The 72,089-nt window shown below is 36.7% G+C and overlaps 1 protein-coding gene across 1 annotated transcript; it reads right to left on the bottom strand.

The window, feature by feature from the left end:
* Nucleotides 1–6,998: 6,998 nt before the first annotated feature.
* On the bottom strand, nucleotides 6,999–57,102 carry MRPS9 (mitochondrial ribosomal protein S9; the record flags this gene model as incomplete). Its single annotated transcript, XM_084234952.1, has 11 exons — nucleotides 6,999–7,090; nucleotides 9,131–9,300; nucleotides 12,542–12,650; nucleotides 13,579–13,747; nucleotides 16,094–16,169; nucleotides 17,050–17,135; nucleotides 26,663–26,742; nucleotides 35,805–35,835; nucleotides 35,920–35,982; nucleotides 51,205–51,384; nucleotides 56,968–57,102. 11 exons carry the CDS (start codon nucleotides 57,100–57,102, stop codon nucleotides 6,999–7,001), a joined length of 1,191 nt encoding a protein of 396 aa, XP_084091078.1.
* Nucleotides 57,103–72,089: the final 14,987 nt, after the last annotated feature.

Consider the following 72,089-nt stretch of genomic DNA (forward strand, 5'->3'; position numbering starts at 1 on the left):
GGTCCTCCCCTTTTTACTTTAAAGAAAGTCCAAAGTTTGGGGGTTTTGCAGTTTGTGATTAAGAGGGTCCTAACATATGCTAACACATCACAATCACAATTTTAGGCTTCCTTTACCTATTAAACACCATTATGAAAAATAACTCCCCTGCACCAGGTCCTCCTCTCACAGCAAAGAAGCAGTATTTTGAAATTACAAAAAAGAAATTCAACTTAATAGTGGGGTGCAGTTTACTCCACATAAGAAACTCTGGCATCCTCAGAGGAGAAGGTTTGCAGGTGGGATTAGATACAATTGCAGAGAGTTGAGTATCAATCTTTCATTCTGGAAGTGAAAGACCTCACACTGTGAGGCTGGCTCCCCTGGAGAGGTTTCAATCTTTTTAAGGAAAAGTACAACTGAGTACTGAGAAAACGAAAAAGGAATAAATTTGGAGTTCTCATGAACAGTTTTCCTAGACCATCCAAAAGTGACCCTAACTTTTGGTTAAGCTTAAGTAGCAATGATTTGATGAAAATAATACGAATTTACCACTCTAATAATGAGGTCTTCTTCCTTTCTTTAAATTTCCTAAAAGGAACTAATCTAGCGGATGTTTTTCACCTTGATAAATAAACATTTGATGAATGAAAGTCAAATCACAAAAAGCACTAACAGGAAAGTTATAATCTCATTACTCCACTATTGTGGTAACAATGAAATGTAGTGGCATTGTTTAAACATAAGCTTTATTATTGTTCAGAGATGAGGCCAACAGATCAGGAGAGGACTGTTGTGGGAAAGAATTGGGTTGTAGGCTGGAGACACAGGGGTGAAATAATTCACTGGGGACAGAGTGGAGAACACAACAGGTGGATTTATTGAAATTCGCTGCTAAGAGAAGAAGCAGGCAAGACAGGAGACTGAGTGGGAAGAAGTGTTTGGGTCTCCCTTTTATAACCTGTTTCGAGGGCTATTCATTTCTGGGAGTCCGTTTGGGCGGGTTAGCGTTGGGATGTCTGGTCTTGGGCATTGACCTTTGACACAAAATGTGCCCTGGCCCTGTTTCCACAATGATGGTCAAAGTGTTTAGTCTGAAGCCCTGGTTCTCATAGCAACCTTATCAACTCAAGCCTCCCAAACCTTCCTACTGGGCAAGGGTTCAAAAGGTTCAGACTTTTACCTTATTAATGATACCCAGACAGGAACTGTCACTGAAAAGGTATTTTGTTACTCACAGTTCCCAAAATAGGGATGTTACAGGGTAGGACATCCTGTCCCCCTAACACGGGCACATCATACCCTGTGGGCCACAATGGGGAGCCAAAGTGAATGAGGAGGCTGAAGGAACCAGGGAAAACAAGGCAAAAGCCTTTACTGTGGCTTCCAAAGAATGGGAGAGTCAGGGCAAGGTTCAGAATTGGCTGGTTTCAATAATTTCAGTGGGCTCTGTGACACAGGATCTGGCCCTGGTGGATTAGAACCAGGTCTTGAGATGATCAGGATGGGTGGAGTGACCTCCAGTAAGATTTGGGTTGGTTCGCATATGAAAGGCACGATACAGGCAGGCCATTTACTGTCTCCAGGAATTGGCTACCCCTAGGAGGGGCACTCCTCTGTCATCAGGGCTCCAAGACTTCAAAGCATCAGAAACCCATGTTAATACATGCCTTTGTGTCCTTTGGGTAAATACCTAGGTGTGGAATTGCTGGATCATATGGAAGCTCTAGCTTTAGTAGGTTGAGGAATCTCCACACAGCTTTCCATAGTGGTTGGACCAGTTTGCACTCCCACCAGCAGTGCAGGAGTGTTCCTTTTTCTCCACATCCTCGCCAACATTTGTTGTTGCTAGAAACATTAATTCCAAAGAGCACCTGCACCCCTATGCTTATAGCAGCACTGTTTACAATAGCTAAGCTTTGGAAACAACCCAAATGCCCAAAAATAGATGACTGGATCAAGAAGATATGGTACATATACACCATGGAATATTACTCAGCATTCAGAAAAGATAAACACATGGAATTTGCAGCAACATGGATGGAACTGGAAGGGATCATGCTCAGCAAAATAAGCCAGAAAGAAAAAGAAAAATACCGGATGCTCTCAGTCATAGCAGGAATCTAGAAAACCTAAATAAGGGACCAGGAAAAAGAATAACTATAAGAAAGAAAAAAATCAAAATCAACAAACAACTATGAACCAGAGACACACTTTGGGGGGGGGGGAGGGGGAGGAGAGAATGGGGTCAAAATCAGAGGGTTGTAATTGTATGGGGAATATAAAAACAAAATTATAAATAAAAAAATACAAAAAAAATACATTCTTTTGCTCCATAAATCATCATGTAAGTGTTTTCTATTCTGATGAAATACTTAATTCTACCGTAGTTCCTTTTGCAGCGGTGCAGTGAAGGTGTTGGAGGTGAACTAATATTATCGATTTCATTAGTTAAAAAGCTAAAAGTCTGTATTGAAAGAAATCAACTCAAAATGGATAAAAGAACTGTACATAAGACCTGAAACCATAAAATATATAGAAGAAAATATAGGTAAAACACTATAAGACATACATCTCAAAAACATATTTAAAGACTCATCACCCAAAGCAAAGAAAGTCAAGGAAAAGATAAGCAACTGGGATTACATCAAACTGAAAACTTCTGTACAGCCAAAGAGACATTAACCAAAACAAAGAGACACCCCACTGATTGAGAAAATATTGTTGCACTCCATACAACTGATAAGGGACTGATCACAAAGATATACAAAGAACTTACATAATTCAACAAAAACAAAATAAACAATCCAGCCAAGAAATACGCAGAAGAACTTAAAAGACATTTCTCCAAAGAGGAAATGCAAATCAAAACCACACTGAGATACCACCTTACACCAGTAAGAACGGCACATATAAAAAAAACAAGCAACAACAAATGTTCGCAAGGGTGTGGTGAAAAAGGAACTCTCCTACATTGCTGGTGGGAGTGCAAACTGGTCCAACCACTGTGGAAAGCTGTCTGGAGATTCCTCAGTCTACTAAAAATGGAGCTACCATATGACCCAGCAACTCCACTCCTAGGGATCTACCCAAAGGACACAAAAACATTGATTCAAAAGAACACCTGTACCCCTATGATTATTGCAGCACTATTTACAATAGGTAAAATATGGAAACAACCCAAATGCCCAAAAATAGATGACTGGATCAAGATGTGGCATATATACACAATGGAATATTATTCAGCAATCAAAAAAGATAAATTCATGCCATTTACAGCAACGTGGATGGAGCTAGAAGGAATTTTGCTCAGTGAAATAAGCCAGAAGGAAAAAGAATAATATTGGATGGTTTCACTTATAGCAGGAATATAGGGGAACCCAATAAGACATCAGTGTAAAAAAATAATAACAGTACAAAACACAACAAAGCAAAAATAGACAATTATAAATCAGAGACATCCTGCAGGGGAGGAGGAGGGAGAGGGATCAGAGGGAGGGAGGGAGGGGCACAGGGGACTGAGGTGATGATACACAGGTGCATTGGTGAAGGAAACTCTATGGGGACTCTACCTGGAGGGTGGGGGGAAGCAAATATTGTTTAAAAATGAACAATGATGTATGTGAAAAAAATGAAAAAAAAATTTTTAAAAAATAAATACATAAGAAAAGAAAATACAGTGAGTTCTAATTTTTAAAGTATTTTCACCTCAGTGCTCATTTAATTTTTTTTGAAAAATGACAGAAAAAAACTGGTAAGATTTTCCCACAGTATTGAAGTTCAATACTTTTCACTGCTTTGGTATTCAAAGACCACTTTCAATTTGTAGTAGTTTATTGTTTTAACCAAACACCAATTGTTCACCAAAGAGAGCAATGGTTTTTGTTAGATGATTTTTTAAATGGTTCCTTGCCTGTAAATTATGGGAAATGTATTAATGGCACTTTACTTCATTATTTATAAACTACAAACTGATCCTGCCTTAGAAACACCTACAAGCCCCTCACTGGTTTCTCCTGTAACAGGTGGTCCCTAGGAAAGGGGGGGGGGGTGCCAGGTTCCCTACCCCACACAAGGGAGAGTGGAGCTGAAGAGGGAGGAGAAGAAGCTGGAGAGGAGACTGAAGGTGAATGGAAGCAGGATGGATAGAAGGAGACCTGGAGGAGGCACATGGAGCAGAGACATGTGAAAAAGCTGTGCTTGCAGCTCCTTGACCTCCTGTGCCTATTTTCTCCTCTTTCTCCATCACTCCCCCCTTGCTAGATCTCCTCCCTCCTTTGGACTTTAAACTTTAGTTGTTCTCAAAGGTTGGGTCTTCATCTCTTCTCTACTATATATTCCTCTAGCTGATTGCAGCCTGTATTTCAAATGTCCCTTCCATGACAGCTTCCCAAATTGATAACTAGCTCAATTCCATCCTCTAAGCCCCTCATTTTCAATTATGTGGTAGGCATCTCTACTGAGGAGGTCCCACATACCTGAAACTCAAAATCCAAGACAAGCTCGCTGGTGTCACCACCCCCCTTTCACCAACTTCACTTTTGGTGTTTGGCTCAGGGCATCACCAAGGCCTGCTCCATCACATATGCGCCCTTGCCTCCCAGTCAGCACAGTCGCCAAAGTCTGTCCAGGGAGCTCCTCCACATTCCTCACACATGCTGCTTCTCTCCATGCTGCTCTGGCCCAGGCTTCCCTTGCCTGATGCTTCAGAATTACACCAGCCTCCCAACACTTTCTCCATACCTCCCTACTTCCACACACTTTCTGCCCCTGCAGAGCTGTTATCTTCCTGGAGTAGAGATTTCCAAAGTGTTTCTCTGGAGCCTGGGTTATAGAAAGCGTCCTGTTGCAAAAACAAAGCATGACATTATTGTCCTAGCCCCAACCTTTATCAGTATTTTCTTAGAAGAAGAAATAAAAAATAGTGACTTCCCTCTGGCAGAACATTGATATCTGGGTCCTCCAAACCCACCCAGCCCCTTCCCCAGCAATTCCACGTGGCACTGTCTCATCAGCCACCCCCCAGTCTCCTGGGTCTCTGCTCCTAGAACAGTTTCTGAACTTTTCTTCCTGTTCTATTCGCACCATTGCCTGAATCTATGCCCCCACATACCCTCTTCATTCAAGGCCCTGTTCTTAGTTCTATTTCTGGCTTTATCAAAATAGCACACTGATTTCCTATTAGACTTATTATCTCTGGGTCCTCCCTCCATGACACCGCAAAGACTGAATAGGAGGAGTAGTGTTGACTGGCTGAAGAGCAGCAGCCCCCGCTGGCTGCTGAGGGACCCACACACCCACCTGTAAGATCTCAACACCACACAAAGGGACCACTTGTCACTTCTCTCTTCAAAGCGGTGAAAAGCATACTCCAACAGAGGCTGAACAACATCTGCCACAGATGCTCTCACTAGAAAATGCTCCATAGAGAGAACCATAGGATACATTTTCTATAATTTCCTCTGAGATGAAAAATGCACTGGGTACTATAGGATGTTACTTATGCTCTCATTTTTTCATCATATTATTTTGCTGTATAAGGATTTGATGTGTGCATACAAGTTTCAGAACTTATCCAAGATTTTTAAAGCAGATTTATGAAGAAATCAGCACTATGCAACTATACATAAAGGAATATTGAGCATTGAGGGTCTAATTCTTGAAGAATATTTTTGCTTCCAACTGCCTTTTTCTCCTCAAAAATCAACTGGAAAAATGGCAGTGAAGTTAAAATGTGAAAGTTTCTTAGGAAATCTTAGGGATCCTATAGCAAAGTCCTCCATTTCACACTCTGCTATTGAGTTCAGCTCCTCGGCTGCCCCACGGAGCTTTCAGATCCGACACAAGCAGTTACAAAGGGTTTCCCAGAGGCTCTCCCAGGAAGCTGCCTTCCCCAACTTGACTTGGGAGGGCCAGCGCATGGCATCTTTGGAAGGAGCTACAGTCAGGACTTGGTGTCCCACACTCACCACTATGGTCTTCTGAATACCTGTATTCCTCATTTACCTGCCTTCTGTCCCTTCTCCTCCTTAAGGGCCTTCATTCAGAAGCCTGTGTTTCCTTTCCTCAAGCTTCACTGCTGACACTTCCGTGGGAGGCAGAGCACTTTCTCCAGTTTAATCTCCTGCATAGACTACTGCAATAAGTGGTTACAGCATTAACTATTACTTTCACTTGGCTTGCTTTATTTTCTTCCCAGCATTATGAGTTATAATTGACAAATAAAATTGCAATATATTTAAAGTGTACAGTGTGATTTGATATGTACATTGTGAAAGGAGTCCCACTATCAAGTTAATTAACACCTCCATCACCTCACACGGTTACCTTTTCGTGCACGTGTGTGTGTGTGTTTGTGTGTGAATACTGAAATCTACTCTTTTCAATGACACAATACAGTATGATCACTACAGACAGCGTGCTATATATTAGATCCTTAGAATTTATTCATTTTATAACCTGGATGCCATTATGCTAAGTGAGAAAGACAGATGAGAAAGACAAACACCCCATGCTATCACTGACATGTGGGTTGCTTTTAAAAATAATATTTGAACTTATTTCTCTCTCAATTTTGAAAAGTATGTTGTAACAATTGCCATATGGGAAAATAAGAGAATCAGGAGAAATGAATTCTAGTAGTTTAATCATTAAATTACCAATGTGGCTCTGGTAGGCTGCTCGAAATCTGGGGCTGGGTCTTCTCTGTAGCCTCAAAGATTACCTGACTACATTTCGCTGAATGTTCCTTTCAGGTCTGCCATGCCAATTCTACGAATTGTCCTAAAACTGCCTTTGGAAAACGCTTAAACAAAATAAAGCATGAAAATGAAGCTAAACATTTTTTTTAATTGTTTTTTAAAGCTAACCTTTACAAAGTAGCATTTAAAAATAAATCATGTCACAATTCACATATCTACTAGTACTGCCCTCACCCTGGTCAGCAAATATTTATTTATTGTGTGTCTGCCACATGCCAAGCACATAGACAGTTTTCCTGTCTTTTCCTATGAAAATACTCAGCGCTTCTTCCAGGTAAACTTTCTGCGGGCACCCTCCTGGCCTGGCTTCTTCCGTTCTCGGACACGTGGGTCAGTAGTCAGTAGACCGGCTGCAGGATAAAAAGAGGAGCCTTTATGAACCATGGAAAATGCATGTTACCTAGCAGGAAAGGAAGTGAATCACATGAATTTATAGGTACTGTGGTCAGAAAAAAAACAGAGGAAAGCAACCAGACCTACAATAATTTACCGGCCTGGCATAAATCTCACAACAGCAGTTTGCTTTCACTCTTTTAGGGTATTTTTCCAATTTCTGAGGCAAACACCAGCTACAATATTTGAGTCTACTTTCCTTATACTATGAGAACTATGCCTCCTTTTTTGGTTTTTAAACTTGCCCAACTTAAAATAAAGCAGCTCTTGTGCGGCAGTCGCTACAGACTACATATTTATTACAGATGTGAAGGTTAATAGAGACAAGAGGTAGAAAAGAAAACTTTACCGGATGATTAAGTTACTAAGTAAAGAACACAGATTTCAAGTATGAGGAAGTATATCAACATATACTAATAGGATAATGAATAGCCATATACATAAAATATGACAATATATTTAAAGAAAGTTTTAATATTCTAATTTGTGTGATAATAAAATCCCTTGATAATTTGTTTTGCAATATAGAAAGTAAGTTTTAGGGTTGTAATCTCAGAATAACTAGTTTATTCTAGAAGAATAAACTCAGTTTAACTAGAAGCTTCCACTCTCCTAATTATCAGGAGCAATTGTGATTTCTAGGCAATTAACAAGTTATTCATAGCGGATGGCCCCTAGTTATTCATAGCAGATAGCACCCTAGCAGTGGCGGGAACCATTGCATGTTAGAAAAGACTGAATTTCAAGAATACCAGTTATGTGAAAGCTCTTACAGTGCTTTTATAAACATGTAACTAGGCCACAGTTTTTATTGTCTTTTTTATTTTTTTCAATGTTAGCTAGTACTTCTGTCCACTATATACAGGGTTCAGGTATTTTATTAGACAAACTACAAATATTTATTACGTACCCATAAGCTATTGCATTTACTTGTACTTAAAGAACATGGAATAAAGCAACAGTATTTTAGACAAATATAGACCAGACCTATCTAAATTCTAGTTTTAATGATAAGTAATAATGCTTTATTACTTTTTAATCAATATTCATAGCAGCTCAATCAAACAGAATTGTGAAATAAGAGCCCACAAAATTATTTTAATGACATATAGGAATCCCACAAAATGGTGAATTGCTGGTAAACAAATGAACTTTTGAGACTTAAAAAATTAACTTGCAGGGGGGCGGCGGGGTGGGTGGGGTGGTTGGCCAGCAGCTGGTGGGCCGCGCAAAAATTAAAATAAATAAATAAAAATTAACTTGCATAAGCCACCAGTGGTGGTAACCGCAGCTATCATCAGACCCCAGGGGCGTCATGGCCCCTGCTGGACATCTCACCTGTCCAGAGAAGACCTGAGGCCCAAAGGCTCTTTATGTGACTCACTCAGGCCACAAGGCAGGATCCCACAGCACCTGCCTCCCTTCATAAATAGTGCAAAAATAATCATCAGCTAGAAGGCCCTGCGTTATTACAATTGCAAAAGCAGTGCTCTAAGGAAAACCTAATTGCATATTCTCATACTGCAGATTCTTATGAGTGAGCAGGTGACAGGGTCACACAAAATGAGCAAAGGAAAAGAAAATTCAAACTAACATCACAATGGAAAAATAGAAATCTCCAGTAACTTTGGAAAATAAGACCTTAAAGGCTTCATCATTAAATCAAATAATCATTAAACATTTCTATAATGAAAGAAAAACAACCAATTTATCCATTAAACGTATAAATTAAACATATTGTTAAACTGGACAAAAAGGTTATGCCTTAAGGGTAAAATGAATTTTCCACGATGCTGTGAGTGCCACTTTTTCTTTTTCTAATTTACATTTACTTCCTAAGAGATCAAAACTAAAAAACTGTTACGGCTCTAGAACAGGAAAAGAGAAGCCAGCAAACTGTATAATTAACTAAAAGTTTTCCTCACTGCTTCCAGGTAACAAAAAATCAAATACACACTTGTATTATCTGGACATGTCCCTCCAACCCCAACTCATACCTTGTCTCATCCACTCCACCTCTTCCTCGGTGACGAAACTGCACAAGGCTTTTGCCATGGCCAAGCGTATTGCTCCAGCCTGCGCAGACCGCCCGCCCCCCGAGACTGTGCAGGTCACGTCATGTTTTCCAAGCCGGTCAAGGAAGTGAAAAGGGAACATCAGCTGTTCTCTAAGGCACATCAGAAATAAAAATTTTACTGTAAAGATCATAATTTTATGAGCTGCACATTCTGAACATTGATAAAAGCCATTATGCATGTCAGTGCTCACGCGTAGGATCAACCCTTCAAAGAAGAGACACTGATATTTTTGATATTTAGAAAGGTTTATTCCTCTTTTTTCATGGAGTTAATAACACACTCTATCTTAGAATTTGTAGATCCTTTTAATCACATGAGAACTTTGCCAGGCCTGTAAATAATCTGATAAAGAAGTTTTAAAATTGGGAAACTCTATTACTCAAGTAAGTCTAATCCCTCTGGATTCAATGATCAGATATAATATTAGATCTTCCTGAGCAATTACCAAATGCTGTGTTTGTTCATTTAATAAAACAGGGTATAATGTATTTATACAATGCATAACATTCATCTTGACTTAGTTTCTGAAGTTACTAAAGCCACTTTCAATCTTTACCCTCACTGAAACACATTCTCCTTCTGTAGTCCTCTGGCTTGCAAAGTCCTGCTATCTGCCAGGTGATGCTAGGTGCCACACTGCACAGGCCACATCAGAGCAGTTCCCTCAATGGGGAGAGTCCACATGGGCCCAGGCAGGCACCCCAGTAGGAGAGAAAGACAGATCATGACCCTGGACCTTCCTTTGTTGAATATCAGGTATGTGCCAAATCTAGCACTCATGTCACCTGTGGTGAGTCCTCTGACTTTGCTATTTTGCCATATACAGCTCTTCCAAATTTTTATTTAGAGAAGTTACTTGTTTTGTTTGACACTTTCTAAACCCCCAAAAAAGTTTATTAAAACACAGTGAAGCTGAAAGATGAATATGAACAAGATAGTCAAGTGTTACTCCTAGATTACACTAGTAAAATAATCATATCAGATAGATGGAGAGAACAAGATCTTGAAAGAACATAATTAGAATGTGTAGCAATACAGTAGTGATGTTCTTTTAATAGGAATGAAAAAAACTCCTGTAACAAGAGAAAAAAACAGTGATATGAAAGCAACCAAGTAAAATAAAGGAATGTATCAAAAATAGTTCCATTATAAATAATAGCCATGTTATCATAATAATGGAAGAAAATTTATAAACTGATTATCTAACTCCATTGTTTCATTTTTCCAGCAAAGAAATAGAGGCCAAGATAGACTCTTTGTGATTGTCATGAGCACACGTCACAGATCTCTGCATTGCCTAACAGTTAAGTGGGTTAATGACATAAGAGATGTCACTAAGAGTAGCTCTGGTCACTTAACCTGTTTGGGAGCTCAGACGTTTATCAGTACCAATTTCTAAAAATTTAAGACTCCACAACAAATGTTTATATAGAAGATAAACCTGCACTAAAGTTCAGAAAAAATGTATTTTATAATTTAACTGGTAGAGATACTTAAGAGTAGATAAGCAGGAATGATCAAAGTAAGAGAGAACCATTAAGAAGAGTCTGGGTAATTGGGAGGCTGGAGTACACTGAGGTACAATACTAAATTTACAAGCAGATGTACCCAAAGGGAACAATCAAAAATGATTATGCAACTCTAAATGTTAATTAATCTGCACTGAAAACTAGTATCTGAAAAATAATTACATGGCATGAAAATATTTCACAATTCATCTTCTCTCCTCTTATGGATCTTAGATTAAATCCTGAGTTGAAAGAATCAAATTTATTTTGTTCTTTGTTATATAATCAGTTTTTTTGAAAAATGTAAAATAAACAACTTCCTCATTTCTATCTTCTTTGAATGCTACTCTTCCAATAGACACCAATTCTATAGCATGTTACCTAAATATACATAATTGCATACTCTTACTTTTCCATAATTGTTTAAAATATGAATCATATCTCCTTATTGCATGGGTAGTGCTATGTGAGGAATGTATTTCTTTTTTTACAGATGTTTAATAGTTGTTTTATTGGTGATTGACAGAGCAAGAGCCTTTCAAATCAGAAAGGTTATCAATCTACATATTTCATAGTACTAGGCACATAGCAATAAATGTTTGTTTTATACATCAGAGTGAATAAACAACTTCTAATGTTGCTGGGAAAGCAACATAGTTGATAATCCAACTACATGTTTACTATGTCCTGGATAGTTAAGTAATAAGCAGAAACTGTTAGGTTACTCCTAGCAGTCCCAATGCTGAAGTTACCTCTCTCTTAGGCTTTTTGTAAAGTAAGTAAGAGCTTCCTCTGGCCATTTCCTGGCGAGAATGATGGCAGAATTAGTTTAATTCATATTTAATGGAGTTAGAGTGAGGTACTTCTTGATATACACACACAAATAAAATAAACACACACTTCCTTTAGTAAATATTTTGCCCCCAAATTTATATTACATTGGAAGGGTCCCTTTTTTCTTATATAAGCATCAGGATCAGAAGAATGTTGTCCCTTTTGACCTTAAATGCTACCACAAATTCAGGAAACAGGAGAATGATTAGGGAAAAGAGGAACTAATCATGCAGAACTTCTGTTACTTGTGGATAATGATAGGAACTAGTGGGGAAAAAAAGCAACCATCTCAAGAATGAGGCCTTATATAGCAACTCACAAAGAGATCTAAGATGAATAGGTTTAAAGAATTTGATTGTGATACCTATTTATGATTAATGTCTATTTCTCCACGGATACAAAGTTTAAAAAAATAAAACTGCCATGTTTTGTATTAGAAACTAAGCAAAGTCTGATGAGCTATTATTTTTATCTATAAATGTCAGATTTGTTTTCTTGCTCAATATGTATAAAATCAATTTCCTTTGTATAAGAAAAAAATCCAAAGTGATAATGTAGTCTTTTCTGATAGTTATGATGGTAAATGCCAAGGTTGGTCATTGTTGTTTTGTTTTACAAATGTCTACCCCTACCACCCAACTCGGGAAACAGGCAGAAACCTACTTTTCTTATATTTTGGCATAGTCTGCATTTCAGAATGTAAGACATATCTGTAAAGTCCTCAAATTTCAGTAGGATCTGATAAAGGAAGAAGGGGGAGTCAACTGATGAGGGATTGTAAAAAATGTTTTTTTAAAAAAAACTAGAAAACTACAAAAAAATAGTGATAACTTCCCTTCAGCTACTTTAATAATAAATTATATTTCATAAAGAGAAATACTCAGACAAATACAATCAGAAAGCACAGAAAGTCTTCCTAAGGGTGATAATGTACTATAAAGTACATTTTCTTTAGAAACAAAAAGAAAAAGAAAAAGCCAAAACAAACCTGTCCTGTGTTACTGGGAAATAAAGGAGGTAACTGATTCCATTTACATTTATTCTTCCACTTCCATGTTCATAAACAATTGCTTCTGCTTTTGCACTCTTTCTTTTACCTTTAAAAATAAACAAATTTCTGTTAGTAAAAATCTTAGATATTTGAGACAGGTGAAACTACATTCAAATTTTTTTCCTCCAGAATGATATATATTTAACACTATTTATTGAAAAGTTCATAATGATTAAAAGGCAAACAAAAATAAAATAGTGATCAATACCATATTGAGGTAAACAAAGCTTATTTTGGGGTAATTCTTTTAATTCCATTTCTGGAACACCAAAAGATTTTAAATTAGTTTAAACAAGCGACAATGCAACTCATATCTATTTTATTACCTCCAAAAAAATCAAAGTGTCCTGTAATTAATAAGCAATCACTAATCATAGGATTTAAAAAAATATATAAGTAGTATAATAAAATATGGTAGAAATGAAAGGAATCCTCAGGAAAGATCACATATCTTTGAAAATACTAGTTGAAAAAAACTGACACAGGAGTGATTAATTTTTAAGAGTTGCAGATATATCATTTAACAGATCAGTTCTTAAAAGTTACAGTATGCCAATGTCTTTGAACATCTACAAAGAAAATGTGAGTTGAGGACCTAAAGTTTCATGTTTCATAGTTTTAACATAGAGATTCACTGTCAATTTCACTTTATATGAGGAACCTTTATTATAAGGTTTTTTGGTTTACACCAGTTGAAATGGGAAAATAAAAAGAATTTTACATAAATATGTGAAAATAAAAAAGTGTTAGTTGATATGATTATGTAGGTATGTATCCACCATTTTTCTTGGGACATTAGAAGATTCAGTTTTTAAAAATTTCAAGAATCTAAAAATTTAGGAAATACAATGGCGCAGTAGCAAAAATAAACAATAAATAAAACAAATGCATCCCAGAGAACAACAGCAAGTAAAAAATAATTGTCGTTCCTCGATCTTCACTAAATTTATTTTCTCTCCACAGAATGTCATTACCTTCACTTCTGCTGAAGGCCATTCCTTGCTCGTCATACTGCACAGGTTCAATCAGCTGTTTTTTTGATTGAATAGTTACACTCCTACGAAACCTCTGAAGAAATTCTTCTGCAGCACTACCACACTGCAATGTCAATAACCTTTCTAGCAGCCGAATAAACTGCGCATACTGCAGACAATAAAAATTCATTAGAAGATGCAAGTGTAATTGCATTTGCTAAATTTTTTCTATTTTTATATACTTGATCTTTCCAATGTTGCTTTTCTTGATGAATTTTGACAGGATGACACTTCTGCACCTTCATGCTGCTTTTAAAACAGCATGCAGATGCAGCCCCTTCCCTGCGTATCTTTAGTGCTCAATCTTTTCTTTCAAGAAACAAGAGATTTATCATTCAAAGAAAAATCAATTTCTCTGTATTATGATTACATGAATTGAGATTTAAATTCATTTTCAAAAAATATTTAGATGATCTTCAAGTATAATTTCTACTCTTTTAATAGAACTATATCAAGGGGAACATCATAAATAATTTCCAGTAAGTTATGTACAGCAAAATGGGAAGAGTTTGATTTTGAGAAAATGTACCTCTTAAATTATATTTCATAATACATTTGGCAAATATATCTTTAGCTGTTCAAGCTGTGTTACTTTAATGTTTATGATTTCCTTTAAAACCGAACAATCAAGCTATTTAAAAATTCAAGAGATACTTGACTTAAAGGGCAACCTCTTGAAATAAATTATCCTTGCCACTCTGTGCTTTTTTTTTAATAGTTCTTGAACATGTGATTAGAAAGTAAACAACTTGGTATTAACCCCTTAAAATCAGAAGCCAGAATAATCATTCTAAAGTGTTTATACAGAAGGAAACAACTTATCCTTGGTTATTATGGAGTGTGAAGCACAATTTTTTACTAACTTATTTATGTTTAAGCCAACCTCATCCTTGTCACCATTGCCTTCATAGTAAAAATTTGCCCTTAATAATTTGAAATATTTAAAATCTCACCAGTAAATTGAAAAGGAATATTTCAATGACTGCTTCCTTTTATTGATGTTACAATAAAAGGGAAGGAAATTTTCTGAGAAAGGGGGAAATAGCTATTTAAAGTAGCTGGCAGCATAAAGTTCCATTCTTCTCCATTTATAGGCCTGTGTCCTGATCACAGTTATTCTTGCAATTTCATCATGCACAATGGAAACTACAACTGAACTTACCAAAGGGTAACTACAATATGGCATACCCTTCTGTGAAAGAGGTTTGAGGTTTAAGAAATCTCTGACCACCCCTGCTTTCCTCATCTTGATATGAACCATTAGTTTCAGAATTTCTTCTACTGCTATTTATTCCCCCAAAAGTAATGAGGGCAATCATATACATACATACATTTAATATAGATGTATATGTTTTGTGTTCATAGCTGTATACTAATAATAAGTCCTTGGGATGTTTTCAAAATGAAAAACAAAAAAAAGCCTGTATTATAAAAATCAGAGCAGTCAGAAAACAGAGGAAACAATGAAATGATAAGTTCACTGAAGAAGCAAAGAAAGATTTTTCACTTAGATCCAAGTGCAGCAATACTGACTTGGCTTTAGGATATTAGAAATTAACTTCAGATCTACCATTCACCAAATGCCTGACAACTTGGTTAAGCAAATTGCAACTTTTCCAAATCATTAATTTCTCCAATATGTTAAATGAGAAAAAGAGCAATTTAAATACATGACTTAAAATCTACCTGGTGGCAAGGTACTGACAATGTTAGCCAATATGGAAGGGGAAAAAAATCCTTCCTGGAAAAATTTGTGAAATTTATCTATACTCAAATCTTCCAGGAATAGTCTAAATTTGGAACATCAAAATATTTTAAACATGACATTTCTCCTGGTAATATTGTCATATACTAGAATATACGGCAAAATAAGAACCAAAGACCTAAACCAGGGGTCATAAACTTTATAGGGTATATAATTCGCTTGGAGAGCTCATTAAAATATAGATTCTTGAATTTTAGGAAACTGCATTTGTAACCAGCATTCCAAAAGATTCTAACACAGGTGGTTTTGAAGATTCCAAGATGAAAAATACTGGCCTTATAGCTACTGCACATAGGTAAGCCAGGAAGCAGCAAATTGCATGAAATCAACCATGTGCTTCATTCCTTTCTATTAACCTGTAATAGCTCCTTACACTTATCATTAGCTTGTAAAATTAGCTATCTGCTTTACTGAAGGAGATGAAAAATGACATCTGCTATGCTTCCTTAGAATGACTGGCAGAGGACATAGGGGCACTTACATAAGAAGGTCTGGAGACCTTCCTATCACCTTTCTGACCACAGGGAAGGCTCTTCCATTGCAGAAATCAACTATAAATATTTTTTAAAAGGACAACATGTACTGGGAACACCTGCCTCTGAGGAACATAACTATCAGGATCCTAAATACAGCAATTGTCTGCATTCTTACAGCACAGGTCCCCTTAAATTAAAAAGATTAATTACTCACATCTTGATCTGACAGTTTTTCCACTAACATTTCTTCTAGTTCCTCCTTAATCAGCCATCTGCTGCCAATCAGGTCTCTGTTAAAATATCACATATATTCTCTTTTAAATTAACCATGCAATTAGAATTATAGCACAAAAGATCCCACATGTAGTAGCAATTCTTGATTGGGAAGCAAATTTTTGTATTACATAGCTGTAAAACTTCGTACAAATAAACTGTTTTTGAGACATATTTCATTTTTTCAATTTACTTTAGAAAACATATCCAGTTTAGCAAATGTTTGCTTTGAAGAGTTAACCATTCCATTGTGGAATTCATTTGATATTTAAAAAACCACCAGATTGCTTAAACATTTAATTGTATTTTTTGTAATTTACTTCAAAGGAGAAATTATGGACACAAAATTAACTTGTCAGTGGACTAAAGTAGTGAAAAGTGCAAATAAAGGGTTAGGTGTAGTACTTGCACTTAAACAAGGTATGGTCAAGGAAGGATTTGTGTCTTTTGTATGAGAAAAGATAAGTAACCGGGCCAAAATTCAAAACTGGCTGCTAGATTTATGGCTCTAATCTATCACTTTTCCAAATGGAGGTACAAACCTTGAAATAGCAAAGGAAAAAAAAAATTAAAAGCATGTATATGTTAATGTGCAACTACATATGTGATGTGAAAATACTGATGTCATTTAGATACAGCAATTAAGAACCATTGAATATGTAAATCTGGTAACAAAAATAACAAAAAGTAACAAAAATAACCTCAATATTTATTTACTTCCTTCTAAAAACCAACAAAAAAAATCACCTATTATTTCGATACCTAACTTTTAAGGTTAATACTAAAATGTTGAACAATTTTTTTTTTTTGCTGTAAGTATGCCTAAAACCACCAACGGTACGTGGCACACTTTTAATTCAATTTCTCAATATATTGTAATGCAAGAAAAGAACTTACATGGTTTTAGTTTTTTCTGCAAGTAGACCTTTGGCTTGCAATTGATTTTGATGTTTTTCTGTATCCAGTAGCTTTCCATATGCTTCCTATGGCAAATAAAATACACATGCTTAAAATAAGAGAAGTAGTACATATTACTTCTATTTCATTTTACCTTGAGTACCCCTCATTTCAAAAGAGACTTCTTTAAATAATAGATGCACAGTAAATAATAAAGAAAATGTTTCCAAATAATATTTCTCATTAACTAAAGAATGGTAATTTAACCGATTTTTAAGTAACTATAAAAAAATTACCAACTCCAGTGAGGTTGGTAAAAACAAACCCACAAACTGTTTTCCTTAAGAGTTCCACAAACTGGACCAAATATTGCCTTAAAAACAAACAAACAAAAACCCCCACATAACTGACACAGCAACATATACTTTAAACTGAGAGAATTAACAACCAGTAAAATTATCTAACATTTAATATTTATATAATATTTAAGTCCTCATCGTATAGCTTGTACCTTTAAAAGTTTTCTATTATATTTATTTTTCATATTTGATTTTTGCCTATTCATTTACTTTCTAACAAAGTCTGTGAATGCATGTCCCTTGTTTGTAATGCAGGTGGGGGAAAACTTGCCATTTTGTTAGACCTTGTAAAAAACAATAATCTAGCAATAAAGGCTATCAGTGAAATATATTTCCTAGGAAATGAATTTACAACAAGCAGAAAAATGCAATTGGCTATTTTTTTTGATTCAGCAAACTTGATTATTTGAGAATCCACATTTGTTAATATGTGTCTTCATTTATAATTGACACATAACCTAGCACACTAATACCTAATGAACAAACTGATATTTTCAGAAGATGAGTTAGAGATGATATAAATGACATTTGTTTCTTGTTAATCACGACATTTTCCATTATCCTTATGGATACTGGACAACACAACTTTTCCAACATGATAGAGATGTCCATCCATACCTCAAACAGTCTTAATAGTGTCAAGTTTTCAGGGGCAACTTCCTGTGGGTTCTGATTAGACTAACATATTATATTACAATGTAGTTGACAAAGAGTTTGTTTTCTTTGTCTTTGTATTTGTCAGTACTTCCATTTTGCTATTATATTATCTCCATTTTGCAACCTTTTTTTTTTTTTTAGGAATACATTTCTATCATGGGGAAAAAGAATATTAAAAGAAAAGAGAAAGGATGTAAATTGTGAGCCTCTGAGTTTCATGTCGGTGAGAAAAGCTGAGATTATACTCAACAGGTTAGGGCTTCTCAGTGAGGAGGATATAGATTCGTTTCTTATGGTTGGGGAGACTTGTCTTTTGTTTGGTTTTTCAATAAGATTAGTTGAATTGATAGCTTAGACATGATAAAGAAGCAGAGAGAAAAAGAAAAGCAGCCCTTTAAAGCTATAAATCTGTGGCTGAGCTCCAGACTCTGACAGTGGTCATGAATACCTCAAACAAAATGAAACAATCACTAGTTTGGTAATTCTAAAGACAGAACTCCAGGACAGCAGCAGCATCCAAGACTTGAACTGGTTAGATATATAAATTTTTAGGTGCCATTCCAAACTTTCTGAAGAGGAACCTCTGGGGTGGGGCTCAGTGACTAATTTTAATGATGCCTTCAAGCATTGGACACTGAAGTTTGGATCTGAACTCTAAAGCTCCAGAGTCTAGTGCAACACAACAGCAAGGGGACAAATGAAGTCATATCAATTCTAGAATCCAATTAAGCATAACTATTCCTATAACTATATCTAAAGTACAATCGGTCACATGTAACAGGTGAATAGATCTGAAGATTTAAAGTAACTGTCAATCCTAAAGAATGCAAGAACTAATGTGAATATCCACATATAGAACATATACCTGCTATTGAACTTAAAATTTTACAATTTGTCGCCCAAGAATTGTTGAGCTTCATTTGACAGTTTGTGATTAGGGCATTTTTCAAGGTTAAGATAATAGTTTGTGACTCCAACTGGATAGCTGGTGCATCTTTACTTAGACAGCATTTCTCAAGTTCTCTGGACAGGTAAAATAAGGGAAACCCCCTCCCAAAATGAAGCTTCCCCCATTTATGCAAAGTGGACAGGCAGCGCAAACAGCATCTCACTGGATACCTTGCACTGCCCATCAGCAGGCAGGACCCCTCCTAGACTGCTGTCCTTGGGGACTCTGGTACAGGAAAGGCCTCAGTGTCTCAGCTGGTCTGTTCCAGTCTTGAGATTCTAAGAGTACATAATTGAGAGTTGTATCTTTCAAATATAGCTGAGAAAATAGGAATCTAAGAGAATACCAATAAGAGTGAGGCGATACTCTCCCCTGGTTCTAAGGGAGCATTTAGTTCTCTGGAATAACCAAGGCAATTAAAATGAAAATAATTCACTTGCTTCAGAGGTAAAAGCTTTTAGTCAAATTCGGACTGCTACACTTATCATTATTTTCCAGTTGCTGTAGATCAATTTTTAAGTTCCCATTTTTTTTAAAATTTTCTTCGGCATGCTATTATTCTCTTCCAGTATATTTAGTTCCATAATAATTTATAAATTTATAATTTTCAAATAAAATAAGGAGAAACAATGCAGAACGTGAGAAGGTAACCCATGAAAAAGTACATGTCAAGTTTCAAACACAGTAAATTCTATTCCTTTACAGCAAAGGCTAATTTACACTTTGATGGCTATAATCTATCAAGTTATATAATCATTTAGCCACTTCATACATTTCTTTAAGTATGAAAATATATAAGAAGCACTGAGCACAGTGCTTGACCTCTAGCAATGCAATGGTCCAATGACAGTATGGGTGGAGTAAGGCATTCAGGACTTAAACAATCAAAACCATCTTATTAGTGTACATTTCTATTTATTCTCATTTCTAAATAATAAAACCACTTTTGAGATTCTATCGCAGAGATAACAGTTCTCTGGAAAGTAGATTCTATAGTTTCACCTCCCTGAAGAGATGTGTACTAATTTACATCAAAAACTCCTTGAGGGTATAAAATATGCCAGGAACTGTCAACATCACAGATTATCACTGGTAGCTTCTGGTACATTGTTAAGTTTCCACTTAATTTTTAAGGGACGCTAGAGAATTAGTCTGACCCCTTCTACAGCAAGTTTATATACTGTATTTAATAGTATAATTTTCAAATATGACAGGAATAACCCAGATGTGAAATGCTGAATCATTAATCACAGCTATGATTAATATTTCATAAAATCAAAGCAAGCCTATCCACCTCTGTGTCATCAGATTTCCATAATGTATGAGTCAAATTTAGAAGGTGTCTAATTTGAAAATACCAGATGCTCAGGTTGCAGAAAAGAAATACTTAAACTAAACCCTTCCAAGAGTATGAGCAATATGAATTTTAGTATCCTTCTAATATCTGTTTTGGTTATATTAATCATGTAGAATTTCAATTTTAGGAAAAGTAAACAAATAATATTTCTTGGTGAGTGGTCTTGGAAAAGCCAACTGTATTATGATATACAAAATATACATTAACAAACTAACATTAATTATCATCTTTTATACTAATTCAATAATAAGAAACAGCTGACTTAAAATATGCATTTGTTGAAAAAGTCACAGAAAATCAATTTCATAAATATCATCTCAATAGTTTGTTATTGGCATATGCAAAATCAAATGAAACAAATAAAAATTTAACTTATTCTTCATGGTTCCTACTATTTTCTAAAAGATTTATTTATTTATTTATTTATTTATTTATTTATTTATGCACAGAAGAACTGGGTATGGGCCAGAGATGAAGGGGGTGAGGGGACTCACCAGAAATAGGGGAGAGCAGAGCAAGTGGATCTACTGAAACACACTGCTAAGGGGAGCAGAGGGCGAGACAGGAGAGGTCTGCTGTGCCATGCGGGCTAGCCCCCTGGCCAGGGATTGAATTCAGGCCACAGCAGTGATAGCGTAATATTGCTGAGACTTAACCCCTATGCTACCAGGAAGGCCTGGTTCCTACTATTTATCTAACATTCCCAATGACATGTTTCTATTGAGGAGCCTTGCTCTTACTCTGTGAATGTGCTATTCAAAATAAAAAAGAAAGAGTCCCATACACAGGTCTGGTAGACAAGTATTCTGGGAAAGTACAAATTCAAGAGTAATTACATAAAAATGCTTGTAACTCAAACACCATATATTCTTACTATTCAACTTAAAGTTTCATCATATATTAACAATTGTACCATTATAAAAGAAGTCATCTGATTAAAATCAAAGGAGGCAATGACTTAAGGCAGTTTTAAAAAATTAATTTTCCTAATTGTTACGCTTAGAACAAACAAGATATACAATGGTTGCTGCTCATATACAGGGATAATGTAGATGAAAGATACCTCTAGAACAGCAATTTCTATTGTTGAATTCATTAACTGAATCAATTTCTACCGACAAGTCTTCAAACAGCATGCAGACACATGTCCGTACCAGTCCTTAGCTTTTTAAAAATAAGCACTTTACATAGCTGTAAAATGGTAACTTTATGATACTGAAATATGAGAAGGGTCACTATTTTAAGTCCACTTTTACAAAGAAGAGTACTACATCATAAATATTCACCACCAAGTAACAAAGAAGATATACACTAAATAAGAAATCTGTGGTACTAGCTTCCAGGACTTTCGCTTATTGAGTAGGGAGTCATCATATCATCAAGCCACATTCTTCTGGAAGGCTCTCACATTTTATGAACATGGAAGTTTACTGCAGTCATCTAAAATAAGTGGGAGAATTCCTTAATAAGCCAGGAGCTTCTTTCAAAAGGCAATGAATTCTCTATGCATGTTATGAGTCTTAGAATTACTTGTTTTCTTTCATATTTTCAACTCTTTTCTTAGTTCAGTGATCTAGTTACTCCTTAATTTCATGTTTTTTGGGGAATGGTAGAGATCACCTGTGGGCATGCGCTTCTTAAGTAAGGAGATTTTAGCACTATCTCTTCACTATAATGTTGATGAGGGAAAAAAAAATTGCTGAGGACACTGAACAATGCTCACTAGATCTACTTTTCATATACTTCATTTTGCTTAAGGGAGGACTTGGTGTAATTCCTTCAATTTATAGACATATCTAGAAAATATTCCATTGTTTACTGCAAAATAAACATAAATGAGCTTTCTATCTGACACTAAATTTCCAGAGTGGTTTTTAGAAACATAACCTTATTTTAAAGCTGGTGTGTGTGCACATGTACAGCAGCATAGGGGGATGCAAACTTCAGTAAATGTTTAATGTAGCTGACAACTTACAGAACTTCTGATATTCTTTATAAGGCTCTACAATGTTTCTTAAGCACTAGAGATATCTAGCATTATGGGACATTCAAAGGTATCTGCGTAGAAAGGGTTTTTTGTTACCCAATGTTGAAGTACCAGTGGGTTACTGCAACAGGCTTTTTTACTGAATGACTTCACAGAGCTTTTTACCATGTTAAGTATCTCCTTCGAGTTTCCCAATATGCAGCATCCCCAAACTAGCAATATCAGAACCCCTTTCCTGAGGAATATTTTGTAACTTGTTCCTCAGATTGAGCTTTGGGAAAGGTTGTGTTATAGATGTACTTTGATTAAAGAATCATAGTATACAAAAGGTTTCCCGCTTCAGAGTCCAAGAACCACATCCCATGAGTTTTAAATAGCTGTCAATTCACTTTTAGTGAGAGAACTTAAAAACTGTCAAAAGACATGCATTAAGAAGAAAGAAACAGGGCCTCCCCGGTGGTGCAGCGGTTGAGTGCTGGGTTGCGAAGCTCCCCGCAGCCTCTGCGGCGCCGGTTCGATCCCCGGCTGCTCCCTGGCCACCAGAGAAGGGTCCCACATGGTGCACAGACCTCTCCTGCCGCCCGCTGCTCCCCTCAGCAGTGTACTTCGGTCCTTCTGCCTGCTCTGCTCCCCGCTCTGGCTCTGGTGAATTCTCTCACCCCCCCCCCCCCCCCCGCGCTTCTGACTGTACCCAGTCAGAAATTTTTCTTAAAATTAGCTTGTGCCTTGTCCCTTAATTTTAAGAAAAATGTTAATTCCAGTTTCTTCAAATGACCCAACTTGTAAACATCTTATGAACACAGCCCATTCCTCCCTTTACCACCAGCTTGGGGGGCCTGGATGGGATCCTGCTGTTGAGGCAAGGTACGTCTCTGGCAGGCTGGTTGATCCAAAGGGCACACCACCCTTCCAACCTACACTTTAATTGTACACAAAGGGTTTTCTCCCTCATCTAGATGTAGGGTATTCATAAGTGAGCCATTCTATGGGCTAGCCTTTTTTTTTTTTTTTACAGACACAGATAACCTTAAAAAAAAAATTCTTTCATTTCCTACACACATTTGCTCACTTATTTCAGGGAACTCTCTTTATTCTTTATTTCTTCATTCTGCTTCTGAAACCCTAAACTGAACCTCTAAATCATGTTTGAAAAGAATACAAGTTTTACTGGTTAAGTGGCTATTAAAGGAAATGGAAAGCCATCCATTTCAGGTGAAAAAAGACAGATGAGTCAGTGCCACCAAGCATGGAGCTCTCTTTCAGAACTCAACGAGCCTTTCAGAAACTTCTTAAGTCTCTTATTTCTCCTTACTTAAATTACTTGTTACTGTTAAAGAAAGTACTTGTTAGTATTGTTTAATACTTTTTTCATTACATATATACATCATACTCACTATTTGATAAAACAAATAGGTTGCTATTGACTTTCCCTGCAACCTGAAGACATGCATATCACTGCATCCATGGGAAAATGGGAATCCAACTAACCACCTAACCTTTAGAAGGTGACATATTTGGAAAGTCTGAGGCCCCTCCATGGATCATCACTTCCTCCTCACTTCTTCACAAAAATTGGATGGACTGTTTATAGGCCAATTGGAAATAATGACCACTAAAGCATTATAGGTTATTCTTAATAGTAAGTTGCATCAGGATCTTTTATTAGCTGCCATAGTTTAATATATTAAGTTTAACATGCAAATAGTGACCAACTACTGAAAAAATATTTCAACTTTATTACAGAAGATAAAAAAGGTTTACTGACTTCAGAAAGGTCTCCTGGCAGAACCACACACATGATCTAATGTCTCCTTGTTATTATTTTTGTCAAAAATCTTGGTAGATGGGTGCTATCCTCACACAACTACAGTTGGTCAACTATGTGGTTGAAAAACCCAGAGTATGGCTTAGTGTCTTTTACCCTGTCACATGGGAAGAAGTGATATCAACAAAAAGAAAGGTAGCAACCATTCATTTCCATGAATTTAATGCTGCACAGCCTTTGGGGGCCAATTGTCTTGCTGCTATGGGATGGCAGCAGGGGAATGAATCACTTTCGAATAGAGAATGGGAGAGCGCTCCATCTCCCCATCAAGAGAAGGCAGAACAAAGGAGAGAACAAACATGAAGCAGTTTCAAGTTGTTTCATATTTTACTTTAAATGGAAGGCCTGACATAACTACACCACCACTTCTGTAAGCGAAAATTTAGCCACATTATTTCAAAATAACAAACAATATCTAGGATGAAGTTGATTTGTATCATCTAAGAAAGAGACTGGTATGACTACAGTTGTTATTTACTGGCATTTGTCATGCATGATGTTAAAGTGATTGGAGTATAGTTAGGAAAATATTTCTCCTTTTTTCCATACTTATAATTACTTTAAAATTCCATAAAAAACCTTTTTTTTAGAAAATACAAGGCTACATTAATTATCTGAATTATAACGCTCAAGTTTAGCCAAAGTATCTGTAATTCACGTAAGTAAACTGTTCTGATGATTAATAAAACAAATGCTAAACCCCACACTGGTTAGAGGGGTCAAAATACCCAACAAAATAAACTGACCTAAATTACTGAATTAACTAAAACAAAATCCCACAGGCATCTCCTACACATAACAGAAACTATAAATACTCAAGAAGAATGTTTATTAATCATATGTAATTTGACATTTTAGTCAAAGGACAACAGCACTCTATCCACTGAGAATCTGACCTGTTTCTTGAACAATATCTTTTAAAACACATAAATTAAAATAAAGTTAGGCCTCTTATACAATGTGTAATTTCTTCATTATGATGGAATGCAACAAAATATCTTGCCCTTGGGTTGCTCAGTTTCAGCCAAAACAAATGCAAATGGCTTGTCAGATGACAGCTGTTTGATAAGGCTCTTATACAAGACCTGCATGCTTTACTTTTTTCCGTGAAACTTGGGATGAAAGGCAGAAGGCAGGAAGAGAATTAATGTAGCATACAGTCTAAAGGCAATGCTACAACCGTGATTAAGTAGAAAAGTTAAAAGGCACAGATTTTCCACAGCTTCGCTGCGTGCAACCCATCCGTGTAACAAGTTGACAGGCCTAGCGCGTCAGCTCCATCATCCCCTCCGACAGCTAAAACGCAGCATTGCATCCCTTTTCAGAGAAAATTTGCGTCTGCACCATGAAGCGTTGTACATTATTTCTTAGCACTGCAGGGGGCTCAAGTCCATATGGAACCTTCACAAATATTACCACAGATCAAACCAGCAGCGTTTGGAGGCAGATTTGACATACCTATTTAAATGAACAGCAGGGGTCCTCGGGCAGCCTCGGGCTGCGCAGAGAGAACCTCAGTGGAAAGCCAGAGCTGCAGCTCCATTACTCAGCAAAGACATACTCTACATTTATCATTCATTTCATTTCTACCAGGGCAAGAAGCTCATTTGCCCAAGGTCAACAAAAAGCGAAAAGAAGGTTTTCTTTTTTTCCCCAAGAAATAAATGTACCTGACAAGTGGGGATTTTGTCCTGTGGGTCTGTGGAGCACAAACATCAGATAGTTCTAAAAAGCAGAGTAAATGTGTGCATGGGATTCAACCCTGAAATCTAAACGGAGATGGGCAAAGCCCAGTGGATATTTCTGAAACTTTTAAAAATCATATAATGAATAAAATAAATTTGACATGTTCTATTAATAAAATAAAAAGGGTTCCAGCCCTTTTTCCCTCTCCCCTCCCCCCAATAACACCAAGGAACCCCCAAATTTGCAAGCTATTAAACACCTTCAGTTCTGAAACAAAATAAAAACTTCCCAGTACACTATATTGCAAGTGGAAGTCATTTGTAGGTCTTTAAAAAAAAAAAAAAAAAAACCCAAACATATTTTAGCCTCATACATTGCCTTATCCTGTAATGCAAAATTATATACAAATAACCAAATGTACAGATAGCTATTTGGCTCTCTCCCAAAGCTCCCTGACAGCTTCATATACTAAAAGTAGTGCCTCTATCCCGGTCTGTCTTATCTAGAAGCACCCGACATACACTCTTACTAAGTTGAACATTTATCTCTTCAAATGATTACAATTTGTAACAAAAAGCATTTTAAGGGCAAACCATTCTGATATAAATTGTTTTACCTTTAGAAAAATAATTAATAAAATATAAAGCGTTTGACAGACTTTCACACCTCTATAACTCTTATTTCAAACATTATAGAGTATTTTAAATAAATTCTAAACCTGAGAAAAATCCCTAGTATAATTAATTCCTTAGTTTACAGTTTATATTATTTGTCATGAAGGTAATATACTTACATGCATTAATGAGTAATACGACTGTTTGCCAGTATAAAAGAGAAAATGAAATGGACGGCCATCTTCTCCCCACTGGATTGCTAATAAAAAAACAGATGAAAATAAACAAAAATAAAAATATGCAAAGAGACAAACAGCTATACTTAATTGCAGTTATGAAAAATGTCAAAGTAACAAAAAAGCATGAACATTTAGAATATTAATATTAAGTTACTTTAACTTGTAGATATTTAGGATGTTGGATATTTCATATATATTAATATAAAATGTTTGTATTTGATAAAATATTACTAAATATTTTATCATGAGAATTTCTGTACTTTGTTTTAAATAAACAAATAAAATAGCCAAAATTATCTTGCTAAAACAAACAAAAAAACTAAATTTGGCTGTAAATACAATACACTCCTAATTCCTAAAAAGGAGACTTAAAAAGTCAATCACAGCACACTTAGTAATTTAGAAAAAATCAGACTATAACAAAGAAAAAGACTAAATGGATTTTTCCATGTCACATTATTTCAACCCTGTGATGACACACCTCTGAGTTTAAAATGTCTAAAACAGCAGGGGCCCCAAAAATTCTTTTTGTAATCATTTTGGACATATGGTCATTCACATCTAATAAACGCAAAATAAACTAAGAAATAGTCACTACAGTAAATAAACGGAACATCAATGCCATGTCCTTTCCTATACTTCTACTGAGTTGTTTCTCTGTTAACAATCTTCAGAAACTCTAATAGTGTCCTCTGTCTGTTACATAAATTGTAAATGCTTTTCTCCCAATCTGTCACTTGTGTTCTAATTTTATGATGTCTTTCAAAATCAAGTTTGAAATACAGCCGAATTTATTCCTTTTCCTCAATGGCATTGTACCTCAAGCCTGTTTTCATTACCATTCTTATTAAAGAATCTTTAAGATATTTTTCACTAATTCCTCCCTACCTACAAAATTTAATACCATAAATACACTGCATCTGTTAATGTATATCTAGGCCCTTTGAAGAGCCACAGACATTTTAATGGGTAAGATTTCTTTTACGTCCTCTGAACCAATTTAATTAAATGGTGGTAGTAGCGCAGAGTAGACAGAATCAGTGGCCAAAATAAAGTACTCAGCATCAGCATATTTGTTGGTGCTGTATTTTTTCAATTCTAAGACAGTTTTTCAGATTTTAATATCTTTGACAATAGAATTTATTTTATAATTAATGTAGAAACTATGATACACACCATCAGCTTGTTTTCTTTGTATGAGATATATATAATGGGACCTCTTAGAATCTGATATTTTAGACTGAATGGAATTAAGTATATATGGAATTAAGTATATATTACACACATTCTTCAATGAGACCAAACTCAAAAATTCTTCCAAGGATTTATAGTGGAGTCTTATGGACAACCGTAGGGGCAACGGCATCTCCATTGAAAAACCATGTTTTGGACTTTCCATGAACCATTTTCCTATAATTTCTTCTAGAAATTTTGGTCTCAAGTTTAGAAATTTAATCTATCTGAAATTTATGTTCATGAGGCAGAAATTCAAATATTGTTTTATTCAACAGAGCCATCATCCTGTTAGTATTTTGAATAGTCCACCCTTTTCTGTTGAAATGCCACCTGTACAATACATAGGCTTTCTTTCTCTTCTGAGGGTAATTGTTATTCCACACAGACCACTTTAGTGAATACAATTAAAAGGACGAACAAAATTTCATGATAAGTGGTGAATAAAAATCTTGATTAGGAGTTTAGCTTGAAAAACAAAACCAGATTTGCCATTGCCTTATGGATAAGTCAAATATCCTCCAACATCATTTTCATATTTACAACTTTATTTTACATCAATTTTCACTCAGAAAGTAACTCAGAAAGACAAATACCATGATTGTCAATAAGACTTCACTATAAATCCTTGGAAGAATTTTTGAGTTGGGTCTCATTGAAGAATGTGTGTATTATATATACTTATGTAGGTGTCCATATATACTTAATTCCATTCAATCTAAAATATCAGATTTTAAGAGGTCCCATTATATATATCTCATACAAAGAAAACAAGCTGATGGTGTGTATCATAGTTTCTACATTAATCATAAAATGAATTCTATTGTCAAAGATATTAAAATCTGAAAAACTGTCTTAGAATTGAAAAAATACAGCACCAACAAATATGCTGATGCTGAGCACTTTATTTTGCCCACTGGTTCTGTCTACTCTGAGCTACTACCACCATTTAAATAAAAATCAGTTCTTTGCTGTTTGCTGCATTTTAATACCTAGTATGGTAAATTCCTTTTATTAGTCTTAATTCTTTTTAAAAACTCTCTCACTGGGGGTCCCGCGTGGCGCCCAGACCTCTCCTGCCGCCCGCTGCTCCCCTCAGCAGTGTATTTCGTCAGTCTGCCTGTTCTGTTCTGTTCCCCGCTCTGGCTCTGGTGAATTCTCTCACCCTCCCGCACTTCTGACTGTACCCAGTGCTTGTATAAATAAATAAATAAATCTTAAAAAATAAATAAATAAATAAATAAAATAAAAAAAAAAATAAAAACTCTCTCACTGGACCTCTCTGGTGGCACAGTGGTTGAGCGCCGGATTGCGAAGCTGCTGCAGCCTCTGCAGCGCCAGTTCGATCCCCGGCTGCTCACCGGCCACCAGAGGAGGGTCCCACATGGCGCGCAGACCGCTCCTGCCTCCCGCTGCTCCCCTCAGCAGTGTACTTCGGTCCTTCTGCCTGCTCTGCTCCCCGCTCTGGCTCTGGTGAATTCTCTCACCCTCCCGCGCTTCTGACTATACCCAGTGCTTGTATAAATAAATAAATCTTAAAAAAAAAAAAAAAACAACTCTCTCATTGCTTCCTGCACATTTACATTCTCAAATAAATTTGTAAGTTTCCCCAAAAATCTACTAAGACTTTGAAATTATAATAGATTAATAATTTTTAAAGTAGCAACTCTGCATTATTGCATTTCCTTACAGAAATATGAAATCTTTTTTCCAACTATTCAGATTTTCACTTATGATCTTCAAGTTTATAATTTTCAGATATAAACCTTACATCATTTTGTAAACTTTATATTTTGGTTTGTTGTTTTGCTACTTCCCCCTCAATTATCTATGCTTTCTATAAATTTTAATTACATAAGTAATTACCTTTAATTAGATAGATTTTATTTTTTAGAGCGGTTTTGAGAGCTAAATTGAGAGGAAGGCACAGAGATTTCCCATATACACCTGTGCCCACATATGTAGCCACTTCCATTATCAGCACCCCTATCAGAGTGGTATATTTGTTACAACTGGGTGACACATCTGTATCACCCAGAGTCTGTGGTTTACATTAGTAGTTGTTCTTGGCATTGTACATTCTATGGGTTTAGACAAATTTATAATGATATATATCTGTCATTACAATGTCATAGAGCAGTTTCACTGCCCTAAAAATCCTCTATGCTTAGTTGTCCTTTCTTCTCAGCCTCCCACAAACTCCAGGAGATGACTGATCCTTTTACTTTCTCCATAGTTTTGCCTTTTCCAGAATGTCATATAGTTGGAAATAGATGGTTTCAGATGAGTTTCTTTCACTTAATATGCATTTAAGGTTCCTCTATGTGTTTGCATAGTTTGTTAGTACATTTCTTTTTTTCCATTGTCTGGATGTACCACAGTTTAATTATCCATGTACCAACTGAAGGACATCTTAGTCACTTCAAGTGTGATAATTATGAAAGCAACTGCTATGAACATCTGTGTGCAGGATTTTGTGTGGATCTAAGTTTTCAACTCCTCTGGATAATGGGTAGATGACAAGTAACTACTGGATCATTTGGTTAGGGTATGTTTAGTTTTGAAAGATATTTCCAAACTATCTTCCAAAGGGGCTGTCCCATTTTACACTCCCACCAGCAGCGAATGAAAGCTCCTGTTGCTAGATAGCCTTGCCAGAATTTGGTGCTGTAAGTACTTTGTCTTTCGGTGATTCTAATAGGTGGTAATGGTACCTCACCATTGTTTTAATTTACATTTCCCTAAGGTGCAGAATCTTTTGATATGCCTATTTACCATCTGTAGATCTTCTTTGGTGAGATGTCTGTTAAGCTTGGCTTATTTTAAATCAGGTGTTTTCTTCTTGTTAAGTTTTAATAGTTCTTTGCGTATTTTGGATTCAGCCCTTTATAAGTCTTTCCCAAATATTTTCTCCTGTCCTGTGGCTTGTCTTTTCATTTTCTTGACAGCATCTTTTCCATAGCAAAAGCTTTTAACTAATCAAATCCTGCTTCTCAATTCTTTCATATTATTGCTAAAAAGCCATAGCCAAAATCAAGATCTACTAGGTTATTAATAATTTACTGAGCCGGCCTATTCAAATTGTACACCACTTTTTGTGTAAATTTTGGCAGATCGTGAGTCTTCCAAGGGATCAGTCCATTTTTGTCTGTTATCAAATGTAGGCACAAAGCTGTGCAAAGTATTGCTTGATTATCCTTTTTTAATGACCATGGCTCTGTAGCAGTGCTCTTCTTTCATTTCTAATATTGGTAATTTGTGTTCTCTTTTTTTTAAGTTAGCCTGGCTAGAGGCTTATCAAATTTATTGAGCTTTTGTAAGAATCAGCTTTTGGTTTTGATGATTTTCTCCACTGATCTCCTGTTTTCAATCCCACTGATTTCTGCTCTAATTTTTATTATTTCTTTTCTAGTGCTTCTTTTGGATTGGCTGCTCTTTTCTAGTTTCCTAAAATGAAAGCTTAGATGATTGATTTTAATCTTGTTTCTTTTCTATTGTTATGCATTCAATGTTATAAATTTCCATCCAAGCACTGCTTCTGCTCACTCTTCTTATAAATATTAAATATTAGAATTCCCTCACCAGAGGCAAAGTTAGAATTTGTTCTGGATTTTTTCATGCAAATACACACACACTTTGTGTGTGTGTGTTCATGTGTACGTGCACTGAATATACAGGATCTTTTGCATGTTTTCAATTAGTGATTACCAGGGGTAGTTGGGATATTTAAATTGGGAAAAGGGAGGCTATGTTATGGTGAGGAATAAAACTGGACTTTCAGCCGTGAACTTAATGTAGCATATACACACTTTGATTTGCAGTGATGCACACTAAAACATATGTTATAATACAATGCTACTTCAATAAAATAAATGAATATATACACACACACTGAAAAATGGTATTAAGCTATACTTAAACTACATACTTGCTATGGACAATGTGTCTCCCCTCACATTCTAATTTACAATGGAAACTAATCCCTAATGTAATGGTATTTGGGTATGATAAGGTCAGAAGGGTAGAGCTCTCATGAAGGGGATCAGTGCCATCATGAAAGAAACCTCAGAGAGATCCCTGATTCCTTCCACCATGTGAATTTGGCAGGAAGACAACTGTTTATGTACCAGGAAGCAGGTTCTTACCAGGCACCTTGATCATGGACTTGTAGTCACCAGAATTGAGAGAAAATAATTTCTGTTGTCTGTAAGCCACCTAGCCTATTGTAACTGAAACGGACTAAGGCAATACTACACTATTTTAACTTGCTTTGCCCACCTAATAATGTGGGCAATACAACTACCCTATCTCACTCTATTTATCTTCTGCACATTATTCTATTGTAACTCTGTTAGTTAGACTGCTTCTAATATTTTCCTAACATATAACATTTACCATTTCTAATCTAATGACTGATAATGATGTCATTGTTTTACAGAGCCCTAATTCTGATCTGATATTTCCTATATTTACTGGCTACTTTTATTTTCTCCATTTATGAATTGCCTCTTTTCCCCTTTGGCCATTTTTCTACTAGGCTGTTTCCCTTGTTAATTTTAGGAATAATTTATTCCAGAGATCAGATCTCTGTCATGCTTCAATTTTTCTCCAGTCTGTAGCTTGTTAATTTGAATTTATAATATTTTTTTTCAAAGAGAAGTTTTAAATTTTAAAATAGATAATTTATCAATTTTGTCCTTGCTGTCTTTATGACTTAGTGCATAATAGTATGCTATTAAAAAGATCTTCAACAAGTGCTGGAGAGGATGCAAAGAAAACAGAACCCTATTACACTGTTGATAGGAATGTGAACTAGTATAACCATTAATGGAAAGCAATCTGTATTGAGCTTTAAAAATTAAATGTGGTACAATCAAGCAGTCCCATTCTTAGGCATACAGCCACAGAATATGAAACCATCAATACTAAAGCCTATGTGTTCCACAGTGTTCATAGCAGCATTATTTATGATAGCTGGGACATGGAAGGAACCTAAATGCCCACAGATGGATGACCAGATCAAGAAGATGAGGTATACCCACACCAGAGTATTATATCGCCACAAGAAAGGATGCAATGCAACCATTTTCAACAAAATGCAGAGTTCAAGAAAATTATATATAGCAACATAAATCAGAACAATAAAAATACTGCACATTTACACAGCAATTTGACAACATAAAACACTTTCAACTAACAGTAAAAGTAAAGTGGATATCAATAAATATCCTGACAGTTCTGAGGTTAAAGACAGAGGTGATACAGGGGATCGTGGTTAAAAAAAAAAGAATCTCTCTTATTAGGGCAATTAACAAAATGAGTAGATGAAAGTAAAATTGATGTATACTTATAAGATAGTCTTCACTTATCTTAATGCTCAATTAACACAGAGAATTATACTAAAAAAATTGCTAATGTTAAACTATCCTTGTATTTCTTTGGGGAAAAGGTCCTCTTGTGGTTTTTCAGTACTTTACTTGATTTGCTATCATTTTACTTGGTGAGAAGAGACCAAAGGTTTTTTTTTAATGCAATTTATGTGCAGATTTGAAAATGATGTGAGACTTTAAAGTGAATTTGGACAGCTTTATTTTTTTTCCTGATCTGCAACAGTTTGCATAATATAAAAGTTATAAGCATTTTCAAGTTATGATATACCTCATTGACAAAACCTAGTGGAGAGGGGGAGCTGTGGTTAGATCTTTGATTACCTTTTATTCTCCCACTTTTAGCCTAACCAGTATTCTCCTGATTAAGTCAATTTTGGGAATTGTCAATCAAGTTCATTGTTTTTTTCATAGTTGGTTTTATTTATACGACTGCCTTTTTTAATATCTTCACTGGCTTTATCAATTCATTTTTGATTTTCTGTCTTCTTGAACAAACTGTACTATTCATTTTCTAGTCTTTCTTTATGTCTAATAAATGTCTGCAAAACACAGAAATTGTTCTCATTGTCATATATTTCCAAATAGTCTGTAATCTCAATTTTGATTTCCTATTTAGTCCAATGTGATAGTTCTATTGATTTTGTCAGAAAATCCAAAGTATATTAATTTCTACTTTTTGGAACATGTTAGGTTTTCTCCATGGCCCGGTACATCACAATTCTATTAATATTTCATCAGTGTCTGCATAGAGAATATACTTAGTACTTATATCTGTAACTATAAAGCCATTCTATGCTACCAAAATTCTCTTGAATTTTAGTTAACAGCTTTTGCTGTAAACATTTCAATGCTAAATGTTTGGGACAAAAAGGTTCATGGTTGTCATATCCACTTGATGTATATTAGGTTTTGTCAATATAATTGAAGATTCCTGTCTCATGGAACCATGCCCTGAGCTCCTTGAATTCCATTTTGTCTAGTATTAGGTACTACTCCTTGCTTCTGTCATTGATTGAGTATATATTCCTTTGTTTTTCCCAATATTTTTATCACTTGCTTTAAACTATAGAGCAGAATTTTAACATTAACTCAACCTGGAATCTTATACTAAGAGAAGCAGGAGTACATTACAATTGTCATAATCTACTCAAAACTAAATTTCACTTATTTTTTTTTTTTAGAAGTGGGGTACAGGCCAGAGTCATGGGGGGTAAGAAGATTTACCAGAGAGAGAGGGGAGCAGAACAAGCAGATGTACCGACATACACTGCTGAGGGGAGCAGCGGGCGAAAAAGGAGAGGTCTGCAGCGCCATGTGGGTTGCTCCCCGCTGGCTGGGGATTGAACTCGTTCCGCAAAGGCTGCGGACAGCTTCATAGCGATGCGCTCAACCCCTTGCACCACCAGGGAAGTCCTTTGCTGATTTTTTTTTTTAATACTTATTTTTTTATTTATACAGGAGCCAGGGTACAGGCCAGATGAGCAAGAGGGTGAGAGGATTCACCAGAGACAAAGTGGGGAACAGAACAGGCAGACTGGCGAAATACACTGCTGAGGGGAGCTGCGGGTAAGGCTGGAGAGGTCTACTTGCCATGTGGGTTGCTCCGAGGCTGGTGGGGATTGAACTGGCACTGCAGAGGCTGCAGACAGCCTCACAGTGCTGCACTCAACCGCCTGTGCCACCAGGGAGGCCCTGGTTTTTTTTTTTACATTAAAAATCAGTCATGTATTTACATAGTACAGCAAAATTGGTGGGTATGTGGCAAAATTTATTTTGCTAACTCTAAAGGAATACTGTATACACATATAGTTAAATATAATCAACTGAAATGTCAGAAAGTCCTACCAACACTGACATATTTCCAAAATAATACATGGGCATTTTCAGGGATATACAGTAGCTTCAGTTGTTACATTCTAGTTGATGGTGATAACAAACTTCTAATATTGAGAAAGTGGTTTGAAACTAACTTGAAAAAAAGAACTAGCCTCAGATGGGCAAATATATAAGAAGAGCAAAACTAGTATAGCTACACAGAAGAGAAAAAGGGATGTAAGTCAATCATACCATTCAAGTGTTGCAGGACCAGAAAGGGGGGGAAATGTATATTCAATAAAAATATGCTTCCTAAGCAAAAATGAAAATTTTTCAAGTAAAAATTGAATTAGTCTCAAGCAGATCTATACCAACCTCCTCTCCAAAATGGTATATCAGAATGCAAATAAATTAGTATGAAAATAGAGTCTAACCTGATCTAATTTTAATTTTCTTAATTAAAAAGAAAGTTTATAAATTCCAGTCATTCATTATTACTTATAAAGTATTTTCAGTTTATTTCATGACCACCATGACACAGAAGTGTATCTATATAATAGATGAGCTACTGCTGACATATGATTTTTGATACATAATTTTATAGTTAAGAAAGAACTGTTCATTTCATTCTTGAGCAAACCTACCTCTTTGTTTTGGAAAAATCTCTTCAGGATGCTGGAAAAGAAATTAAAAAAGCATTAGATAATGACTGCAACATATAAACCTAAATGGAATTTCAAAAATTATTAAGATAAGTACCTTCATTACTGGCCTGGCTCGCTTCTCAAACAAACCACTTGGAAAAAGGTAAGCAATAGCTCTCTGAAAAGATACACAAAGGTTACATGAGCAAGTTAATATTATGATGAATAGTTATTGAGCACTTGCTGTGTGCCAGATATTAAACAATGTATTTCATACACATTATTTCATTTCATAATCTTTTACATGGAATAAAATTAACCATGTACACTTCCCCAAAAAGAAAAATCATTTCAATTATTAAATTGGTTATTAACAATTTTTAAATGCCAGCTTCAAACATGAATGTGATAACAAAAAAGGAAAATTTTTTTAAAGGAAAACTAGAGGTGCTCCTATACAACTTCTCTATAAAACTGTCTTTCTTAACTGTTAATCAAAATTCAGAGGCAAAAAAGACTGACCAATTGAATTACACAGAAGAAAAAATGGGTCAAATGTATTATTCATAGTAAGAAAAGTGCAATCAAGACGACTGAGATACCACTTTTCATTTAATAGAATCAGACACAAGTTCAAAGGCTTGACAGCCCACTATTGGCAAGGCTGGAGAGAGACTCTTGATACCTCGCTGGTGGGAGTGTCAAATGGTACAACCTCTACCTCTACAGTTGGAAATCTGGCACTATTCAACCAGACTGCATATACATTTCCCCCACTATTCCCACTCCTACAAATTCACCTTGAAGATACACACCAACAAATATAAAACAACATCGATACAGGTAATGGGAACAAAATATTAGAAACAACCAAATTGTACACAAGAGGTTGGTTGCATAAATGATGGCAAATCTACACAACGAAGGACTTCACTGCTACAAAAAAAACTTGAAAAAAAGTAAGATACAAATGTCTTAGTATGTGATGCATGGTGTAAGAAAGAGGAATAAAAAAAATACTGTAGTATAGAGAGAAATATACACAGGTTTTTTTTTTTTTTCAAATATAAGCCCCCCAGAAAGGCTAAAGTAGAAAATATTAATAATCATTAGCTATTGAGGAGTGGGAGGGAGCAGGTGAGAAGCCCAGTAATGAGACTTCTCTGGGTAAATATAGAATTTTCAAAAGAAATGCTAAATCTTAATGTATGTACTTAATAGCTTTTAATTCCCTACTATATTAGGCTGTAACAACACAACCAATTATATTATGCTATATAAAGTGCTATATCACCAATTATTAATATAGTATATACAAGATACTACATTATATTGCACCAACTATATTACATTGTATTTGTACCAAACTACATTTGCTTTTGTGGAGAAAGTCCATAGGGCAAAAGATAGCACGTTAGAATAAAAGTCAAGTCACAAAATTCAGTAAAAAGAAAGGATAAAAGATAAAGGAATAAAAGAGAGAACAGTAAATATGATAAACCATTTTTTAACTAAATATCAAGCAATACAAAGTAAAAGAGACACAGCCCAGCATGTTGTCATCTGTTTAGTATGCATGGGACAGTACCAACGTGACCTCACCTATTACTTCCAGCTATCTCCTATGGGCATTTTAAACTGATTTTTTACAAATTCTGAAACAAACAAAGGACTACCTGGATTTTATTAAAAAAAAAAAAATGTTGCTTTCTGTGTCTGCTTAACTCCCAGTTAACATATACAGTTGTTAAAATTCAAGTAGGTGAATACCCTTTTGAAATAAATAGTAAATATTTATAAGAACAAGAGAATTCTGACTGCTAGTATGACATTAAACAGCCTACAGATAAGCTTTGGGCGGAGCATTACATGCTATGAAACAGTAAAACCCTTATTTTCATTGCAATACAGATTTCAGAAGAAAGGAAGCAGTGAACATGAAAATCGGGTAAATGTGTAAATAATATAGCCCTTATTGTGTCATATAACCATAGAAATGCTTTTCAAGTACAATCATTCCCAGTGATTCTGATTTGTAAGGACATCAACTTTATCCAGTTCTTTTGAGGAGTAAATAACGTATTTGTAAAAGCGTAGCACACAGCAGGCACTCAATAAATGTCAGCTATACAAAAATGTTCAATCTTTGTGAAGTTCTTTCCCACATTATTTTAAGACTTACCTAGTTATGCATTCTTTACCTCTATATAGACAAAGAACTAACTAGCCCCAAATCAATCCAATTATCTTAAAAACAGACTATTTCTTCACTGACATTAAAGATATACAGATATTTAGTAGTAAAATTACCAGAAAAACTCTTATGTACTTAAAAGAGAAGACACTGACCTTTACCTTGATAAATCATACTCAACAAATATTTATCAGACAGAAGTTCTAGGCACTCTACTAGTTAAGAAAGATGAGCAAGACATAGCTTTGACCTCATTCCAGCAGACCTCAAATACAGGGGCTGCTGTAATACTATACATGAAAGAAATTGGCCTAATAGAATATACACACAGGACCTGTGGTAGAATTACTATAGGTTACTTAGGATACCGAGGAGGGTGGTCAGTTACATTTCTCAGTGATAATTTTCATCTGGCTTTTCTGAACAGTCACCACTTTCTTGCTAAACAAGTACCTTTATACCATTTTCTCTGCCTGGAGTATCATTGTTTTACTTCTCCATTTAACACATTCCTATGTGTGTTTTAAAACCTAGATCAAATGCAACCTCGCCTTACAGCGTCCTGAAATCCTCAGGGCTGCTTTTCTCTTCTTTGTTTATATCCCTATCAGAGTACTCTCCAGGCTTCTCTACTGACCTGCCAACTCAGTCAAACAGGAGAGATCGTCTTTCAGGACCCACACCATCTGGCTGGTCCATTCTCTCTCCATCTTTATCACGGCAGCAATCACAAAAGGCTAGTGCTCACTTTTCCCCTTTATGTACCAACTGCTGCCATATTTGTGAGCAACCCTAATGCTCAAGTGAAAGAATCATCTAAACAAGACTCCTGGTGTCATCTAGGCCAATAAATAGCCTTCAATTCTCAATGACATTCCTGTCCTTAAAAAGCACACACCCCGGGGGCCTCCCCTGGTGGCGCAGCGGTTGAACACTGGGCTGCAAGGCTGCCCACAGCCTCTGCAATGCCAGTTCGTTACCCGGCTGCCAGCGAGGGTCCCACACACACACACACACACACACACACACACACACACACAAACCAGAAAAAAACAAAAAACAAAAACACACACACCCAGACCTCCCCAGTGGTGCAGCGGTTTAGTGCTAGGCTGTGAAGCTGTCCGCAGACTCTGCAGCGCTGGTTCGATCCCCAGATGCTGGGCAAGGGTCCCACATGGCGCACAGACCTCTTCTGCCGCGCCAGCTGCTCCCCTCAGCAGTGTACTTCGTCAGTCTGCCTGCTCTGTCTCTGCTCTGGCTCTGGTGAATTCTTCACCCTCCAGCGCTTCTGACTGTACCCAGTGCTTGTATAAATAAATAAATAAATCTTATAAAAAAAGCAAAAAAAAAAAAAGCACACACCCATCTCTTGTGGCACTACTGAGGTCCCCTGCCACTAACCAAAAATGGTCTTAAAATACTGTCTCTGAGGCAGGAAAGAGCTTGGATTCTATACCTCATTTCAGCCTGAATTTCAATGCTAGGGGCAAAAGGTAGGAACATTTAAATGCAGGAGGTAGTAGGAAAATGTAAGAGTATAGATACATATAAACATATATATGGGGTAAAAATGAGAATAATATCACAGAAGACTCCAGATAATCAGTTAGTCCTCTTGTACCTTTTATGAATTTAGGGGTCCTTATTGGCACAGCTCTGTTCGTTCCCCACCCTTCTGTTATTCTTTTCTATAGTTAATCTTAATTTGCTGCCAGAAAGAAAAATATATAAATAACGAGTTATGGCAAATACTGAAAACTTCTTTCATTTTTCTCCCCTGCAACTCCTTTCTCCTAGAAACAAAACCTAAGGAAGAAAAATAACAACCAAACATAACAACCAAAAAGACATCCATCCACCCTCCTTCTTTGTCCCTGCAATGCTCATCTAAAGGAACAACATTGTCCTCCAGAGCCTTGGAGGGCAAGGTCTTGTCTATAATGTGCACTCCAAGGAACATTCTAGCTGGTTCTCCTGTATGGTTTCAGTCCAGGCTAAGAATAACTCCTTCACCATCACCTTAATGGCAGGGTGAGAGAGGAGTATGTCATCTTTCTCTCCAAAACCTGTTGTTAGTAGTGATGCAGATACTGGAAATTCTCTATTTGCTAACATGAAAATGTGGGTGCTCCAGGCAGATGTTTCAGCACTAGTTCCATCAGCATAGTCTCACTGTGGTTACTGCTGTCTCTTGTTACTAGGAACTGTGTCAGCTAGGAGAGGGTGATGACCCCGTCCGCCCCTTTGTAGTGGGAGAGACACCCACTCAGGGAGCACAGAAGCTTTCCTGATTTCTACCTTTTAGGTCGTCTTCCCACGCTAACAAACCTCAAGGTTAAAATTTCACCTTCCTTGATCAAAATTACCTGATCCTACTTCAAGGTCAGTCTAAGAGAAATTAGCTCGATGGAAGGCATCCCTATACTTTTACGTAAGACGGTCTTTTAGGGCATGGTGACTTGATGTTTATTTTAGTAGAAAGCATTTGCTTAAGTCCTTCCAAATACAATATTTAATTCTTCATCTCTACCCTTAACCCAATAATTTGTCCCTTTGACTTTCTCAAAAGGCATAGGCTCAAAAGACTTCCCCAAACTCTCCTCACAGATGGTAGGCAGTATCACCCTCACTCCTCCCACTTGGCAACTTCTGATCGACACTGGGGATACATTTTATGGAAGAAAAGTTCCATGGATTCATCTCTTGAATCTTTTGGGGCTTCCTAAAACATACAACTAAAGATACAATTTCCCAATTTGACAAAGCTATGGTGGGTATTTCAAATAAGATAATTAAAACAATGACATAAAAACAAAAATGGTTGGAGGCAGAAAGGCTATTTCTCTCTCTCTCTCTCTCTCTCTCTCTCTCTCTCTCTCTCTCTCTCACACACACACACACACACACACAGATTAAATTAAGGTAAAGATTTGGCTGGGAAAGGCTGGGAAGTACAACTAGAAAAGAAAGTGAGAACCATGAAGGAAAAGGAAGTGTTAAAATACTTCAGACTTTTTAAAAGCCATTTTCCTGATGTTATTCAGAAATATCTATATTAGCATGATAAAAATGCAGAATTTAAATATTATGATAGGTGAAATTAAGTCAACCAGAAAACCAGTGGAGGAAGGTGATGAGGTAAATACTTGACTCTATGCTAATGCTAACTTCTCCATCAACTGCTAAAGTTCTATGATTCCCTGGAGCGCGTGTGGCACTTACCAGGCACTAGAGAACAAGGACCAGCAGGGAATGGTCAAGGTCCTCAAGTATCTCAAAGGAAAATTGGCATTTCACATAAGAACTGTGTTTTGCCCACTTGGATCAAGTTTATCAACCAAGACAGAATTAACAGAAATTTCATAATTATCTGAAATAAGTACCTTTTCAACAATCTACCTAAAAAACTACGATTGAACTAAGAAACATCTGGGACTCGATGATTCTTCAAGGAGTTAGAAAACAATATTACTAGCTCAATATTTTTGTTTTAGGCTTGGCATTTGTGTTTTAAGAGACCAATTCTTAGTCTAGGAAGCTGATTTTGAAGGTAGCCTAGAGTTAACACACTGGTATTCAAACATTAACAACATCCACAAATATACGCCTCCAATACAAAATCACTATCTAACTCTGATTTATGATTGTTGACATATTATTAATCTTTCATTTTACATTCACTGAGAAGATTGGGGTCATAGGAATAAAAAGCAAAGGGAATTTCCCTATAAGCTCTAGCTAATATTTCTGTATTAAGTTCTAGAATTTCTATGAAAATTAACTTGGCAAAGTTCTTGGGCATTTTAAACTAATGTCACATTTAGAAAAAATGTCACATATATAACTTAGATCACCGAAAAATAAAAAAAAGCCCTGCTTCTTTCAGAAAAAAAGAGTGAAATACACATTTAAGATGGATAAAACCCTTCAAAAATTGAGACTACAGCATGGTCTACCTGAATCTCAAGCAAAAATAAAAATATTTTTATGGGGGATTGTAGGGTAAGGAAAAAGTATCAGGCTTTTCTGCCCTCCCACCATTAGGATAGATGAGGGAACCCTGTGGTCCTGAATGCATGCCTGATGGCGGTTACCTGAAGTGGATACACCTGGGCTGAGAGACTGAGTTTATAAAGGCGGCGTCGTGGGGACGCCAGCAAAAGCCAAGAACGAACAGAAACGGAGAGAGGAGCAGAGAAGCTGAGAGAGAAGCAGAGCCATGAGAAGAGCAGAGAGAACGTGAGGGAAGGCCGGAGAGCCCAGAGTGAAGACTTGCTGGGGGCCCGGGAGGCCTGCCAGCCTCCCGGCCCCCCAGGACCCTGGCCTGCTGTATACCCAGTAAATCCCAATAAAAACCTGCAAAAGCCACTGAGGCTCCAGGACTCTGACTACTCCTTTACCCGGTCTGATGGATCAGAAAACCTGCACTGTGTCATTCCTGACCCTACAGGGATTTATTTGGGATATACTTATCCCAAAAAAGCCATGGGATAAAGTAATTCTCATTTGTAAACACGTTTCCTTTTCAGATTTTAAGGAGAATACTGTAACTCAAGGGTTCCCTAAGATGAAGGCAACGCATTTAACTATATTCTTAGGCTTAAGTCAAAGCCTGCATAAAAGGATTGCAGACTCAACCCAGGAGAAGCACTGGGTCAGGAATGCAATCTCTATTAATTAGGTATCCCAGCTGGGCAGTGGGTTTGCAGCTGTTAACTTGATCAATGACTTACCTAAATGTCATCTCTACTGATTCGCTTATAAATTACCAGCAAGTGAGACTAATGTACAGGTGCTAATTTATTTAAACTGTTCTCTACAGTTCTACATAGCTTTATAAACTGCATCTGGCACCTAATGTTAGCTGTCAGTTGTACTTAGACATGCCTGTCCTAACGACTCTGTTCATTAGAAGTGAGCACAAATTATGAAATATTGTGAAAAATGATACATCAAATGGAATGGGCACAGCAAATCAATTAGAGAAACTTCATACAGCATATTCACACTTAGGAGAATAAAACATTCTGGTTTCAGAATGAGGTCTATAATACCAATTAAAAAGTAATTGGTAGACTTCAACAGTGTTATATATCAATTTGCTGGCTTTTTTCCTGAAATTCTATAGTAATGGAGAACTTTTAATTCCCAAATAAAGACATTAGTAAATGCAAGTGTGAGTCTGTATTCATAACATTTAATATAACTGAAATGTCTCCCACTTAAAATTTATAACTGATACTACTTAATTAAAAAAAGGAAAATGCAAATGTCAGTAGTCTTCCATTTTTTTGTGTGTTTACAGCATGATTTTGAGAAAAAGAATTTTTGTTGGTCCATGTGAAAGGATTAAAAAACTCAACAACAGCAAACTGATTAGCAGTAACTGTAACCCAGCATCTACTCTAGCATAACAAACAGTGTGTTACAATGTCTATAAGATTCTACAGACAGGGACTGAGCTACAGGTGGTCAGCCTTTAGCCTTGGGTTTGCCCTGACTCTTGTTACACAGTATGGGGGCTGGTTTTAGGCTCCATATATGTAGAATCTTCTTTTGAGCAACCTGTAACTGCTTTACATTCATCTATAAAGCTCAACTCAATGTCCATCTGACAGATTCTTCCTCTCAGTAGCTGCTGTTACAGCCAAAAATACTTTTTACACAATGATCAACATTTGGCAGTTGCCTGTGAAGGTTTATGGAATAGGAGTCGAGAACCACGATATTAAAATATATTTTCAGAATATTTAGCACATATTTAAGAACTTTCAACAAGACACTGCATACACTATTGATTTTAGAGGAGACCTGTTTTTCCTTCTATTAGTTTTTTTTTTTTTTAAGTCTGCATTTTTTTTTAAAGATTTATTTATTTATACAGGCACTGGGTAGTCAGAAGCGCGGGAGGGTGAGAAAATTCACCAGAGCCAGAGCGGGGAGCAGAGCAGGTAGAGGGAGTGAGGTACACTGCTGAGGGGAGCAGCAGGCAGGGGAGGTCTGTGTGCCATGCGGGACCCTCCTCCGGTGGCCGGGGGTGGGGGTGGTGGGGGGCAGCCCGGGATTGAACCAGCTTTGCAACCCAGCGCTCAACCGCTGCACCAGGGAGGCCCTCCTTCTATTAGTTTTTAACACTTATCAGTGGTACCACAGTGGTTCAGTAAGGAGAACAGGTGGTTGCTTTCTTTTTAATATAACTTAAGAAATTAGAACTGGATTAATTTATTCAAAAAGGAAAAATCTATATTGACACTCATGACTAATTTCTTTTTAATTTTCTAATTCATAAATTAAAATAAAAATTTTCATATATTGATAAATTTAATAAGATTGACCATTAAATATAGCAAAGTGATTTTGCAAAATAAAATTCCACCAGATATGCAAAGCCTTAGCTTTAATAATAAAAATCTTCATTAAAATAGTGACAAGAATATTTCTATTCATAAAATTTTATTCATAATTTTTATTTTACCAACCCATTAGCTGTAATATTTTGAAAAGCCTTATAAAATTAAGGAAGCACTAGCACGTAAGTTTAGATAGGTATAATTTCCCCACATAAGTTATATATGCTGTACTGAGTGGGGCCAAAGATCAGATATCTATTTAAATTCAACCTTCTGAAATAAGCTGTAAACCTAAAAATCAATAAAGAAAAGGCCTATGAAAAGTCAGAATAAGCTGACACAAATTCATGATGTTACCTTGTAGGAAGAGTATGCAGGCCCACATGTCAAGTCTAGTGGTGGTTAGTTTTAATTCACATGCCTAACAAGTCTAGTTATGCCAGAAGATTAGAAGGTATGAAGAGCAGGTAGGGTATGAACAGACACAGACAACTTGACAGGAAAGGAGATGGCAGGAATCAGTAATAAAGCACAGGCAGGCCATTTGGTACAGGGACAAACATGCAAGTCCTTGAGTCATAGCTTAAGCCATACTAAAAAGTAAAGCCCTTAGGCACTGTAAGATTAAATTATAATCACTGTAATCTAATAAGTAAGGTTGAGGAACTATAATTTATTTCAGAAAATGTTACTCAAAATATAAAGCTTTGAAAGTGTAGGAAAAAAGACCAGATATACAAAGGCCTGTATGCTGTACAGCTTGGTTCCTCAACAGTAAATATACACTCACAAGTATTTTGATAATGATTAAATGTGCTAAAGTATAGATCATAATGCACTAGAAAGCATCTTACACATTAATAGAAGGTTTCTAGTATTTTTCATTACTAAAGAGCAATTAAAAATAGGGTTCCCTTATCTGGAAAATTTACTATTGTGGACTAACTTCCTGATCATATTAAATAAGAAAAACTATTTTACCTAGTTTTATTATAAAAGACACTATGATTTTTAAATATATAACAGCAATCACAAACTTCCAGAGATTACCTGGAAGCTTAAAATATTTTTCTGATTTTGGTTATTAAATTATTCATTAGCATAAAACATTCATCAGCACAAAAAAGCTAAATAAGACTGATCAACTGTACCATCTCTCTTTTAGTTTATATATATAACCAAAACATAAATGAAAACAGGAATCATAATGGTTTATAATTTTAATGCTTTGGTGATGGTTGTCATTGTCTTCCTTTTCTCTTATATCTACTTAGATGTCAAAGGGAGTTCACTTAATATACCAAAATGTTTAATTGCTACAGAATGTGATACTTAGTGAGACAGATTAATCACTTGCAGAATCAAGTCAGTGTCAAGGAAAATGGTCAACACTCACTTACATACTGGTGTTTTTTAGTGAGGTAGGTAAGACAAAATACCAGGCTACACTACACAACACAATTTCTGGTTTAAATCACTCAATGATGTATCAAGCACTCAAGTATTTCAGATTATTCTCCCCAAAACTCAGTCTCAGGTGGCATGGAAGATTTGTGTGACAAAGACAGTAAGAGAACTAATAAATGACTGAAGATATGGTAGGTTTTATTTATTACAATTAATAGTAATGAGAACAATAACAGCTTGTTTTAATTTCATGCTCCTTATTTATATTCTGAGGTAGGCAGCAGGCATTGATATTTTAAAGAAAATCACGTAACAGTGTTGTGACTTGCTAAATGTTATAATGCTAGTCAGTCACAATGCAAGAAAATCTATTCTTCTACAACATCACTTCAAATACAATGAATTTATTTAAAACATGTCAATTGATCAAGGTTCTATATGTCTTATATTTATATTCCTCATAAAACAAGAAATTCAATTTAGAAAATTGTACATATTTTTAAAAGGCAATTGGAATGTTTTTCATATTAATTCATGGCTTCATTTTTACTGGTTAGATCTAAAAGAGATTTTTATTATATTCTATTAGCACAACAAAATATTACCAACTTACTCTCACCATAATAAACCAACATGCAGTTTTAAAAGTACAGAAAAGTTGTCACCTCTCATGTTTACAAGGTGATATTAAACATCTCTTCTCTGGAAAACAATTCTATACTTTAATAACCAGAACTAAACATATTGTTTCTGTCTGACTGAATGACAGGGTCCTTTTAGATATTTCTAAATAATATAAAAACGATACTCTAAACTGATACACCAACATGTGCCTATTGTAAACTCCTTAACAAAAAATATTAAGATAATCTATGAAAATAGTTGTTTCAAATCTTAAATATTTTTGCAAAAATATACTTCACAGATGGTTTTAGCTATCATTATTTTAGCAATTCAGTAAGCAGTATGGAAAAGAAGTTCCTAAAATACATAAAATAAGTTTAATCTGAATACAATGGCACCTAATTTACCTATGTGAAAATTATACAGTGAGCCTAGACTTTTAACTAGGTAAATTAAACTACAAGCCATGTCTACCCTGTAGAAACTTTATCTTCGGCCTCCCCTGTGGCACAGCAGTTGAGTGGTGGGTTGCGAAGCTGCCCGCAGCCTCTGCAGCGCTGGTTCGATCCCCGGCTGCTCCCCAGGCTGCGTATGGCGCGCAGACCTCTCCTGCCACCCTCTGCTCCCCTCAGCAGTGTACTTCGGTCCTTCTGCCTGCTCTGCTCCCCGCTCTGGCTCTAGTGAATTCTCTCACCCTCCCTTGCTTCTGACTATACCCAATGCTTGCATAAATAAATAAATAAATAAATAAATCTTTAAAAAAAGAAAAAGAAACTTCATCTTCATGAAAATAATTTTAACATCCCAATCTAATACTGGGATGTTAACTACAAATCAGTTATCAATTAGATTAAAAAATCTTCAACAAAATTGCTAGCAAGATGTCCAAAAAGTGAAACTTATTCCATGAACCAAGGTGTTGATTTATCAAATCAATTAATAAAAAAATCATAAATAAATTGTATCCTTTGAAGTATTAAGTGAGAATAAAATCTTTGTTCTTGAGAGTTTTAATTGACATCTACTGTTTTAGCTCAAGGTCATATAAAAAGTTTTGCTGTTAATAGTAATATTTCATTTAGCAATGTTAAAAAATATAAAAACCTCCATTTGGGGGCCTCCCTGATGGCGCAGCGGTTGAAAGCTGGGCTGCGAAGCTGCCTGCAGCCTCTGCAGTGTCGATTCGATCCCCGGCTGCCAGCGAGGGTCCCACATGGCTGGCGTGCAGACCTCTCCTGCCGCGCCCGCTGCTCCCCTCAGCAGTGTATCTCATCAGTCTGCCTGTTCTGTTCCCCACTCTGGCTCTGGTGAATTCTCTCACCTTCCTGCGCTTCTGACTGTACCCAGCACTTGTATAAATAAATTAATAAATAAATCTTTAAAAAAAAAAAAATCTGCATTTGAGGCCATCATTGCAAAGATGTATTTATAGGTAAAATGAAACAGTCCTTTGTGATTTTTTGTGTCAAAGCTTTTTTTTTTTTTCACTTGTATTTCACTCTTTATTCCTAATAACATGTTACTAACTTAATAAAAAGAAAATGAAAAAAAAATGTGATACACCATACCAAGAAAAGTCATGATCAGCTCAATAGAAGCAAAATAGCATTTGACAATTTCCGACACCTTTTTATGATAAAAATGTCCTACAAAAACCCCATAGTTTATATTATACTTATGTAATGGTGAAATACTGACTACTTTCTCCTATCATCAGAAATAAGATGAGGATGTACACTCTTACCATTTCTATTCAACAGTGTTTTAGGTTCTGGCAAGGATAACTAGGCAAGGAAAAAAAAAAAAAAGGAATGCAGATTGAAAGAAAGAAGTAAAACTATTTCTACTTCTATTTTCAGGCAATATTTTATTTATTTGTTTGTTTGTTTATTTATTTATTTATTTGATGATTGCATACAAGAGCTGGGGTATAGGTCAGAAGTTTGAGGGATGAGAGGATTCACCAGAGACAGAGTGGGGAACAGAAAAGGCAGACTGACTGAAATACACTGCTGAAGGGAGCAGCAGGCGAGACAGGAGAGGTCTGCTGCACCATGTGGGTAGCTCCCTGGCCTGCTGGGATCAAACTCGTTCTGCAGAGGCTGCAGATTGCTTCATAATGCTGTGCTTAACCCCTTGTGCCACCAGGAAGGCCCCAGGCAATATTTTATTTATTTATTTTTTAAAGATTTATTTATTTTATACAAGAACCGGGGTAGAGGCCAGATGCACAGGAGGGTGAGAGGATTCACCAGAGAGAGAGCGGGGAACAGAACAGGCAGACTGACGAAATACACTGCTGAGGGGAGCAGCGGGCGAGACAGGAGAGGTCTGCCCCACCATGTGGGACCCTTGCCGGCCGGCCAGCTGTCCGGCCAGCCAGAGGGAATCAAACTGGCGCTGCAGAGGCTGCGAACAGCTTCGCAGCTCGGTGCTCAACCACCTGTGTTACCAGGGGAGGCCCTCAGGCAATATTTTATATACAGAAAATCCAAAGGAATCCACTAATAAAAACTAAGAATTAGCAATGAGAGGTCAGCAAGGTTGTAGCATTCCAGATCAATAAGTGAAAATTGTATTTCTATCACAAAAAAGAATCCCAAAAAAAGCAAACAATTCTGTTTAAAACTCTGCAAATTATAAATCAATTAAAGAAATGAAGGAAGACATAAATAGAAACACATGTCTATTAGCAATATTCCCCAAACTCAACTAGAGATTCAACAGAATCCCTATCACTCTTTGCAGAGCTCATTCTAAGCTCACTGACAAGCTCATTCTAAAACTGATAGGGAATTCAAGGGACATAGAAGTCACAATGATCTTTAAAAAGAAGAACAAAGTAGTAGTGCCAGCACCACCCAATTTCAAAATTTACTACAAAAATAGTACTCAAGGCAGTATTTACTGATGTAAGAATAAACTTACAGATCAATAGAATATAATTGAGAGTCCAGGAATAAACTCCTATTCACAGCCAATTGATTTTTGGTAAGGTTGACAAAATAATTCAACAGGGAAACAATAGGCATTTCAACAATTGGTGATAGAATAACTGGATAGCTACATGTAAAAGAATTAAGTTAGATTCCTACCTCACATCTCTTACAAAAGTGACCTTAAAATGGATGTAAGAGCTGAAACCATCCAAAACTCTAAGAAGAAAAACTGAAGGGCAAATCTTTATAATTTTAGATTAGAAATATTTCTTAGGTATAAACCCAAAAGAAGTAAAAACAAAAACATATGACCACACAAAAAGATATTCATAGGAGCATTAGTCATAATAGTCAAAACAATGGAAGGAATCTAAATGCCCATCAACTGATAAACGAATTAAAAAAATTGATATATCCATACAATTAATAAAATTGGAAAATAATTTGGCAATAAAAATGAATTAACTACTGATACATGATATACAATATAGATGAATTTTGAAAACAACATGCAAAGTGTAAGAGGCCAGTCACAAAAGACTATATATTTGGTGGGAAGTGATAGTGTATGCAGTCTCTTTACAGGATGATGAAACGCCTAAAATTAGATTGCGGTGATGGTTACAAAACTGTGAACAGACTAAAAATCAATGAATTTTACATAGTATATGAATTATACCTCAATAAAGCAGTATCAAAATAAAAAAAAGGAATGAAGGAAAGGCGGGAGGGAGGGAGGAGAAAAGAGAAGGTGGTAGGAAGGAAGGAGAAATACCAAAAGAAGTTATTTCCAGGAAAAAGAGTCACAATTATTGGTCTTGGGTCTTAAAAAGAAACTGAAATATCATTTACAAATCATTAGGAAAGATATTTTAAAAAGATGGGAATTAGGGCCTCTCTGGTGGTGCAGCGGTTGAGCGCTGGGCTGCAAAGCTGCCCACAGCCTGAGCAGCACCAGTTCGATCCCCGGCCGCAGGCAAGGGTCCCACATGGCGCAACAGACTCTCCTGCTGCGCCCGCTGCTCCCCTCAGCAGTGTACTTCGTCAGTCTGCTTGTTCTGCTACCTGCTCTGGCTCTGGTGAATTCTCTCACCCTCCCGTGCTTCTGCCTGTACCCAGTGCTTATATAAATTAAAAAATAAATAAATAAAATTAAAAATTGGGAATTAAACTAAAATGCATAGACTCATATAATTTATTTTAAATCATGAATATGTTAAATTTATTTTAAAAAAGGGCTAATCAGTTAAATAGAATACATCATGGGATGTTATATCTTACTTTTTAAAAGATTAGAAGAATCTACAAAGATGTTAAATTTAACTCCCTTTGCTAGTTATCCTGGGATGCACAGGAAAAAGTTTTATTCTTTCTATTTTTACCAGATTTATAATTCAAAAGTGGAAGAGGAATACAGTTCCACCCCTAATTCTAAATTACTTAGAACATGAATCTTGAAAATTGAAATATATAGGAAATTGATAAAAATACTGGACTTAGGTTTACTTAGGGAATTTCCTAGAAACACGACTGTATTCTTATACCATTTATCATTTTATAAGCTAAGTTCAAGAATAAACAACAGGATAAAAGTTTCCAAATCGTGTGTAAGCCTGCAGTGGCTCCTATGACCTTGAATCAAAGAAAGTATCTATTTCTAGCTAAGATCTAAAACGCACTATACTTTATAATGCTTCAAATACAGAGGACATCTCTGTTTGAAACCATGGTTCCGACTTATAATGTACAGTGACATTTTTTCCTTATTCTGACAGTTTGATTAAAATTTATACAGAGCTAAAGGCCACAGCTGAAAAAAAGTGCTTTCAATACCTAAAATTCTATATAGCAATTACTTTTTCCAAAATAGTAACTATACTTACGTCAATATCTTCTTGGGTAAAAGTTTCTGGATCTTCTCCCATCATGTTGGCTAAATGTCTCTTTCCTAAGTTGAACTCTTCAATCTGCTTTTTAATAAAATCCACTGTGTAAGTTGTATTTTTTAAGGCGGCAATATTTTTCTTTGTTGTTACAGCTGTTGTGTGTCTTAGCCTTAATACCTAGTAAAAAAATAAACAGAAAGAAAAGATTTTAAATTAAACAATGATCTTATAGGCCACTGTCTCTAAAAGACTGTGCTTCAAAAACAGTTTAAGCAAATTGTGTTCCAACATATTAAAAATAATATTGATAAATGATATTCTCAAAGAAGGGAATATATAGAGAGAGCTACTGGGGGTAAGATGCCCAGTCTGACATCCAAACTGTATTCAGTAGAAAAGAACTCATTCCTCCCAAGAAAACTAGGGTGCTGTTACAAAGGGGAAATGGATGCTAGGTTAAACAAACAAGAAAATTTATTATAACGCTACTTAGCAAAACTCACTATATTTATTCCACAAACTGTTAAAAATTATGAGATTTAACATGTATACCAAACAAAAAAACATACATATAGACCTCATTTAAATCCAGAGTAGGGCCTCCCTGGTGGTGCAAGGGGTTAAGCACTGCACTATGAAGCAGTCCACAGCCACGAGTTCGATCCCCAGCCAGCCAGGGAGCAACCCACATGGCGAAGCAGACCTTTCTGTCTCACCTGCTGCCCCCCTCAGCAGTGTACTTCAGTCAGTTGGCTTGTTCTGTTCCCCACTCTGTCTCTGGTGGATCTTCTCACCCCCCTCCCCATCGCTGGCCTATACCCCAGCTGTTGTATGCATAAATAAACAAATTTTTAAATAAATAAATAAATTCAGAGTAAAATAAACCAACCATAAAAAGCGCTTGTTGAACAATCACAGAAATTTGAACATGGAGTGGGAAACAGTTATTAAGAAATTACTATTTATTATGTTAAATATGCTATTGAAATGGAAGCTGTGATTTTTAAAAACTTTGTTAGAGATACATATTCAAATATAAGTAAAAGAAGAGAAAGTCAGAGATTTTCATTAAAAACTTCCAGAAAACATTAATTGTTGGAGTTGGGTGACATATACACAGAGCTCATACATTAATCTACTTTTATATATGCTTGGACACGCTTTTTCATACTAAAATTTTAAAAAGTAAATCACTTTACAAGTTCATTTAACAAATCTGAGCAACTACTATGGGCCTATGTACTAAATTTTAACAGACATAATTGTATAATGAAATCAAGTGATATGAAAATGAGACTGTTGCCATTCTGAATAAGGAAGCACAAAACATGGTAAAGATGCAGTTTTCTTTTAAGTTACTAAACCTATTTGTCATAAAGAAGTGTAGCAGGTGTTTACACATACACAAATGTTTATACACACACAAGCACCCACATATGCCTGAACAAAAGAACTTTTCACACTTTTAATTCAAGAAACAATCAAAAAGCATCTAGGAGGTATCTGTAGGTACTATGCCAGGCATTACAACAGGGATATAAAGGGTATGTTATTCTTCTCAAGAGGTCTACAAGCCAAATCTAGGAGAAAGACATGAAAACATGAGATATTCAGAAATAACAAAAGAAATATATGTAGGTCTTTCACAATTGTAGACAGCTGCCAAGATGGCTCCCAGTGATTCTGCCACCTGGTATTCATGTCACCGTGCAATTCAGGTCAAACCTAGTGACTTGCCTATGATGGAAAGAATACTACCGAAGTGACAGAATGTGACTTCTGAGATTAGGTTAGAGAAAGACTGTCCCTTTACACCCTCTCTTGATCAATCTGGTAGAAAGAAGAAAGAAGCCAGATGCAGCAAACTGCCCTAGAGAGACCCAAGTGTCAAGAACGGAAGATGGCCTTTGGCAAGGATATGATTCTTGCTAATACCCACACTAAGTGAATTGTGAAGCAGATCCCCACTCCTCCTCCCCCCACACTGATAACGACTATAGCCATTGTCAACACCTGAACTGTTGCCTCATGGGAGACCCTGCTAAGGCCCGGCTAAGCTGTGCCTGGAATCCTGACCCACAGAAACTATGAGATCACAATTATCTGTTGCTTTAAGTTGGTTAAGTTTTAGGATTATTTGTTTAGGGTAATTTGCAGCAATGAATAACTCATTGATCATCTAATTACAACACTAAAGCAAGGTAGCAGAGAGTTTACTTATCTTGTTTTATAAGGAAGAGAAAGGTGGGAATGACAGGTAACATCTGTTATCAAGCTAAGCTTTCTTTAAATTAAAACTCTGTAAGCTGCTACCTAAGGGAAATACAAATTTTAATGTCATAGTATTTTCCATAGTTAAAACAATGAGGAACTCACTAAATCTATCCTTAAAGGCCAGGATAAGCGCTCAAAGGGGGAAAAAACCCTCCTTTCAAAAGGGTTTCTTTTCATTGCTAATAAATTGGCTTTATAAAAAATTCAAAAATTCCATAGGGGAAAACACAACTAATTTATGAGTTGTATAAAGCATTTGATACAAATGAAGTTCAATTTTTAAATTTGTTCTTCAAAGAATACTTTTTAGGAATTTATCAATTAAGTTTGTTAAGACCCTACTGTTCACCAACCAGATGTTGTGATAAAGGGCGGTGTAACCTCTGGGAGCCCACAAAATGAGAGCGGAAAAGAAGAGATACTTAAGAAAAGGACAGCAATGTTTTCACAGTGAAATAAAAATATACCAGTGTTAAGCCACCAAATGTCACTGATCATTCTTCTGTGGCAGGCAGTCCAATTCAACAAGAGCACATTGGTTCAGTAACTGGAAAGTTTAATTACTCAGAAAGTGCTTAGTGGAAAATAAAATTAAGAGGACATATTGATATTATGTATATTTTTCAAAATATAAACTGTTATATTACTTTTCCTTATTATAAGAGTAACAAATAATGATGCAGAGCAGGATGAGTCCAGCAAGATGGTAAAGGAGTAAAGATACCAGGTTAGTCTCCTCCACATGTTTACAACCAAATTGTACATAAACAAAGACTCCTGAATGATGAATGGATGACTACTATATCCATCGAGAAGGATGGCACTGCAGAAAGGGGTAGGAAAGACCATATTTTAACTGTGTTGTAGTGACAGTGTTGCAGTAGAAGACAGCTGCTACAAAGAGCTTCTTTGCTATCATTGACTGAAGGGTTCACAAGCACAGGAGGGACTTTAGTCTTGGAAACTACATAGGAGAAGGGAATTCACAGAGTAAGTATATAGGACAGAGGAGGTACCACAAGAGAACTATAGTAGTAAGGGTACAGAGACCAGTGGCAGAATGCCAGAATAAGAGCAAACCACCTAAAAGCAGACACTATTAGATAGCAGCAAACACCCTGAGTCAGAGAATGACTTTGCACCCCTACAGTGGGGAGCATAAGGACAGTGGATGATCTCAGTGACTATTGAGTATGGTCTGGATGAAGTGGTGACAGTCAGTTTGAGTCTACGTGTGGCTCCCAAATAGATGGAGCCAGAAGCTATGTAAGATCACCACTTAGGCTATTATCTACAGCCTGAGGCTGTATTACACAAAACATCTGCCTGAACCCCACTCAGAACCAAAGCAGACATAACAACAGGGGCAAGTGCCCTAGAATAAGGCTCCATACTCTAAAGGGAAAAGAATAAAATCTGGCCTGTATCCCTGACTCAATCATAAACCCTCCTGGAGCTATATTTACTGCTCAAGCAGAGTTTAGAAGTTGAGGCTGGCACAAAATTGTTGTGGACTTTTTAGCTGAGGAGTTGACCAAGGGGACAGGGACACTGGATTCCCACCTTCCAACTCAGGTACTTGAAGTACTTAAGGAAGCTCTAATTCTTGGTGCTCATTGGAGACAACCTTTTGGTGCCTTGCTATCTTGGTTCCTACTACCTCTTACACAGGGTCATCCAAACAGGTGTAGAGGCTTCAGTCTGTGAAACATTAAGCACCAGAGGATCCTGGGTAAAAGAAAAAAAAGCTAGAATTATACCCAGCTACCCATAGGCATGGTAATAAGGCCAACTGATCAAGACAAGAAAAGGAAGCTCTTTTATCTCAACCCACAAAAACTAAAAATTAAGGGGCAGACTATACCACAAATGCTGGAGCAAAAATACCCCAAGAGAAGTCTCAATACAGCAGAAATACAGAATCAGTCTCATGAAGAGTTTAAGGTATCAGTTATAATCATGCTTGACAAAAATTAAAAAAAAAAAAAATGGGATGCTACAAACAGAATTGATGAATCTTAAAAAAATACTATAGCTGAAGTAAGTTACAAATATTAATGAAATTTAAATTAGCATTCCTATACAAATATACTGACAAGGATTTAAAACTCATGGGTAACCTTTGTAGTTACAACTTATTATAATACCAATGAGATTTTCATTTGTAACAGATTAAAAATAATCAAATACCACCTTAGCATGGGGAAAATAGGTTTGTATATGACTAAAGAGACAAGAGAGCATACACAGGTTCCCAAATTGAAAAGAGCAACCACTCTCTCCACCACAAGCATTGTCAAAAATAAAACTATTCTGTATGCTATAGTTCCTTTAATAGATAATTATGTGTACATAGGACAGAAATACTCAAGAGATCCATGGAAAAAAATTAAAAACTTCCTGCATATTTTCCAATAAAAATTAATAAGAACAAATGTTTGATAATGAATTTGTCCACATAGGTTTAAAATATAAAAGGTTTTTTCTCAATACAGTCTTTAAATCATAATATTGGACTTCCTTACCATATCTGGTACTGTTTATCACTTTCCTTGAAACATTCTCCTGTTTTCCAGGGTACCACATTATCTTACTTTTCTTTTACTTGTTTGGAAGCTCCTTTTCAATTTCTTGAGGGCCCTTCTTTCTTGCTGTCCTTCAGGGCCCTTCAAGGCTCTCTGCAAATTCCTCTGTGATTACACACCCTCCCGAGGTGGTCTAATTCTTTTCCAAGGCCTCAATAACCACCTACAAGATAACGGAGGCCTTGTAAATCAATTCTACTTCACTATTGATTTGCCTTGTGCCTACTGGAACTCCCTCCACTTGGACATCCTATACAGAAGCCTAAGGTACAATTATAATCCGAGCTAACCTCATTTTCTTCCCTTTCAACTCTTCATCCTTCTGGGATCGGATATCAATTAATGGTATCATCATCCAACACGTTATGAAGCTAGAATCGTGAGTGCGCTCTGCCCTAGGGGGCGAAAGAAATGTACAAGTTCTGGTCTCCATCGCTCCACAAACAAAGTTTTTAAGTTAAAAAACTGCAATCATGCCAGGCACACATGTGACTGCACAAGTGTGGCTTTCAGTCTCTCCATTAAGCATTCCAGGCTATTGCAGGAGTCCAGTTCTCATTCACTTCTGACGCTGCCCTGCGGGGCAAGCAGAAAGGACAAGACCTAACCCATCATACCTAGGCGCTCGCACCCCTGAACTTGGCAGTCAAGGGGTGGATCGTTCTAGTTATGTCTGCACTTAACTTCTCCCCTTCCCGCATTGGCAAAACCCAAAGACAATCTCAAGAGTGGCTGTGGCAAGCCACAGTGCCTACTCCTCTCTCAGCCTCGGACCTCTATTAAATACTTAAGACCCTCGGGTCAAAGTGTGAGGATCGCGAGACGCCAAGCAAAGGGTAGCGGCGGCAGCACCATGTTCTGACGCTACAGGGATCAGAGCTTCCACTTCTCCCAGCCTTACCTGGTATCTGATAACTGACTGCACTTCAGCAGCCCCAGCTTTCCAGATGCCTTGTCTCTGAGCCAAGCCAACCGTACTCCCGAGAAAGAGCCTGTACGAAACCCCAACGCCGCAGGACACACAGGAGGCCGCCATCTTGGCCGGGGGAGACCTGGGTAGGAGGGCAAGGGGGCGGGGCCTGAGACCGCGCAGGCGCAGATTCGCAAAACTGCTGGGAGGCGCTTCCCTGGCGTTGGAAATGGAAGGCGTGTCCCACGATCCGAGGCAGCTCGTCGCTGATTAGGTGGGTGAGGCCTTGGGGCGTGACCGATTCCTGCCCCCGGCGCCGTTGTAGGGGGGCTGGAGGGCTAGTGGATCTGTTGGCTTCTTTCCTTTTTTTTTGCATTTGGTGAGTGCAGTCGCTCTGCAAGTGTCATTGGTGCTGACTCGGCTTTTATGAGCCCTGCCTTCCCGTGCACATCGCTTCTACCTTGAGCCAGCTCTCCCTGACCTGGAAACCTGCACTATCCATCCACATCTCCCTTGCTCTTCTGTCTTCACGCTCCGACATTGCTGCTCCTCTCCTTGATCTCGCAGGAGTGGACTTAAAGCTTTGTTTCCCATCTGCCTACCTTCTTAGTGTGGATGGATTTTCCTTTCTTTCTGCCTTTTCCATATTTTTCTGGGCCAGGGTCTCCACCTTCCAGCAATTACCAAACCACTCTAGGTTCCATGGCACCTAGAATAGGTTCTCTCATATTGTTTAACTTACTATGCACAGGCTAAACACCAAACTGGTGAGGACCGTGCACTGTCTTACTCATCTATGCAGGTCTCCTCCCGTGGTGTTAGGACTAATTCTTATTGAAACAATCAGAACTAAATGCACAGTTGCTGAATTGAGATAAGTATAGCTTTCCTTCTGAGACTGTGTTCTGGCAGTATCTCCCAGGGTACTTTTACAAAAATACATACTAAGTGATGTAGTAGTAAGCCGTTCTGAAAGAGTTTCCAGATACTAAGATTTGAAGAATCTGTAAAATTAAAACACAACCATACACACTCACAGAAAATCTGAGATCAAAGTTGTCAAGCAAATGAATACCAACAGACATTTCTAAAACAGAACATTTAACACTAAAAAAGTAGAAATGATATAATCACAGAACAGAGTGGTCCCTTAAATGGAATGCATTTAGTTGAAAAGCTCACTCTTGTTCTTTTTGTTAATACCATGTAGTCTAGTAACAGTTTCATTAGAAATTGGCAGAGGCAACAATAAAATAAAAGAAGTTGGCAGAGGTCTATCAACTAACATTTGGGAACTAAGACATTGTAGCTCATTAAAATAGATGCCTTTAGAACTCTTCTGCACTGTTGGTGGGAGTGCAAACTGGTTCAACCACTGTGGAAAGCTGTGTGGAGATTTCTGGACCTACTAAACATAGAGCTTCCATATGATCCAGCAATTCCACTCCTAGGTATTTACCCAAAGGACACAGAAACATCAATTCCAAAGAACACCTGCGCCCCTATGTTTATAGCAGCACTGTTTACAATAGCTAAGCTTTGGAAACAACCCAAATGCCCAAAAATAGATGACTGGATCAAGAAGATGTGGTACATATATACCATGGAATATTACTCAGCATTCAAAAAAGATAAACACATGCAATTTGCAGCAACATGGATGGCACTGGAAGGGATTATGCTCAGCGAAATAAGCCAAAAAGAAAAAGAAAAATACCGGATGGTCTCACTCATAGCAGGAATCTAGAAAACTTAAATAAGGGACCAGGAAAATGAATAACTATAAGATAGTGAAAATCAAAATCAACAAAAAACTATGAACCAGAGACACTTTTAGGGGGGCGGGAGGGGAGGGATTGGGGTCAGAATGGGGGGGCTGCAATTGTATGGGGAATATAACAATAAAATTTATTTAAAAAAAAAAATAAATAAAAATAAAATAGATGCCTTTAAAAAGAAGTTCCTGCACATTCTTTAAAAAGAAAATGTAAACATCTAATTGTGAAAATTTAACCAAGTAGAAAACAAATAAGTATGTAGACGAAGAATTTAAGCCATTTTTTAAAAATATTATCTTGGCACAATATAAGAACTAAGTACACAAAAATTAAGGTTATAAATAGTGGTGTTCTCTTTTTCCTTCTAAAATTTATGTCAAGATCTTTTGTTAGACACAGTAAAGCAATGTAGCTCATTTCTCACCTCTGGGGGCAGCACAAGGAATACTGCCTTACGTTTCCCGTGTAGCCTTTGAATTTGGGAACAAGTACTCCAGTACGGATTGGCATTGGGTACATAATTTGGAAACAAAGGGAAAGACTGGAATCAGGACTGTGCTGATTGAAATATGTGAAATATGCGAAAGGTCTGTAATTTTACCAAACAGCTGAGACTTAGATTCATTTACTTTTTCTCTCATCTTCTGAGCATTTTTTATGTTAGATCATAAGGTATTCTTTTACCAAGATCATAAACTCCAAAAATCCAGCATGATGGATCATGTCTAATGTGAGGTTTGGTTCTAAAGTCAGCTTGTAAGATAAACATTACCAAAGTAAAAATGTTGAACTAAAAACACCAAGTGTTGCCTAGAGATGGAATAGTGGGAACTGTTAGCTACCCCCAGTGGGAGCGTAAATAGGTACAGCCTTTCTGAAATCCATAGACTAATAGACAATCTAAAGTTAAGATGCAGGGCCTCCCTGGTGGTGCCCCAGCCGGTTGGATCCCCGGCCCCCAGCGAGGGGCCCACATAGTGCACAGACCTCTCCTGCCGCGCCCTCAGCAGTGTACTTTGTCATTCTGCCTGTTCTGCTTCCCGCTCTGACTCTGGTGAATTCTCTCACTCTCCGGCGCTTCTGACTCCCCGGTCACCGGAGGAAGGTCCCACATGGCGCGCAGACCTCTCCTGCCGCCCGCTGCTCCCCTCAGCAGTGTACTTCGGTCCTTCTGCCTGCTCTGCTCCCTGCTCTGGCTCTGGTGAATTCTCTCACCCTCCCGCGCTTCTGACTGTACCCAGTGCATGTATAAACAAAACAAACAAATAAATAAATAAAACATGCCTCTATAAAAAAAAAAGTATAAAAAAAAAATGAAACTGTGAATCCATTAAACAATAACTCCCAATTCCCTTCCTCTCCCCCAACCCCTGACAACAACCATTCTACTTTCTAGTTCACCACCATCCTTTCTGTTTCTATCAACTAGACTAGTATCACACGTCATATAAGGGAACTTATACAATATTTATCCCTTTGTGCTTAGCTTATTTTACTTAGCATAAAGTTTTCAAGGTTCATCCAAGATGTAGCATTTAAAGAAATTTATTCCTTTTTAAGGCTAGATAATATGCAGTTGTATGGGTATGACACTTTTTGTTTACTCATCCACCAAGGAACATGAGTTCTTTCCACATTTTTGGCTATTGTGAATAATGGTGTTATGTACATGGGTGTACAAGTGTTTGTCCAAGTCCCTGCTTTCAGGTATTGGGTAAATTCTAAGAAGTGTTATTGCAGGGTTTTATTTTATTGTGGCCATATTTTTACCTTAATCTACCCAAAGGATAACTTGAGTGAAATTTAAACCTACAACTTACAAATTCTAATTACTGAACCATACCCAACTCAATAAACAGTATATAAGGGGCAAGCAAATGAGTAATGTCAATTTCACTGAAGTTTTAAAATATTTATGAGAGATGATTTTAGTATCTAATTGCTATATATCAAATTTCTATAACAACTAAAAAACTGAATCTGACTCAACCTACATGTATATCTATTCTCCAAAGATGCATATATTTTACTATATTAATTGAATTTTAATAAATAACAAATATCTTCTTTCTTTTTTTCCCACTGTGTTCAGTGCAGATCCAATCCATCTACATATGCTCTTTATCTACAAGCTGTCAGTTATGTTTGCTATAAAAGAGACAGCACTTAGGGAGCTGTCAGTCAATGCTGTTATGATGCTTCAAGAATCATTTCTCCGTGCTTTGTTATCAAAAATAAAACAAATTTACATGAAACATAAAGGTGAATCAATCACACTATTTGCTGTGCATGGAAAATGACTTCAAGCACACACCAGTTCAGGGGCACCGCAAATAGGGCTGCTGTCTTTTTGACCATGTTTGTCATTATTTTGCATAGATTACACCACTTTCCTTAAGTGCATGCAGACAGTGAAATTAGTCGTTTTGATAGGTTAGTGGAATTGTAAGTGGTCGCTTATTTGAAATAATAGTGTGTAGAAAATGACATTGGGGGTATTTTTTCACCTATGCCCTAAGCATGGGTTTGGGGTCAATATAGGTTTCATGTGTAGTAGCTGCTGAGTGGAGGGTAAAGGAGATTTAGAAAAAAGATGGATTAAATGACCAAGATTATATGATGTAGTCAAGATACTAGGACTTTCAAAAGAAAAATAACAAATATTAAGAAGGAATGTAATTGGACTCCATAAAATAACTAAGAGCATAGCTAAAATAAATAGTCTTAATCAGAAACTAAATCAGAAAACTAAAATTAAAGTGAACTTATTAAGGCATAAAAGAGACTATTTTGAGGCAAATAGAGGGAATACCACTTTACACAGCAGGGAGGCAACTTAAAAAGTACATTGCTGCTAAGAAGTTCATGCAGCCTGAAAATGTAAATAAGTGGAACATGGTTGTGAAAATTGAGATATTTTCTGAAGTGCAATTTTCATTCTTTTGAGAAGCAAAGGTAAGAGCAACATTACCTCTAGTGTCTATATCAGAGAAAGTATATGGATTTAGAGAGTGACTATGGATGCACTTCTAAGAAGTATAGATGAGAACCCTCACTTATGTATGCACATATGTACCCATTAACACACACATAAAATATGGAAGAAATTTAAAATATTATATATCCTACATGACTTTAGTTGAACACTGTTGTAATTTTTTCTCATTTAACCACAACATGAGGGAGACAATGAGGGAGACACTTTTATTATCCTCATATTAGGCATGAAGATGTGGAGGCATGCAGATGTTAGGGGACTTGCTTAAGTTTCCCAAGTAGGAGGTAATGGAGCCAGGCAGTGCTGCAACAGAGCACAAACCTCTGCCCACTACTTGATGTGATGCCCAGTCCTAGGCAGAATTTTAAGTTAGGTGTGCATGTCTGATGGGCATCTCTCTCACCTTTATTCATGGACTCTGCTCACCGATTACGAGGAGGCTCCACTCTCTCAGGGACTACTTCACGTCTGGTCTTGCTTCATCATCCAGCCCCAGTTGACTCTGGCTGCTTATCTCCTGGCGCTCATCCATCCCATATCCTGTGAAAGGATTATTTCTGTCTAGGCTGTCCTGCGCTTATGTTTCCTTTAGTCTACACAGTGGTGTGTGTGTGTGTGATTTAAATATGATCCTTTAATTGCTCACTCGTCCTCCATTAACCATGTCCCCACTACTCTTGGTGTCCTACATCAGGCTAGTCCTACATTTGTGTTACACCCTGGTTTCCATAGTGCCCACTAGAAGTATAACACGCATATACTTGATAAATCCTTCCTGTTATACACATAAACCTTCTAACTATTCAGAATGTGTCTATTTAAAGATGACTAAAAATTCTGGGATTCTAAAACAGAAAAGCCTTCAGGAAACTGGATATTTCATGATTTGGAGATATGGATAAATCTGCCCAACATCTTTGCAACCCAGCTGGGAAGTGGAATTTTTGTTCTTTAGGGATTAAAGTAAGAATTTAACCTACACAATGACCATCTTATCTTTACCAGCCTGTATTTATTGGTAAATACCATATGAGCCTCTCTGAGATAGGAGCCACCTGGATTTTAGTACTTGTCTTTTAGGAGCTTATAAACTTTTGGGGGGGAAAGTTATGCACAAAAATGATCATTCTAGAATGGCTATGCTTAGTCATGGAAAAATTGTAAAGTAATTTGTAAGTTTAAGAAGGAAAACATTACTTCCTGCCAAATGGATCAAGATGTTTTCTTTCCAAATGTTTTATAGAACTGCAAATCAAAATAGAAAAACTATCTAACTCATTTCTTTACCATTAAGCAGAACCACTTCTCAACCTTGTCTAAAAGCAATTAACCTACCCCATTTTAAAATACCTACTAAATGGAATTTTCTTATTCAGTTTATCAAATCAGGTGATAAAAATTATCCTTCAGTATTCTTAAATGTTTCTTAGACATTTGTATGCCTCTTTTCCTATTTCCACTGAAGAAATATTCCTGGCGCATTTTCCACATATTTTCCAAAATCAAGTATCAGCTACGTAAACCAGTCTTACCTCAATTAAATAACCAACAGAAAAAACAAAATCAAGTCTCATATTTGAAATCTGGAATTGTGTCCAATTTCAATGGGCATATCACAGCCTAGTGTGTGATTAAACTCTTATCTCTTTATGAAAAAAAATTGGATTCTGAGACATATTGTTGGAAAAAGAGAGTGAGTGGAGAAAATGGGATTTTAGTTTTCACCTTTTGTCTTTTGTATGTACACACACCCCTTTCTGGCAGCAGGAGGAATTTCTGCCAAAGAGTAGGCACAAGCATTGGGTTAAGAACGTTATATCACTTTGCACTCATTTACCAGACAGGCTGTATCATCCTACCCTACAGAATCAGTGAAAGGGAAGGTGGGTCAAGTTGTAGCTCAACTTGAAGGGAGACCTACCCACAACTATGATGCCACTACTCTTATGTACCCCAGTCAAGAGGATGTCTCAAACTCAGCCCTTCTAATCCACTTAACCCAGTTACACAGTCAGGTCTAACATGGGTGCCTCTGATAAAGCAGGTACCAAATCATGTCTGGAATTCCAGTTGCAAGGGAACCTTTAACTTCCCAGCTTTAGCAGTCCCGGAAGGAAGTGATTTTTTTCTCTTTTATTCTCTGCTCTATTCATAACATTTTACCAAGCAGAACCTAGTACCTGGAATAAATGTTTGTTAAAGGGAGGAAATTGGAAGTGATGTTGAGCAAACTAATCCACAATGTTTACAACTGATTAATGGGGATATCAAAAAGGTTGGTTTAAGCATCTAGCAGATGGTTAGATGAGAAGACTTTGAAGTCCTTTTCAGATCCCATGAGGTCAGTGTCCATGTTTGTTTTGTTCATATTGAGCCAGGCTTGACTGCTCCACTGTGCCTTGCACAATACTCAACAATCAGTAAATGCTTGTGAGTTGAATAAATGATTACATAAAATGTAAGTTGTCATTTTCTCCTATCTCTACCATTCTTCAGTGTCATGATTAATATATTGATATTATTATTATTATATTATATTATATTATTATATTATATTATATTATGTTATGTTATTATATTATATTATATATATAATATATTAATATTAATATCCAATTTTTGTTTGCTATTGTAAAAATTATCGATATGTCATTTGATTTCTCTTTCCTAAACTGAAGATGTTATAAACTGAAGATGTGTAAGAACATTTATGTGTACCTTCTATCTATACTTACAGCTAAAATTATTTATTAATTTTTTAAAAAGATTTATTTATTTATTCATACAAGAACTGGGGTACAGGCCAGATTCGCGGGAGGGTTAGAGGATTCACCAGAGACAGAGCGGGGAACAGAACAGGCAGACTGACGCAATACACTGCTGAGGGGAGCAGGGGGCAAGACAGGAGAGGTCTGCCCCTCCATGTGGGACCCTCACCGGCTGGCTGGGATTGAACTGGCACTGCAGAGGCTGCAGACAGCTTCACAGAGTGGCGCTCAACCACCTATGCCACCAGGGGAGGCCCTAAAATTATTTATTATTAAAAGCACATTAGGGAACATAAGACTGACCATTACCATAGCAGTGTAGTTGGCTAGTGGGTTCATTTGTATTCTTGTTGCGCAGAAAAATATCATTGAAAAATCTTGCCCCCACAGAAGAGGCCTTCCTTCTAACCTCAGAAAATGACACCTTAGCTCTTGAAGCAAGGCAAATGCAACATGATTAATCATAAAATAGTGATCATCGTATCAGCTTTCCAAACAACTTGTCCTTGATGTGGCTTTGTTTCTATGATTTGGGGTGAAGGAGAATAAGGTGGACTGATAGTTGTTTGGGCAAATACCTCCCTCCTTTGTTCCCATATTCACAGTAGGGTTTTTCCCTGCTTATTTTATTCTTAATTATTTTTAAAAACCTGTTTTTTCCTTTCCTAAAAAATCATTGGTATTTTATTTTCTGTTTGAGAACTGTAAAAACCTTAGTTTTATTCTGTGTGCAGACCTAACATCTCCATATATCTGTAGATGAACTATTATTATGATTATATTATCATTATTTGATTTGAAGTACCCAAAGTTAAGCATTTTTAGGAGTTAAAGTGAATTTATTGTGTGTTTTACTCAAGTCCATATTTCTAGATTTCAACTTTGTAAGACTTTTTTCCCAAAATTAGATTTATAACCATATCCAGAAAAAAATACATACCTTATATTTATATAAGTTATGTTTTTCAAAGAATTTTTACCTCATTTGATTTTCATAACAACCTAATTAGATGTTATACATACCAGAAACTAGGTCAAGTTTGGATACACTGGCTTGCATATTTTAAATGGTAGAAACACATATTAATAATGGAAAGTGTTATTTCACCTTTAGAAAGAAAAAGACCACCTGTTATTGAAACAGTACCAAAACAGTGCAAAGCAGGGTGTTAGAGACAGTCCAAAAGAGTGCCAATGAACAGTACTTAGGACAGTGACCAGGGTCGGGGGACAGGTCACTGTCAGTGGGTTCTCACCTGTGCAAACAATTACAAGACTTCTCTGGCTCAGGATCCAACAACAGGGTTTATTTGACAAACAGGAGATTGGGGAAAAGGAGAATTTCTAAGGCTGCAAGTGACTGGCTGTAGTGTCCTCAGTGTCCAGATAGTGTCCTCAGTGTCCAGAAGTCCCAAATAAAGACCACTTGTGGAAGATGAGGTGAGATAGCAGCAGCCACAAAGCAATAGCTTTCCTGACTCCCTGCTCCCAACCCCAAAAACCATCTTTCTATTTTCTTTCTCTATGAATTTGACCGTTGAAGGAGCGTCGTATAACTGGAATTATACACTTTATGTCTTTTTGTGACTTACCTCGTATAGCACAATGTCTCTTAAGTTTCATCTATGTTGTAGCATCTGTTAAAATTTCATTTCTTTTTGGGCCTCCCCGGTGGCGCAGCAGTTGAGCACTGGGTTGCGAAGCTGCCCCCGCGTGGCCTCTGTGGCGCCGGTTCGATCCCCGGCTGCTCCCCGGCTGCTCCCCGGCTGCTCCCCGGCCACCGGAGGAGGGTCCCACATGGCGCAGACCTCTCCTGCCACCCGCTGCTCCCCTCAGCAGTGTACTTAGGTCCTTCTGCCTGCTCTGCTCCCTGCTCTGGCTCTGGTGAATTCTCTCACCCTCCTGCGCTTCTGACTGTACCCAGTGCATGTATAAACAAAACAAACAAACAAATAAATAAATAAAACATGCCTCTATTAAAAAAAAATTTCATTTCTTTTTAAGATTGAATAATATTTTACTATGTGAATATACCACATTTTGATTGTCCATTCGTCAATGTACATTTGGGATGTTTCTACATATTTTTGTTGTGAATAATGATGCTATCTGATTATAATTTGCATGGGATTTTTTTTTAATTCTTTAACTGTCAACAGACCTGTTTTTAAAATTATTTTACAATAAAATAATTATAGACAGTAGATCATATTTTAAAATCTATTGTGCCGATCTTTTCCTTTTTATTGAAGAGTTTAATTCATTTGTACTTAATTACTGATAAGGTAGGCCTTCTGTCATTTTGCTATTTGTTTTCTGTATTGCCTTAACATTTTTGTCCTTTATTTTCCACATTGCTTTATGTGTTTATTGTGTTGTACTGAAATTTTTTTTTTTTTAAGATTTATTTATTTATTTATACAAGCACTGGGTACAGTCAGAAGTGTGGGAGGGTGAGAGAATTCACCAGAGCCAGAGCAGGGAGCAGAACAGGCAGAAGGACCAAAGTACACTGCTGAGGGGAGCAGCGGGTGGCAGGAGTGGTCTGCGCGCCATATGGGACCCTCGCCTGGTGGCCGGGGATTGAACCGGCGCTGCAGAAGCTGCGGGCAGCTTCGCAACCCAGTGCTCAACCGCTGTGCCACCAGGGAGGCCCTGCACTGAAATTTTTTGTCATTTCCTTTTGTGTATAGCCCTAGATACTTTATGGTAAACTTGGTGATTACATTTAGCACCCTAAAGTACCTGTTTACCTTTCCCCTTCCTTGTATTGTTTCCTCTTGTCCCTTATTGGTTTCTCCTAGGAGTACTTTCTAAGTAAGTCATTTGCACACATATCCTTTTCTTAGGATCCACTTCTAAGGAACCCAGACTGAGCTATGACTCCATGGTGTCCCCATCAATTAGCTACCTATAGAAGTAGGTTAGTTAACAGAGGGAAAAAATAATAGAGTGAAATAATAATTGGAAACAAAGAAACAAACTTATTCAGCAATGCTTGAAGTAGTTTCAGAATTAATACAGAGAATTACTAACTTCAAATCTTCATTTGAATGTTAAAAGATTTTTTCTTTCTTTTTATTTTTTGTATTTTAAAGAACTGCCCAGTGACATCAAACCAGGGAGGTTGTTTCCATCCACTGGGGAAAAGCATCAATAGCAAAATGTTTTCATATTTTGATCATCAGTATCAAATTTGCAAAGATAAATGTATGCATTCTGTCAGCATGACAACTCGGCCGACTTTGCAAACTTGTGTACTCTAATTATGTCCTTTGGTTACTGGCATGAGACAAATTATGACATGTCTATGTAGGGACATGGTTACATGAAAAGTTAGCACAGATGGGTTTTTTTCTTCCATTCTTGCAAAGAAAATATTGGGTTACTTTTAAGTAGGTCATGGTAATTCAAGAATAATTTTTGGAACACTTGCAGATGGAAAGGCGTAGTGGATCCAATCTAATTGCTGACACATGAGGATCTAGAAAACACTGTGATAATAGATGCTCATTTTTACACTAAGGCTACAACCTTAGAAAAGAAGCAAATGCTAGATTAAGGTTAAAAGTGACCCAAGACTTCTCAGTCACTTAAAAAGTAGCCTCTCTAGCACAGATTTGAAGCCACTAGTAGCATGAAAGCAATTCTTTTCTGAACACATGGATTCTGAGACTAAATAAAAGGCTTCATTTTCCAGAGCTGTCAGTCTGCTGCCATTCCTGATAATTAGATTTACTAAAGAATTTTATAGAGAAAAAAAAAAGAGAGAGAAGTTAAGCAAAATGTCCAGATGTCATCTGTTAAAAATGTTTTATTGAGACAATAAACAAATAACATCAACAAGTACTAAAATTTTAATTAAAATATGATTTACAATGTTGCTCTACACCACTCGAAGCATTCTTATTGATGGGAAATCAGATTGCACCGCTTGTATCCTTAGGACACTCAAACATCCCATTTGACTTTGTGGATTTCCCTGCAAGTAGTGTGCTCTTATAATGTCTTTTCCATGCCCATGAGCATGAACATTTTCTTCAATAGTTTGAAACACAATGGCAGTATCAATCGTTCCCTTTCATTTCTGGCTACATCACAAAATAGATGTATATTATGTTCTCTTGCCTTCTGCTCAGAAAAATCTAAGTATTGCATTTCTGTCAATTCATTGATTGAAGAGCTTCCCCCTCAGAATGTTGACAGCTGTTTCAGACATTTATAAAATAACTTAGATAACAGCTGCAAACGGATTGGCTAAAGAAGATTTGGAGCCATGTAATTAGCATTCATCAAATGCACGCATTTCCATTGAAAAACCTTTTCAACCCAAAAGTTGACTATCAGGAAGCTGATAATTCTTGCTTCTAAGAACAGGCCTTGATAGTGCTTAACTCTCCATTAGCTGACTTTACACATGGCATATTTGTATATGTATCTGTAACTAATACTGCTTTAATTTTTTGGTTCTAACCACCAGGCTAACATCCATGTGAGACTGATAGGCCATTCTTTTTTTTTTCTTTTTCTTTTTTTTTTTTTAAATATTAAATTTTATTTTTATATTCCCCCATACAATTGCAAACGCCCCATTCTGACCCCAATCCTTCCCCTCCCGCCCCCCACCCACCAAAAAGTGTCTCTGGTTCATAGTTTTTTGTTGATTTTGATTTTCACTTTCTTATATTCATTTTCCTGGTCCCTTATTTAAGTTTTCTAGATTCCTGCTATGAGTGAGACCATCCGGTATTTTTCTTTTTCTTTTTGGCTTATTTCGCTGAGCATGATCCCTTCCAGCGCCATCCATGTTGCTGCAAATTGCATGTGTTTATCTTTTTTGAATGCTGAGTAATATTCCATGGTATATATGTACCACATCTTCTTGATCCAGTCATCTATTTGGGCATTTGGGATGTTTCCAAAGCTTAGCTATTGTAAACAGTGCTGCTATAAACATAGGGGTGCAGGTGCTCTTTGGAATTGATGTTTCTGTGTCCTTTGGGTAAATACCTAGGAGTGGAATTGCTGGATCATATGGAAGCTCTATGTTTAGTAGGTCCAGAAATCTCCACACAGCTCTCCACAGTGGCTGGACCAGTTTGCACTCCCACCAACAGTGCAGAAGAGTTCCTTTTTCTCCACACCCTCGCCAACATTTGTTGTTGCTAGTTTTTTTAATATGTGCCATTCTCACTGGTGTGAGATGGTATCTCATGGTTGTTTTGATTTGCATTTCCCTGATTACAAGTGATGTTGAACATTTTTTCATATGTCTGTTGGCCATTTGCATTACCTCTTCAGAGAAGTTTCTTTTTAGCTCTTCTGCCCATTTTTTGACTGGATTATTTTCTTTGTTGTTGCTGAGTCTCATCAGCTCTTTGCAGATTTTTGTGATCAGTCCTTTATCATTAGTGTTGGGTGCAAAAATGTTCTCCCAGTTGGTGGGGTTTCTCTTTGTTTTTGTTATTGTCTCTTTTGCTGTGCAGAAGCACTTTAATTTGATGTAGTCCCAGCTGTTTATCTTTGTCTTCACTATCACTGCTTTGGGTGATGTGTCTGTAAAGATGTCTTTGATGTGCAAATCCCATAGTGTTTCGCCTATATTTCCTTCTATGTATTTTATGGTTTCAGGTTTTATGTCTAGTTCTTTCATCCATTTTGAGTTGATTTTTGTGTATGGTGTGAGGTAGTGGTCAAGCTTCATTCTTTTGCATGTAGCTACCCAGTTTTCCCAGCACCATTTATTGAACAAACTTTCTTTGCTCCAATGCATAGTCTTTGCTCCTTTGTCAAAGATTAGTTGACCATAAATCTGTGGGTTTATTTCTGGATTTTTCTATTCGATTCCATTGGTCTGTATGTCTGTTCTTGTGCCAATACCATGCAGTTTTGATGATTATGGTTTTGTAGTATAGTTTGAAGTCTGGGCGTGTGATGCCTCCATTTCCTTCTTTTTTTTTCAGTAGAGCTTTGGCTATTCGGGGTTTTTGGTGATTCCATATGAATTTCATCAATAATTGTTCTATTTCTTTGAAGAATGCCATTGAGATTTTGATTGGAATAGCGTTGAATCTGTATATTGCTTTTGGTAGGATGGCCATTTTAATAATGTTTATTCTTCCAATCCATGAGCAGGGGATGTCTTTCCATTTCTTTGTGTCTTCTTCTATTTCTTTTAACAGTGTTTTATAGTTTTCTTTGTATAGGTCCTTTACCTCTTTTGTTAGATTTATTCCCAAATATTTGATTTTTTTTGTTTCGATAATAAAAGGGGTGGTTTTTTTGATTTCTTCTTCTTCAGATTTATTGTTTGTGTATAGGAAGGCTACTGACTTTTGCGTGTTGATTTTGTATCCTGCCACTTTACTGAATTGATTGATGAGTTGAATTAGTTTTTCTGTGGAGATTTTGGGGTTCTCTATGTATATTATCATATCATCTGCAAATAGTGATAGTTTGACTTCTTCTTTTCCTATTTGGATTCCTTGGATGTCTTTCTCTTGTCTTATTGCTCTGGCTAGGACTTCCAGTATTATATTGAAAAGCAGTGGTGAGAGTGGACATCCTTGTCTTGTTCCAGATCTTAATGGAATTGCTTTCAGCTTTTCACCATTGAGAATGATACTGGCTGTTGGCTTGTCATAGATGGCCTTTATGATGTTGAGGTATGTTCCTTGTATCCCAAGAATTTCAAGGGCTTTTATCATGAATGGGTGTTGCACTTTGTCGAAAGCTTTCTCAGCATCTATTGATATTATCATATGGTTTTTATATTTCTTTTTGTTGATGTGTTGGATAACGTTGATTGATTTTCGGATGTTAAACCATCCTTGTGCCCCTGGAATGAATCCAACTTGGTCGTGGTGAATTATCTTATGGATACATTGTTGGATTCTGATAGCTAAAATTTTATTGAGGATTTTTGCATCAGTGTTCATTAGGGAGATTGGCCTATAGTTTTCCTTTTTTTGTGTTGTCCTTATTCGGTTTTGGTATTAGTGTAAAATTGGCTTCATAGAACGTGTTTGGTATTGTCCCTTCCTTCTCAATTTTTTGGAAGAGTTTGTGAAGGATAGGCACTAATTCGTCTCTGAATGTTTGGTAGAATTCATTTGTAAATCCATCAGGTCCTGGGCTTTTGTTTTTGGGGAGGCTTTTGATTACCATTTCAATTTCGCTGCTTGTAATTGGTCTGTTTAGGTGTTCTATTTCTTCTTTATCTAGCTTTGGGTGATTGTAGAGTTGTAGGAATTTGTCCATCTCCTCTAGATTGTGGAACTTGTTTCCATATAACTGTTCATAGTTGTTACTTATTATTCTTTTGATTTCTGCTGTGTCCGTTGTGATTTCTCCTCTTTCATTGATGATCCTGTGTATTTGTGCTTTCTCCCTTTTTTCCTTTGTGAGCCTGGCTAGGGGTTTGTCTATTTTATTTATTTTTTCAAAGAACCAGCTCTTGGTTTCATTGATCTTTTGGATTGTTTTTTTAGTTTCAATTTCATTTATTTCTGCTTTGGTTTTTATTATTTCTTTTCTTCTACTGGTTTTGGGGTTTTTTTTGTTGTTCTT

This window comes from Talpa europaea (assembly GCF_964194135.1).
Source record: "Talpa europaea genome assembly, chromosome: 6".
Lineage (NCBI taxonomy): Eukaryota > Metazoa > Chordata > Mammalia > Eulipotyphla > Talpidae > Talpa > Talpa europaea.